This window comes from Manis pentadactyla, chromosome 5 (assembly GCF_030020395.1).
Source record: "Manis pentadactyla isolate mManPen7 chromosome 5, mManPen7.hap1, whole genome shotgun sequence".
Classification (NCBI taxonomy): domain Eukaryota; kingdom Metazoa; phylum Chordata; class Mammalia; order Pholidota; family Manidae; genus Manis; species Manis pentadactyla.
Window position 1 is genome coordinate 45,714,378 of NC_080023.1, and position 72,089 is coordinate 45,786,466.

At 40.4% G+C, this 72,089-nt stretch overlaps 1 protein-coding gene across 2 annotated transcripts; it reads right to left on the reverse strand.

Moving 5' to 3' along the window:
- Positions 1–25,201: 25,201 nt before the first annotated feature.
- Positions 25,202–59,783, reverse strand: SPINK2 (serine peptidase inhibitor Kazal type 2). Of its 2 annotated transcripts, none has more exons than XM_036895243.2 (5): positions 59,464–59,783; positions 34,278–34,396; positions 33,446–33,489; positions 26,164–26,273; positions 25,202–25,412 (listed from the first exon to the last, which is right to left on the reverse strand). In XM_036895243.2, the coding sequence occupies exons 2-5, from the start codon at positions 34,330–34,332 to the stop codon at positions 25,367–25,369; spliced, it is 255 nt and encodes an 84-aa protein (XP_036751138.2). In that variant the 5' UTR covers positions 34,333–34,396; positions 59,464–59,783; the 3' UTR covers positions 25,202–25,366. The 2 variants fall into 2 exon arrangements, with proteins under 2 accessions (XP_036751138.2, XP_036751137.2); XM_036895242.2 differs by lacking the exon at positions 59,464–59,783 and adding an exon at positions 58,195–58,351.
- Positions 59,784–72,089: the final 12,306 nt, after the last annotated feature.

The window sequence follows — 72,089 nt, forward strand, 5'->3', positions numbered from 1 at the left end:
CTCAAAAGCCTTTCTTTTGAATATTAATATCTTAATTTTGAGTATCAGAAGCTAAAATCCTGAAGAATTTAGGGCAGTAAGTATTCCTATCATCAATAAATTTGGAAGAATGCATGTTCATGTAAGACTGAGTTTTTCTCACTCTAGAGGATATAAAGATCCTCTGACAGAGCTGAGGAGCAAGAACAATTCTGGTAAGTATCCTGCTCCAGACCAAGTCTGAGGGTGGTGTGAGGGGAAATGATAGAACCTCCAGGTTAGTTGGGGTCTCCCAGAGGAGAGGGAACCTGTTCCTAAGTACCAGTGTCAGAGGATCTGCCTGCACCCAGCATGGAATGGGCATCAAGTATAAATGGCTTTAAGGTGTGTTGAAGCCAAGAGCACCAGAGACAGTCCCACGGTCTTTCCCAGAGCAGTAGAGTCAGTTGAACAAAAGCCAAACATTTCCCATGCCCTAGGAGAGGTGTGAAGGTAACCAGGATAGCAGATGAGACTGAGAAATCCTTATGATTAGAAAGAAATGTAACCACACATAATTGCCTGGACCTTCTGACCAAAAATCTGATAAGAAAATAAAGTCACCTCAGGAGATTCCAGTGGAAAAAATGAAAAACAACTAAGAAGCAGGTAGAACGTGGTCACTGAGTCCCAAATCTCAACTAGTCTCCCGACTCCTCATCAGAATGCCTTGACATAGACCTCAGAATTGAGATTAGCCCTAGTGAAAAAGAGAGAGACAGGAGTCTGATTGGCTGTGAAAGCCCAGGTGAGTAAGATTGAATTTCTACCACCAGGCATAATGAGGCTCAAGATAAAAGTTAAGTTTAGTTACAGCAAAATTTAGAAAAGTTTTGTTTATTCTGCACCCAAGAATGTGCACTGAAATTTCTTTGGGCTAACTATTAATCTGGGTTCTCCAGAGAAACAGAACCAATAGGACCTATATCTGTAAGGAATTGGCTTGCATGATTATGGAGTCTGAGAAGTCTAAAATCTACAGCCAGCAAGCTGGAGACCCAGGAGAGCCGATAGTGATGGTGCAGCTCCAGTCCAAGTCAGAAGGCCTGAGAACCAGGAGAGCTGTGTAAGTTCCAGTCTGAGTTCAAGTCCAAGGACAGTAGAAGACCTGCATCACAGCTCAAAGACAGTTAGAGAGAAAATTCTCCCTCAGCCATTTTTTAAATTCAGGCCTTCAATGTTTTGCATGAGGTGTATCCACATTGGGGAAACCAATCTGTTTTACTCAGTCTACTGATTCAAATGTTAATTTCATCCATAATTACCCCCCACAGACCCCACAGAAATAATGTATAACTATTATTGGGCACCCCATGGACCAGCCAAGTTGACACATGAAATCACAAAATAATCCATCAGAGGCTACAGTAGTGTTTACCTATTTACATGTCCTTCTGCCCACTAGACTATACATTCCCTGTGGTAAGGACCATGTATTTTCACCTCTGACTCCCCAGTACTTATATTAGGGCCTGAAATACAGAGTGTCTCAATATATGTTCAATGGATTCATCCATTTAACACCTGACAGAGCTTCATATTCAATGATGACAAACAACCCTGGATGGGGTAAACTAATCCACAAGGTCAATCCATTTAGCCAGGGCTTCATATGTATTTGGGACAAAGAGGAGATGATGAAGGTAAGGGGGAGGTCCCCTATGGAAAATCCCAGTAGATACATTTGTTTGTTAAACACTGGAAATTGCAAGGTTAAAAGATCACAGAGACTCCTTTAAGGGCTGAGGAATCAGTACAGGATCTAACCTAAAACAAAGTCATGAATTTTTGCCCTGAAATTTTAAGACAGGTCTGGTTTTAGTGCAAGTGGATTATACCTTACCTAAAATTGTGTGATTTTAGGGACTCAAGCAGCTCCTTGCAAATCCTTCCCACCTGCTCCTGCTAGGTGATGCCCAATATTCCATTTTCAGTACTTTACTTCTTTAACTTGAGATTTTGATCCTTGCTAAAATGAAGGGACATTTGGGAGTAGTATTTTGAGTTTCTGTCAATGCTTGCGGTGGCCAATAGAGTTGAGGAATTTGTTTAATAAGAAGAGAGTAACAGGTGTCTGGAGACTGGGAAGGGGACTCTATAAGTAAAGAAAAAAGACAGAATAGAGAAGCCTGGGGAGCAAATTCTTTGTGGACTTCACAGTTCTGCCTAGGATGTGCTTTACTTATCCAGGAATAGAGTTTGATTCTGAATCTGGGAAGACTGAAGAAAGAGAATAGAAATGCCTTCCCCTCCTCTCTTCCTTCCTCACAGTAGTCACTGGCCCTATGGGAATTGTCCTGACCTGCTTGACAGCAGTTTTCTGTCTTGGATTAGTTGATGCTTTTCTAAGGAAAAAGAGAGCCAAAGTGGACTACAGTAGAAGTAAAGCCAGGGGTATGCACCAACTCACCAAATGGTTCCCTAGGCTTGTGATGTAGAGAACTATGTAATTATGAGACTACAATATGTATACATTGGCTTAAAGAAATTAAACCCGTATACCCAATTGCCAAAAGCAATGATAAAAGATATATTTTTTTGGAGACAAATGGGTTGTGTGGAGGCAAGCAATTTGGAGGCTTGGGTTTTCTGATGAAAATCTTCTAAACTAAATCTAATTACTGCAGGAAGCAGTTCTCACTCTCCAAAGCACAGAAACAGTGGTGGCTTTGGCAAGGCTGTGCCAGGCAGGATTTGAAGATATGTCCCAGAATTTCCTGAAAAGGGACTGTTAGGACAGTGCATTTTTCTCCCCATTTAATTGAGTCTTGTCAAATGGGCAAAGAAGATCTATTTCTCTCCAAATTCAACTCAGCTGTGCTTCTGTTCAAGTTATTGGACAAGTTATGTACCCCCTTGGTCTAGCTTAGAAAAAAGTGGATAGTTATTGATTATAACTTAGGTATCTTTGGAAACTTAGCACCTCAAAATGAAATGGAATCCATAAGATTTAAGTGATACAATTTCCTACTTCTGTGTCCTCTTTGATCACACTTTCAGCCAACGGCTCCACCACCTCCTTGGTGGAAGCCTCTCAGCACAGGTAAGCTCTGGCCAAGAGCCAAGGAAATGTTTGTTGATTCTTCACTGGGGAAACAATTTAATCACTAGTTCATCTTAATCTAGGGTTAGCAGGACTTCAGTGCTAGAGCTGGAAATGCGGTAAGTGTGCGCCTGGCGATTCCCCTTGGCAGTTTTCACAGGGGGAAAAACTGGGTTGGGGTGAAATGTTCCTTCACTGTGTCCAAGAGACAAATGCAGGTATAAGAATAAATAGGTGTGTAAGGATAAATCCACACTAATGTCTAGACTGAAAAAATTTTGAAAAGAAACCAAGAGTTATTTGCAATATTCAGATTGGTGTCTTAGAATCAGGATTATGAAAATATGAGCTGTTCCCCGGAAACATCATTGTATCAGTCAAGGTTCTTCAAGAAACAGAACCAATAGGGTAGAGATAGACAAAGATAGAGATAAAAATATAGATATCGACATAAATTTGTGAAGATTTTTTATGACGAACTGGCTCATGTGACTGTGGAAGCTAACAAGTCCCAGCATCTGCCATCTATAAACTGGAGAACCACATCTGAGTCCAAAAATTCATTAAAAATTTCTTTATTATCTTTAAATGTGGATAGTTTATACATATTTTTATTTAACCAACATACTAGGGTTATTTTTCAAATGAAGGCAAGTTGCACTTGTAAGGAAGGTAGAGGAGATGAAATGTGAAGGGAAATCCCTCTTCTCCTCATTTGTGGCCTCTGTGCACAGGCTGTCGATCCCTACCCCTTCCCTGCTCTTCCCTCGCTTCTAACATCATCCCGACATCATCCGGCCATGTTCCCTCTAGGGTGAAAACACGTTTATAGTGAATTCCCTTGTGGTCACCCCTTACGATCTCTGCGTCCCAGGGAAGTAGATATAGATGGAAAGGGGCTGAGCCAGCCTCCTTTCTCCAGCCTTCCTGTTTCCTTGCCTCTGTCCCTGCAGAGAGACCCCCAGAGCCCAGGAATCTCTGCCAGTGCCTCCTTCATGCTTACAAGTGACAGAGGTAGCTAGCTAGCTACCCACAGTCATTTCCCCTTTCCTCTGCACTAATAAACCTTTATTTTACTGCCAAATCTATATGTTCAGTTCAGTAAATAAGATCAGTTTCTTTTCGCAGTCTTTGAGGTGGATAGGAGGGAGCAAGTGGCAAAGTTCTGGCAGGGAGATGCAAGCAGAAGTTGTTGAATAGGACATCTGCAGAGCTCCAAAAAGAGGGGGAACAGCTCACCTGGCAGGCCCCTTAATACTTCCCCCTTGCCCTTTCTTGCTAATGTGTATTAAGCACAATCATATAACAGAACTACATGTATTACAAGGAAATATGTATACTCAAAGAGCACATTTCAGTCACATCAGAGTGGAACGCCTGCAGGGGCAGACAATGGAGAGGGGTGTCCGGTGTGGGTCAGGTAAAGCAGATTTAAAAAAAGAGAAGGGCCCAGCACAGACTATTAATGAGAATGTGTTCTCAGGTAGGTGTTTGCTTAACTCAGCTCTGCACCTGGCATCCTGAAGAAAAGGCGGGTGGGAGGAGGAAACTAAAGCCAGGGCAAAGAGTTGTCAATAATCCTACGAAACTCTGCAGTATGACACATGGGAACACTGCACCTGGCATCAACTGACTCAGGAAACCATGAAAGTCTCCTAGCCTCAAATCTTCCAAATCTTACCTGAGTCTGACTTCACACCTGGGAGCTCTCAAATGCCCAGTGGTACAGCACCTGTGCTCTGTGGATAACTAAGGCAAATTCTTGGCTTGAAGTAACTTCCCTTGCATATGTGAACATGAACCCCATGTGCTCCTGCCGGAAGGACATGAACTGCTGGCCAACCCTTATAGCTCAAATCCAAACACCAGATTCCATTCCCAGATATTCTGCCCTAGACTTGGGCCCCCACCCAGCTTCAGGGCCTTGATGAGTCTTTACACAGCTGTCCATTTTAGGACTCAATAGACTTAACTTCCTGTTCAGATTCTGTTCCCCCTGGGGAGAGATCCCTGGCTGCCTTCTGCCTCTAAGCAGAGGTGCATAAATTTAAGTGTTAAGTAAAATATCTGTGTTGTAAAAGAGGTTTTTGACTGAAGAGCCTTGCAAAAGAAACCTAGGGAGTGTGGCAGGCCATTGCATTGGTAGCCCCCTATAAGCATGCCTCCTGGCACTCACACCCTTGTGAAGTCCTCTCTCCTTGACTCTCAGTGGCTCTGTGACCTGCTTTAACCAATGGCAGGAGGCAGAAGCGATGCCGGGCCAGTTTGGAGCCCAGAACTTGAGAGGGCCTGGAAGTTTCTGCTTTCTCACTCCACACTCCAGGGGAAGCTGGCTGCTATGTAGGAAAGCTGGCCCCCCTGAGACCACCATGCTGGGAGGAAGCCCACGGAAGTTTTAGGGTGGTTTGTTATGCAATACCAGATAACCAAACAGAGCTACTATACTACATTATATATAGGGTCTGAAAATAGAAAGATTCGGCAATAGAAATATTACAGGGAAAAGGTAGTATTTTTTCATACAAAGGAAAGAGCTTGGTCTTCTGACAGATGGCCTTCCAACCCAAGTTTAAGAGAAAGTGTGGTGCTGAAGAACTTCGTGTGAGTTCTAACTTCATTTTTCTGTATGTCTCCTCCACAGCCTTCCCTCACTCTGCCTCCTCCGGGAAGTATGCACTCCCTGTCCCCTGCACTCACCTCCGCTCCTGTGGGGTTTCCTATACCACACCACCCACCTGTCATGGCCCCTCTCTTCATCTCTCTGTATCAAAGTCCCACTAGTTCTTCTGAACCACTGTAAAGCAGAACCACTTTCTAAAGTTTCCCATGAATCCTCCAGCCCCAGGGACGTCTCTTTCTTTCCTCTGAACTCCATTCCCATAGCATTTCCAGAATGGAAAATTGACTTGGCCATTAATCATTTTGTAACATCATTTACCTTATTGTCTTGAACTAACATGTAAATCTAACATGTAAATATATTTTGATTTAAGTTTATATTGGCTTATTTCATTTTCCCAGAATCAGATTGATGCTAATTAAGAACAGAAACCCATGTATCCCCTCAATAGAAAGTCAGTAAATACCTGTTGCTTTCTACTGTACTTTCCAGTTACCTCCAATCCACGGGGCCCAATAGTTATATTTTCTTTTGGGTGAAGCCTTGAAGTAGTGCTTTTGCAACATGCATTTTTTAATTTGTTTTTTATTGTGATATAATGGACATATAACATTATATTCGTTTTGTATTTTCTTTTTAAAGGTCCCATTTCCTATCAACATGGTTGTAATGATTTTTAAACTTTTGCTCAAAACAGGGAGTTCCTGGGAAGTGGGACCTTCTGTTTTAAAACTGGGAAAGTCTCCTGTAAACCAGGATAAGTTGGCCACCCTACTCCTACAGGTTATTGCCACAGCTAACGCACATGGTGCTCCACCCAGGGTTTCAACTGCGAAACTCCAAAACAGCTGCCCAATCCTGTTTGCACATAAATTGCTCCTGCACCCTATAAAGCTCAAGCAGGTGGCCTCCTAAACAAGTTTCACTAATCATTTAAATTTGGCAGGAAGGTTTTTGAAAACCATTTGTGGTAATTATAGGTTAGCATAAGGGAGATTGTTTTCATAGTAGCAGCTATAAAAGGGAGGATAAAAACTTGCTGGATGTTCTCCAGCTTGGTTCTGCGGAGGGAAGCTGTACGTGGCAAGCACATGCACTCCAGACCCCAGAGAGTCTGCCGTATTCCATCACACAGGAAGGAAAATCAAGCACTTCACTCATACCTTCTTTACAGCTTTTATTACAATTGTTGTAATTTGCTTCTTTACATGTCACTCCTTACCTCTGGGTACTGTGAGCTTCCCAAAGACAAGGACTGGTAAACTTACAGGACAATATTTGTAAAACACAGATGATATACCAGATAGTGTTAACTCATTTAATTCTCACATCTCCTTTATCAAATTTAGTTTTTATTCCATTTACAGATGAGGAATCTGAAGCACAAAGTGATTAGGTAACTTGCCAAGTGACAACTTACTAAGTGACAGAGTTGGAATTTGAATCCAGGTGATCTGGCTCCATAATGTGCTTTAGTCATGATACAGTCCTGCCTAGTCCTATTTATTGTTGTATCCAGAGCATCTAGCCACATCCCTGGCATAAGACTCAATAAATATTTATTAAAGAATTAATAAATGGCATTGAGCATTGACTCCCTTATACAGAATTTTATTGTTGTTAACAACCATTTGATCAATAAATATGAGAGATGCCCTCAAAAAAAAAAAAAATGTTTGCAAGTGCTTCCTCATCTTCTTTGTTATGAAAGATTTTAAGTGAGAGTGGTGTTATGTCTTCTTTGAATATTGGATAGATAGATAGCAGTGAAATCATATGCATTTTCTTAGCAGAAAGATTTTTTGTGAGATATTAAATTTCTTTAATACAGACAGTGCATCAGATGTTTTTGTCACATCATATGTCATTTTATTCAGTTGTGTCTGTCAAGGATTTTGTCCACTTCAGTTAAGTTGTTGAACTTATTGGCAAGAAGTTGATTAGGATGAATATGTTTGACAGAACATTTATATCAGGCCAGTTGAGGCTGGACATATGAGGTTAGATGACACCGTCCTCTAGGCCTCTATGAGGTATAGACGGGTCAGTCTCCTGACTGCTAGTGAATATTCTGAGAGCTTTTAGACCATTTTGCCATGTTCAGGGATATTGACTAACAGATGTCCAACACACCTCTGGCTTTCCATGGGGTCCAGAAACTCTGTGGGAAGGAAGTGGAACCCAATTAGAGTTACAGTTCAGACATGTGGAGATTGGGTTCATGGACTGTGACCCTTAAAAATAAGACTGAAAGGAGAGAGAGTAGGACTTCCTAGCAGAGCCAGCTGGACTGAGCATAACGACCTGAGACTGTCCTGAGGGAGGAGCATTCTGGGGGTGGCTGGTCTTGCCTGCTCCTGAGACAGCATGTGTGCTTGGGAAGAGGAGGGCCATGGTGTAAAGGAGAGAAAGAACCATGTCCTTAGGGGCCACCAGCTCAGTCTTAGGAACCCCCTTCCCCTTGGTGGCATCAGGTCATCAGGTTTTGCTGCAGGCCTTGAGTAGATGTGTGGCTAAACTTGACCCCATGGGGACTTCTGAAACTTGGGTCATGCTTGTCATATATGAGTGTGTATATATGTTTGTTTAAGCTATGAATTCACCAATCCTGTATTTAGTTCATTTCACAGTATCAGTCCAGCCTCAACTGGCCTGATATAAATGTTCTGTCAAACATATTCATCCTTCTTTCTGTCTGTCCATCCAGAAACACACATAAGCTCATGCATATCCAGGTGCTTTCTGTAATAAGGCAGAATATTTTTTATAAGTATGTCTGACTATGAAAAACACACAAACACCATAAAATATACTATAAAATTTTTTTGATGTTATAAAAATGTTATTTTATATGCTATAAAATACAACTATCATTAAGAAATAGATGAAACCTTAATTGGTGAAATTAATGTAAATATTTCTGCCTTGGTCTAATATGGAGCCACCCACCCTCTCATTTGCTGTCAACTCAGTCTGGTTTTTTTGCTAATACTCTTCAGTGGCTACATCAATCTCTTTCAGAAGGAACAATCCAAGACTTTAAGGCACACCACTGGAAATGTTGCCTCTCTAAAACAGGTCAAACGTCAGACCAAGACCAGAAGTGACTATACCTTCACAGTCCTAAGTCCTGCTGTTACTATTTATCGGGAGCTTCGTTCACTCTCAGGCTGCTTTCCATAATGTGCCACCTGCAGCCACCACTCTTAAAAGGGTTTCTCTCTTTCTATCTGACTTTTGCTCTGCTTTTATATCATACAGTCATGGAGACTGACTCTTGGGTAGGAAGAGAACAAATCAAGATAATTCTTCAAGTAATAGCAAAATACCTGGAAAGTCTCCCCCAGTGTTCATGAAATATTTACTTGTTATTTTCTGGGTGACACTATCAATTCCCCTTGGCAGTAACTGCTCAACATTTTTCATTTAACAATTCCAGGCCCACTTGGCTTAGGGTTAGGAGAATATCCGTGTGCATGTCTTGATGAATCAACTATTAGGAGACAGTTACCCATTTAGGAAGGCCTGAAAATATTCCACTATCGTAAAGTAAATTTTCCTAAAAGTATTATTTTGCAGATCAACCACCCTCATTTCTTATTTCTGCTATTAAAATACTATTTGATAAAGGCCCTGGGGTAAAATTGTAATGTAGAACAAGCTTGACCTTCATAGCTCCTCTCATGCCCTTATTATCCAGTTTCCTGGTTTTAGACCCTGACCTAGGGAATATTATGTTATCAAGTCATTCAAATAGTACTGCTAATACAGGGATGCAAACAGGCTTTAACTTGTGTGCCAACTTTGATTAGCCCACAAAGGCTGCCAGCAGCATGGTGTTGAGGATTCTAACTCCAGACTCCATGAGAAAGCTATGATGGATTAATAACGTCTGCCATAGACTGGGAACGTGCCAGGAAACTTGCCTAGAATTTGCCATCCCTGTGTTAAGAATTTAGCATATTACCTTTCTATGGGACAGTTGAAGGTTAAAAGAGGAAGGTCAAAGAGACAACAGTTTATTAAAATACTGATGATAAATAGAGGGTCAGACATCTGTAGAAGGCCAGTCGGGTATGTATTTTGGGAAAGCCATAGAAAGAGAGCAGAGGAAAGTGAGAGGAAGATCTGTGAAAGAAATCCTCCAAAGGAAAGAATTAATTTGAAAGGATGCAAGAAATTGCTAATCCCAGACTTACAAACTACCAATTTATGGACCTACTATTGAAGTTTTGGTTACATGTATAAAATGTGTCCAAGGTGTTGCGATTTATTTTGCTGCTAATGTGGTTTCTAGTTAACAGCATTCCATGCTTCACATCACACTCCTTGGTCTATTGCATATTTCATTCTGTGACACGAGCCAAGGAGACTGAGAAGGGCTCACAGAAGGCACAGAATGCACTACACATCGTTTTTCTGCAAGACCGGGCACACTCTTGGCTGTAACAAATAATAAACCCCCAAGTGCTGCCGCCTTCCTGGAGACCGACTTTTTTCCTAACAGGGTCTGAGTATGAAACTACTTACTCAGCAGCACTGAGAACATCAAACCCCTTTGGTGGCTTAGTTTTTTATGTTCAAAATGGAAAACTGTAGCCACCAATCCACTGTAGAAGGAATGGAGCAAAGGTTGCCTGGTAAAAGGATTTCCTTAACAGAGTTAGATATTTGGAGAGTACAATGATAAAACAACGAGCCCAGATTTGGAGTCAGAAGACTTGCTGTGCCCTTTATTTGACCATGAACAAGGTCACTTAACCCATTTCAGACTGTTTCCTAAACCATAAAATAGATATATAGAAACCGCCAACTTACAACCAAATCCTTCCTGGTTGACAATTAAAAGAGAAGCTGTCATGAATTGAACCCTGACTTCCAATAAACACAATGCTCTTTCCTGTCACAAAAAGTATAGAGCTGATCACAAAAAGCAGAATGAAAAATTCTAAATATATTCACAAGCTTTTATTAAGTATGTAAAAGCACACAGTCCTAAAAACTATGTAGCAAGTTATCCTTTTGAGAGGTTTTCTGCATACGTTGGACTTGTAGAATTTATAAATATATGTGGTTTATGAGGACAACGTTTCCTAATAAATCACTCTATGTCAAACAAAAGATTTCTTCAATCCTCCAAAGACTTACCTACCACCTTGAAAATTAGGGTCATCTGTCACACAAATACCCATTGTCAAGGTCACATGTATGGATGCCTGCCTCTGAAAGTCCTTGAGTGCCACCTTGTTCTTCCTTTTCAGAAAGGAATCCGTGTCTGGCCTCCGTAGCTGAGATTCTAACACCTCCAGTCTACCCACGTCAGAACCTTTAACCCACAGCTGGGTCCACGTGGCCAGGCCAATTCAATGCCCTTGGCACTGGGTTCCCAGCCTTTCATGTTTTTTTTTTATATTAGCTTTGGTCACTATGCTGGAGTTCTTATTTGCAGTAATAAAGTTCATTAAAGTGGGGGCCGAAGTCAAAGCATTTCAAATTGTGGGTGATAAGCATACATGAAAGTACTTTATAAAAATAGAAGACTTTGTAACTGTAAATAGCCAAGCAAATATTGGATATTATGCATTATCTGAAGTAATATGTATGTTTCCCCATGGCAGAAGCTGTAGTCAGGATGAAAAACAATGAACCAGATGGGGACGGGGAAGCAGTAAAGCTAGAGAAGATTGGAAGCTTCCTCATAAACTTGCCCACCACAGATAAACAGTCTCCTCCGTAGGCTGCTGTCTGGTCCCTGTGTCAGAGCTACGTGCTCCAGTCAGCTAAGCTTGAACGCTTCTCCTCCAGCAGCTTTTCAAATTCTAGCATTTTTAACCACAGTCTGGGAGTGTCTCCCTAACCCCCTACCCCAGAGGGTAAATTTGTTTCTATTTGTGGTTATTTCCCATCTTTCCCACCTTGGGCCTTGACCCCACAGTAGACCCATTTACTGGACCATTTGTTCAGTTTTATTAATAGAAATGGTGTCTTCAAAGAATCAAAGCATACGCGCCTTTAGAAGGCAGTTAGCAAGTGAAAGCTGCCTCTCCCGCGTCAGTGGCAGTGGATTAGACGCATCCCTAGGCTGACTTCAGGCGAAACTGCTGGACCTGAGGGCGGCTGCAGTTCCCAGGAGGCCGCTGCCCCCTTGTGTCTCAGGGCCCGCTAGGAATTATTCCCTGATGGGGAAGAACATTTGGACAAAGTCTGTAGAAAATCATTGGTGGGCCATTTCTGGCTCTTGGATTTGTTGAGTCAAATAAGATTCTCACAGCTTTTTAAATTATAATTTTTCTTCCTCTCCATCGATTTTTTAAAAGGCATATTTTATTGGAATTATCAAAGTAGTATAAATAATTTAATTTTGTTAATGTTTTGATGCATTTCCTCCCCAATTTTTTTGTTTGAACATATAGGGAAACCTAATTTTACTTGGGGACAGAAAAAAAAGACAGAACTATGAAATCTAATTTTATCATAAATGTCATGTAAACATGATCTCCTCTCCAAAATAAGAAAATCAACTTTGAATTTGCTAGAATATTAAGAAACAGACTTTTCTTTTTCTCTTAAAAAATATAAAACCTAAAGGATAACACTTTACACCATAGAACCTCATAAGATGTGCCTGTAATTTCAGTTCTATAGATTAAGAATACAGTAGTGGATGCCAACTATTAGACATTTTAAATTGAATATTATCTTATTTTCAAGACATAGAAATGAAACTCTCTAGGTATTATGATTAGTACACATGGTGTGGGGATGATCATGGGAAAGACAGTGTAGAACAGAAAAGGCAAATAGTGACTCTGTGGCATCTTATGACACTGATGGACACTGACTGCAATGGGGTATGGGAGGGGTGAATGTAGTAACCACATTGTTTTTCTTTTGTTTTTTTAGGAGATCCTTTTATTTCATTTTATTATTTTTTTAATAAGGTATCATTGATATACACTCTTACGAAGGTTTCACAAGAAAAACAATGTGGTTATTACATTCACCCTTATTATAGAGTATCCCCACATTCCCCATTGCAGTCACTGTCCATCAGTGTACTAAGATGCCACAGAGTCCCTATTTGTCTTCTCTGAGCTACACTGTCTCCCCCATGACCCCACACACACCGTGTGCACCAATCATGATATCCCACAATCCCCTTCTCCCTCCCTCCCCACCCGCCCTCCCCAACCCCTCCCCAACCCCTCCCCTTTGGTAACCACTAGTCCCTTCTTGGAATCTGTGAGTCTGCTGCTATTTTGTTCCATCAGTTTTGCTTTGTTGTTACACTCCACAAATGAGGGAAATCATTTGGTACTTGCCTTTCTCTGCCAAACTTGTTTCATGGAGCCTAATACCCTCTAGCTCCATCCATGTTATTGCAAATGGTAGGATTTTTTTTGTTTCTTATGGCTAAATAGTATTCCATTGTGTATATATACCACCTCCTCTTTTCCATTCATCTACTGATGGACACTTAGGTTGCTTCCATTTCTTGGTTATTGTAAATACTGCTGTGGTAAACATTGGGGTGCATATGTCTTTTTGAATCTGAGAAGTTTTCTTTGGGTATATTCCTAGGAGTGGAATTCCCAGGTCAAATGGTATTTCTATTTTTAGTTTTTTGAGGAACCTCCATATTGCTTTCTGCAGTGGTTGAATTAGTTTACACTCCCATCAGCAGTGTAGGAGGGTTCCCCTTTCTATGCATCCTCGCCAGCATTTGTTGTTCCTAGTCTTTTCTATGTTGGCCATCCTAACTGTTGTGAGGTGGTATCTTATTGTGGTTTTAATTTGCATTTCCCTGATAATTAGTGATGTGGAGCATCTTTTCATGTGCCTGTTGGCCATCTGAATTTCTTCTTTGGAGAAGTGTCTGTTCAGATCCTCTGCCCATTTTTTAATTGGGTTATTTGCTTTTTGGGTGTTGAGGTATGTGAGTTCTTTACATACTTGGGATGTAAAACCCTTGCCAGATATGTCGTTTACATAAATATTCCCCCATACTGTAGGATGCCTTTTTGTTCTGCTGATGGTGTCCTTTGCTGTACATTAGCTTTTGAGTTTGACATAGTCCCATTTGTTCATTTTTGCTTTTGTTTCCATAGCCCAAGGAGATGTGTTCAGAAAAAAATTGCTCATGTTTATGTTCAAGAGATTTTTGCCTATGTTTTCTTCTAAGAGTTTTATGGTTTCATGACACATTCACGTCTGTGATCCATTTTGCGCTTACTTTTGTATATATATGGAATTAGACAATAATCCAGTTTCATTCTTACATGTAGTTGTCCAGTTTTGCCAACACCAGTAGTTGAAGAGGCTGTCTTCTCCCCATTGTATATCCATGGCTCCTATATCATATATTAATTGGCAATATATGCTTGGGATAATACATGGACTCTTTATTCTGTTTCACTGGTCTATAGGTCTGTTCTTGTGCCAGTACCAAATTGTCTTGATGACGGTAGCTTTATAGTAGAGCTTGAAGTCAGGGAGTGTAATCCCCCCGATTTTATTGTTCCTTCTCAGGATTGCTTTCTCTATTTGGAGTCTTACGTGGTTCCATATGAATTTTAGAACTATTTGTTCCAGTTCATTGAAGAATGCTGTTGGTATTTTGATAGGGATTGCATTGAATCTATAGAATGCTTTAGGCAGGATGGCCATTTTGACAATATTAATTCTTGCTATCCATGATCATGGGATGTATTTACATTTATTGGTGTCTTCTTTTTTTTTAAATTTATTTTGGTATCATTAATCTACAATTACATGAAGAACATTATGTTTACTAGGCTCCCCCTTCACCAAGTCCCCCCCACATACCCCTTCACAGTCACTGTCCCTCTGTTTAGTAAGAAGCTGTAAAATCACTACTTGTCTTCTCTGTGTTGCACAGCCCTCCCCGTACCCCCCACGCACTATACATGCTAATCGTAATGCCCTCTTTCTTTTTCACCACCCTTATCCCTCCCTTCCCTCCCATCCTCCCCAGTCCCTTTCCCTTTGGTAACTATTAGTCTATTCTTGAGTTCTGTGATTCTGCTGCTGTTTTGTTCCTTCAGTTTTCCTTTGTTCTTATACTCTACATATGAGTGAAATCATTTGGTACTTGTCTTTCTCTGCCTGGCTTATTTCACTGAGCATAATACCCTCTAGCTCCATCCATGTTGTTGCAAATGGTAGGATCTGTTTTTTTCTTATTGATGAGTAATATTCCATTGTGTATATGTACCACATCTTCTTTATCCATTCATCTACTGATGGACATTTAGGTTGCTTCCATATCTTGGCTATTGTAAATAGTGCAGCAATAAACATAGGGGTGCATCTGCCTTTTTCAAACTGGAGTGCTGCATTCTTAGGGTAAATTCCTAGAAGTGGAATTCCTGGGTCAAATGGTATTTCTATTTAAAGCATTCTGAGGAACCTCCATACTGCTTTCCACAATGGTTGAACTAATTTACATTCCCACCAGCAGTGTAGGAGGGTTCCCCTTTCTCCACAACCTCACCAACATTTGTTGTTGTTTGTCTTTTCGATGATGGCGATCCTTACTGGTGTGAGGTGATATCTCATTGTGGTTTTAATTGGCATTTCTCTGATGATTAGTGATGTGGAGCATCTTTTCATGTGCCTTTTTTTGTTCTATTGATGGTGTCCTTTGCTGTACAGAAGCTTTTCAGCTTGATATAGTCCCACTTGTTCATTTTTGCTTTTGTTTCCCTTTCCTGGGGAGATATGTTCATGAAGAAGTCACTCATGTTTATGTCCATGAGATTTTTGCCTATGTTTTTTTCTAAGAGTTTTATGGTTTCATGACTTACATTCAGGTCTTTGATCCATTTCAAATTTACTTTTGTGTATGGGGTTAAACAGTGATCCAGTTTCATTCTCTTATATGTAGCTGTCCAGTTTTGCCAGCACCATCTGTTGAAGAGACTGTCATTTCCCCATTGTATGTCCATGGCTCCTTTATCGTATATTAATTGGCCATGTACGTTTGGGTTAATGTCTTGAGTCTCTATTCTGTTCCACTGGTCTGTGGCTCTGTTCTTGTGCCAGTACCAAATTGTCTTGATTACTGTGGCTTCATAGTAGAGCTTCAAGTTGGGGAGTGAGATCCCCCCCACTTTATTCTTCCTTCTCAGGATTGCTTTGGCTATTCGGGGTCTTTGACAGTTCCATATGAATTTTTTGAACTACTTATTCGAGTTCATTGGAGAATGCTGCTGTAATTTGATAGGGATTGCATCAAATCTGTATATTACTTTGGGCAGGATGACCATTTTGACGATATTAATTCTTCCTAGCTAGGACCATGGGATGAGTTTCCATTTGTTAGTGTCCTCTTTAATTTCTCTTAAGAGTGTCTTGTAGTTTTCAGGGTATAGGTCTTTCACTTCCTTGGTTAGGTTTATTCCTAGGTATTTTATTCTTTTTGATGCTATTGTGAATGGAATTGTTTTCCTGATTTCTCTTTCTATTAGTTCATTGTTAGTGTATAGGAAAGCCACAGATTTCTGTGTGTTAATTTTGTATCCTGCAACTTTGCTGAATTCTGATATTAGTTCTAGTAGTTTTGCAGTGGAGTCTTTAGGGTTTTTTATGTACAATATCATGTCATCTGCAAATAGTGACAGTTTGACTTCTTCTTTACCAATCTGGATTCCTTGTATTTCTTTGTTTTGTCTGATTGCCATGGCTATGACCTCCAGTACCACATTGAATAACAGTGGGGAGAGTGGGCATCCCTGTCTTGTTCCCGATCTCAGAGGAAAAGCTTTCAGCCTCTCACTGTTCAGTATGATGTTAGCTGTGGGTTTATCATATATGGCCTTTATTATGTTGAGGTACTTGCCCTCTATGCCCATTTTGTTGAGAGTTTTTATCATGAACAGATGTTAAATTTTGTCGAATGCTTTTTCGGCATCTATGGAGATGATCATGTGGTTTTTTTCCTTCTTTTTGTTTATCTGGTGGATGATGTTGATGGATTTTCGAATGTTGTACCATCCTTGCATCCCTGGGATGAATCCCACTTGGTCATGGTGTATGATCCTCTTGATGTATTTTTTAATTTGGTTTGCTAATATTTTGTTGAGTATTTTTGCATCTACGTTCATCAGGGATATTGGTCTGTAGTTTTCTTTTTTGGTGGGGTCTTTGCCTGGCTTTGGTATCAGGGTGATGTTGGCTTCATAGAATGAGTTTGGGAGTATTCCCTCCTATTCTATTTTTTGGAAAACTTTAAGGAGAATGGGTGTTATGTCTTCTCTGTATGTCTGATAAAATTCCGAGGTAAATCCTTCTGGCTCGGGAGTTTTGTTCTTGGGTAGTTTTTTGATTACCGATTCAATTTCATTGCTGGTAATTGGTCTGTTTAGATTTTCTGTTTCTTTCTGGGTCAGTCTTGGAAGGTTGTATTTTTCTAAGAAGTTGTCCATTTCTCCTAGGTTTTCCAGCTTGTTAGCATATAGGTTTTCATAGTAGTCTCTAATAATTCTTTGTATTTCTGTGGGGTCCGTCGTGATTTTTCCTTTCTCGTTTCTGATTCTGTTGATGTGTGTTGACTCTCTTTTTCTCTTAATAAGTCTGACTAGAGGCTTATCTATTTTGTTTATTTTCTCGAAGAACCAGTTCTTGGTTTCATTGATTTTTTTCTATTGTTTTATTCTGCTCAATTTTATTTATTTCTTCTCTGATCTTTACTATGTCCCTCTGTCTGCTGACCTTAGGCCTCATTTGTTCTTCTTTTTCCAATTTCGATAATTGTGACATTAGACTATTCATTTGGAATTGTTCTTCCTTCTTTAAATATGCCTGGATTGCTATATACTTTCCTCTTAAGACTGCTTTTGCTGCATCCCACAGAAGTTGGGGCTTTGTGTTGTTGTTGTCATTTGTTTCCATATATTGCTGGATCTCCATTTTAATTTGGTCATTGATCCATTGATTATTTAGGAGCATGTTGTTAAGCCTCCATGTGTTTGTGAGCCTTTTTGCTTTCTCTGTACAATTTATTTCTAGTTTTATACCTTTGTGGTCTGAAAAGTTGGTTGGTAGGATTTCAATCTTTTGGAATTTACTAAGGTTCTTTTTGTGGCCTAGTATGTGGTCTATTCTGGAGAATGTTCCATGTGCACTTGAGAAGAATGTGTATCCTGTTGCTTTTGGATGTAGAGTTTTATAGATGTCTATTAGGTCCATCTGTTCTCGTGTGTTGTTCAGTGCCTCTGTGTCCTAACTTATTTTCTGTCTGGTGGATCTGTCCTTTGGGGTGAGTGGTGTGTTAAAGTCTCCCAAAATGAATGCATTGCATTCTATTTCCTCCTTTAATTCTGTTAGTATTTGTTTCACATATATTGGTCCTCCTGTATTGGGTGCATATATGTTTATAATGGTTATATCATCTTGTTGGACTGAGCCCTTTATCATTATGTAATGTCCTTCTTTATCTCTTGTTACTTTCTTTTTTTGAAGTCTATTTTGTCTGATACTAGTATTGCAACACCTGCTTTTTTCTCTCTGTTGTTTGCATGAAATATCTTTCTCCATCCCTTGACTTTTAATCTGTGCATGTCTTTGGGTTTGAGGTGGGTCTCTTGTAAGCAGCATATAGATGGGTCTTACTTTTTTATCCTTTCTATTACTCTGTGTCTTTTGATTGGTTCGTTCAGTCCATTTACATTTAGGGTGACTATTGAAAGATATGTACTTATTGCCATTGCAGCCTTTAGATTTGTGGTTACCAAAGGTTCAAGGTTAGCTTGTTTACTACCTTCCTGTCTGACCTCACTCGCTTATTGATCTGTTGTAAATACAGTCTGATGATTATTTCTTTCCCTTCTTTTTCCTCCTACTCCATTCTTCATATGTTGGGTGTTTTGTTCTGTGCTCTTTTTAGGAGTGCTCCCATCTAGAGCAGTCCCTGTAAGGTACCCTGTAGAGGTGGTTTGTGGGAGGCAAATTCCCTCAACTTTTGCTTGTCTGGGAATTGTTTAATCCCTCCTTCATATTGAAATGATAATCGTGCTGGGTACAGTATCCTTGGTTCAAGGCCCTTCTGTTTCATTGTATTAAATATATCATGCCATTCTCTTCTGGCCTGTAGGGTTTCTGTTGAGAAGTCTGATGATAGCCTGATGGGTTTTCCTTTGTAGGTGACCTTTTTTCTCTCTCTGGCTGCCTTTAATACTCTGTCCTTGTCCTTGATCTTTGCCATTTTAATTATTATGTGTCTTGGTGTTGTCCTCTTTGGATCCCGTCTCTCGGGAGTTCTGTGTGCCTCTGTAGTCTGAGCAACTATTTCCTGCCCCAGTTTGGGGAAGTTCTCAGCAATTATTTCTTCAAAGACACTTTCTATCCATTTATCTCTCTCTTCCTCCTCTGGTACTCCTATAATGTGGATATTGTTCCTTTTTGATTGGTCACACAATTCTCTTAATATTGTTTCATTCCTGAAGATCCTTTTATGTCTCTCTGCATCAGCTTCTATGTGTTCCTGTTCTCTGGTTTGTATTCCATCAATGGCCTCTTGCATCTTATCCATTCTGCTTATAAATCCTTCCAGAGGTTGTTTCACTTCTGTAATCTCCCTCCAGACTTCATCCCTTAGCTCTTGCATATTTCTCTGCAGCTCTGTCAGCATGCTTATGATTTTTATTTTGAATTCTTTTTCAGGGAGACTGGTTAGGTCTGCCTCTGCAGATCCTTTGTCAGGTGTTGTTTGAAGTATCTTGGACTGGACCAAATTTTTTTGCCTTTTCATGTTGATAGCGGTGGCTGTAGGCAGCTGGGAGAAGAAAGTCCTTTCCTGCTTGCTGGATGCCTTGCCCTTCTCCGCTGCCTGTGATGATTGCCCGCACTCCTGGAGCAGCCACCAGGTTAGTCCCCTAAGCTGCTGTGGGCGGGGTGTCTGTCAGAGCAGCATGGAGCCCTGCGGGGAGTGGCAGGCACTACAGGTGCACTCCTCTGTGCTAGTGGCGACCCTGCTGGGCAGGTCTGTGCCAGCAGTGGCCTTTGGGTCTGGCCTGGGCATCTGTGCCTTGGGCTGGGATTCCGGTCGGCTGCTGGGTGTGCGCCTGCTCCATCTGGCTCCGCTGCAGGTGCACAGGGGCCTCTACCGGGCTCCTCTAGCTCCCCTGCCACCTGCGCGTGTGAGCTGCGCCTGGGCTATTCAGTTGCACTGCTGTGGGCTCGCACAAGCCTCTCTTGGTCTCCTCTGGTGCTGTTGGCACATGGATCCGCTCTCGGTCCCTTCCAGCGCTGCTGTCCCTGGCACGTGCTGCCACTCTCCTGCTTCTGGGCTGGTGTGTCGGGGTCCGCGCCAGTTGGAAGAATGACTGGCAGGCTGCTTAGTGCCATGAGGGGCTTCAGAGCTGCACTGTCTCCCCAGGGTTTAGGGTGCCTAAATTTCCCTGAGATTCCCAGCTGCTGGCTATGTGTGCCGCGACAACTTCGTCCAGCTATGGGGTCCCTGTCTCTTTAAGACTTGCAGAAAGCACTCGCTTTTCTTTTGTCTCAGGGGTGCCAGTTGCGGGGACCTGCCCACAGGTTTTGCTTTTCCGTTTCTCTAATATCCAGCACCCTGTGCACCTTGTGTCTGTGTTCTGGGTGCGGATTTCTAGAGCTGGTTGTTTAGCAGTCCTGGGCTTTCTCTCCCTCCCCATTCCTACTCCTTTCTTCCCGCCGGGTTTTGGGGTGGGGGAGCGTTCGGGTCCCGCCTGGCCGTGGCTTGTATCTTACTCCCTTCATGTGATGCTGAGTTCTTGCAGATGTAGATGTATCCTGGCTGTTGTACTGCATTTAGGAATAGTTGTATTTATTATATTTTCATAAATATATATGTTTTGGGGAGGAGATTTCCTCTGAACTACTCATGCTGCCATCTTCCCGTGATCCCCCCTATTGGTGTCTTCTTTAATCTCTCTCATGTCTAGTAGTTTTCAGGGTATAGGTCTTTCACCTCCTTAATTAGGTTTATCATAGGTACTTTATTCTTTTTCATGCAATTGTAAATGTAATTGTTTTCCTGATTTCTCTGTTAGTTCATCATTACTATAGAGGAATGCCACAGATTTCTGTGTATTAATTTTGTATCCTGCAACTCTGCTGAATTCAATTTTTACTTCTAGTGGTTTTGAGGTAGATTCTTTAGGGTTTTTTATGTACAATATCGTATCATCTGCAAACAGTGACAGTTTATCTTTTTCCTTACCAATCTCAATGCCTTTTATTTCTTTGTGTTGTCTGATTGCCTTGGCTAGGACCTCCATTACTATATTGAATAAAAGTGGGGAGAGTTTGTCCTGTTCCTCACTTGTCCTGTTTCCTATTTTAGAGGAAAAGCTCTCAGCTTTTCACTATTGAGTATGATGTTGGCTGAGGGTTTGTGATATATGGCCCTTATATGTTAAGGTACTTGCCCTCCCTGTTTTGTTAAGAGCTTTTATCATGAATGGATGTCGAATTTTGTCAAATGCTTTTTCAGCATCTGTTGAGGTGATTGTGACTTTTGTCTTTTTGTTGATGTGGTGGATGATGTTGATGGATTTTTTAATATTGGATCATCCTTGCATCCCTGGAATAAATCATACTTGGTCATGATGGATGATCTTTCTGATGTATTTTTGAATTCAGTTTGCTAATATTTTGTTGAGTATTTCTGCATCTATGTTCATCAGGGATATTAGTCCATAATTTTCTTTTTTTGTGGTGTCTTGCCTGGTTTTGATATCAGAGTGATGCTGGCCTCATAAAATGAGTTTGGAAGTATTCCCTCCTTTTCTACTTTTTGGAAAACTTTGAGGATGGGTATTAGGTCTTTTCTAAATGTTGATAAAATTCAGCATTGAAGCCATCTGGTCCAGTCATTTAGTTCTTCGGTAGTTTTCTGATTACCAATTCAATTTTGTTGCTGGTTGCTAGTCTGTTCACATTTTCTGTTTCTTCCTGGGTCAGTCTTGCAAGGTTGTATTGTACTAGAAAGTTGTCCATTTCTTCTAGGTTACCCAATTTGTTAGCATATAATTTTACATTATATTCTCTAATAATTCTTTTTATTCCTGTGGCATCCGTAGTGATTTTTCCTTTCCCATTTCTGATTCTGTTTATGTGTACAGACTCTCTTTTTTTCTTGATAAGTCTGGCAAGGGATTTATCTATTTTGTTTACTTTCTCAAAGAACCAGCTTCTGCTTTCATTGATTCTATCATTTTATTCTTCTTGATTTTATTTCTGCTCTGATCTTTATTATGTCCCTCCTTGTACTGAACTATGGGCCTCATTTGTTTTTCTTTTTCTAGTTCATTAATTGTGATTTTAGACTGTTCATATGGGATTGTTCTTCTTTCCTGAGATAAACCTGTATTGCAATATACTTCTCTTAGCATGGCCTTCACTGTGTCCCACAAATTTTCGTGGTGTTGAGTTATTGTTTTCATTTGTCTCCATCTTTTACTTGATCTATGTTTTTATTTGGTCATTGATCCATTGATTATTTAGGAGCATGTTGTTAATCCTCCATGTGTTTGTGGGATTTTTTGTTTTCTTTGCATACCTTATTTCTAGTTTCATACCTTTGTGGTCTGAGAAGCTGGTGGGTACAATTTCAATCCCTTTGAATTTACTGAGGCTCTTTTTGTGGCCTAGTATATGATCTATTCTTGAAAATGTTCCATGTGCATCTGAGAAGAATGTGTATCTTGCTGCTTTTGGGTGGAGTGTTCTGTAGATGTCTGTTAGGTCCATCTATTCTAATGTGTTGTTCAGTGTCAGTGCCTCTGTCTCCTTATTTTATCTTGTTGATCTGTCCTTTGGAGTGAGTGGTGTGTTGAAGTCTCCTAAAATGAATGCATTGCATTCTATTTCCCCTTTTAATTCTGTTAGTATTTGTTGCACAAATTTGGGTGCTCCTATGTTGGGTGCATAGATATTTATAATGGTTATATCCTCTTGTTGGACTGACCCCTTTATCATTATATACTGTCCTTCTTTGTCTCGTTACTTTCTTTGTTTTTGAAGTCTATTTTGTCTGATACAAGTACTGCAACACCTGCTTTTTTCTCCCTGTTAGTTGCATGAAATATCTTTTTACATCCCTTCACTTTTAGTCTGTGTATGTCTTTGGGTTTGAAATGAGTCTCTTCTAGGCAGCATACGGATGGGTCTTGCTTTTTATCCATTTGGTAACTCCATGTCTTTTGATTGGTGCATTCAGTCCATTTACATTTAGGGTGATTATCAGAAGATATGTACTTACTGCCATTGCAGGCTTTAAACTCATGGTTACCAAAGGTTCAAGGGAAGCTTCTTTACTATCTAACATTTTAACTTAACTTGCTTATTGTGCTATTTCAAACATAATCTAAAGGTTCTTTTCTTTTTTACTCCCTTCTTTTTCTTCCTCCTCCACTCTATATATTAGGTGTCATATTCTGTACTCTTTGTGTATTCCTTAACTGACTTGGTGGGTAGTTGATTTAATTTTGCATTTGCTTAGCAATTAATTGGTCTACTTCCTTTACTGTGGTTTTATTTTCTTTGGTGACAGCTGTTTAGCCTTAGCGGCACTTCCATCTACAGCAGTCCCTCCAAAATACACTGTAGAGACAGTTTGTGGAAGGTAAATTCCCTCAACTTTTACTTATCTGGAAATTGTTTATTCCCTCCTTCAAATTTAAATGATAATATTGCTGGGTAGAGTATTCTTGGTTTACGACCTTTCTGTTTCATTGTATTAAATATATCATGCCACTCCCTCTGGCCTCTAAGGTTTCTGCTAAATCTGATGATAGCCTGATGGGTTTTCATTTGTATTGATATTTCTTCTCTCTCTGGTGCTTTTAATACTCTCCCCTTGTCCTTGATCTTTGTGATTTTAATTATTATATGTCTTGGTGTTGTCTACCTTGGGTCCCTTGTGTTGGGAGATCTGTGCACTTCCATGACCTGAGAGACTATCTCCCTCCCCAGATTGGGGAAGTTTTCAGCAATTACCTCCTCAATGATACTTTCTTTCCCTTTTTCTCTCTTCTTCTTCTTCTTCTGGTACCCCTATAATGCAAATATTTTTCTGTTTGGATTGGTCACACAGTTCTCTTAATATTCTTTCATTCCTATAGGTCCATTTTTCTCTCTGTGCCTCAGCTTCTTTGTATTCCTGTTCTTTAATTTCTATTCCATTTACCATCTCCTCTACCTAATCTAGTCTGCTTTTAAATCCCTCCATTGTATGTTTCATTCCAGATACTATATTTTTCAACATTTCTGTATCTTTCTTGAAGTCCTCCCTGAGCTCTTGAATATTTTTTCTGTAGCTCCATGAGCATGTTTATGATTTTTATTTTGAAATCTTTATCAGGAAGATTCATGATTTCAGTTTCACTTAGCCCTCTTTCTGGTGTTCAGGGGATTTGGTTTGTACTGCATTCTTTTGTTGTTTCATATTTATAATGATTCCTATGGAATAGTAACTTTGTGTAGGCAGTGCCCCCTTGTGGACAGAAGCTCTACTCTCTGGAGTTGCCCAGCCCCTGGAGTGATGGCAGGAGTTGCAGGTGCATGGCACTGGTGCCTGCTCTTTCCTGCTTCCCAGCCACAGTGCCTACCTCCACTGCCAGGCCCAGTTGGCTGAGTATGCAGAGAAGAGCCTCTGTCTTATGTCTTTGCAACCAACATAGATGGGCCATCTTCCGGCTGGCATGGCACAATGGTGGGGGCAGCAGGTTTGTGAACTGGTGCCAGTTGGGAAGAAGGAGTGGCAGGCTGTGTTACCACAATGGGGTGCCTTGGTGCTGTGTTGCCAGCCAGGGGGATGGAGCATATGAAGCTCCTGAAAGTTCCCAACTTGCTGGGTTGTGCCGGGATAATTTTGTCCACCTGTCCTTCCTCCTAAGGAGCAACCTCTGTGTAATCCTTTCCCCTTTAGCAGTCTTCTCACTGTTAGGAAGTCTTTCAAAGTGCCTACCTTTCTTTTGTCCTGGAGTGGCTGGTTGTGAGTACCTGTTCTCCACAAGCAGCTGGAATCTCAGTCTCTCCAAGTATTCTGCCTGTCTTTGCTTTCCAACCCCACTAATCTCCAGAGCATCATGTAATGTGGGTTCATGCTCCCAGAGTAGATCTCCAGGGGTGGATATTTAGCAGTCCTTGGCTTCTACTCCCTCCCTGCTCTATTTCTCTTCCTTCAGCTGGTGAGGTGGGCTAGGGCGAGGACTTGGGTCCTGCTGGATCATGGCTTTGCTACTTTGCCCTTTTCTGTGATGTCTTCTCTTTTCCCCAGATGTAGGCCATCTGTTGCAGTCTTCTTTCTAGTCGCTCTTTCATGATTAGTTGTATTTGCTGTATTTTCTTGTTATATGTTTTGGGAGGTGATTTCTGCCTCACTTCTCACACTGCCATCTTGTTTAATCCCCCCACAATGCTAATTTTTATTCCAACTAAATAAAGCAAAGCACAAGCCATTTGGGCAATAAGCTTAACTCAAGAGCAAAATCCAACAAGACAAAATTTTTGTTTGTTTTAATTATCAGAGCACATGGCTCTTTTTCACACCTCCTCTTAGAAAATGTGGGTTAATGAATCTCATGCAAAGAAACATAGGAAAAAAGACAAAGGAAAAATGACATTCATCTAGTGTGCTGTTCAAGGTGGTCTCTCCAGTTTCTCTTCTGTAAACTGCTCCATCAGCATGGTCCACTGTGGATTATTTTAATATCATGACCATCTTCCCTGCAAATTGAACAACCATAAAAACACACTTATTACCTACAACACTGAAAATTTCCTACTACTTTACTTAAAAAAACCCCATGGCATAATACATTAGATTCCTTCAAGAGTGAGAATCACTCTTAAAGCTAAATCTAGGGAACAACACAGGTGAAACCTCTAACTGCCATTTTTTCCCCTAACCTTAGGGCACAGAGCACTAGCCCCAGAGAATCACTCTGAGAAGACCTAGGTAACTCACTGAAGACTGAGGTCAGAGAATGGAGTCCTGAAATACAAAGCAGCACACCTGCAGGAGGAGTCATGGTCCCCTGGCAGGTGTGTTACAAGAAGGGCATCAGGTGTGATACACATTACTTTGCATCCATTAGCTACAGTTAGTACGACTAGTACCAACTAGTACTTCAGGGTGTGCTCGTTATGCACACATGCCCTCTGGATTTAAAAAAGCATTTAATACTTAATAGAGTTTAAATATTAAATAAACTCTTAATTTTGAGAAAATTCCCACCCACAGATAGTAATAAATTTGACTATCTGGTCTATAATTAATTAATAACACACCTCATTCTGTAACTTTGACCCGGAAAATGCACTGAAGATTCACTGTCTTTTTAAGTGTCTGAGAAGAACTACTTATGTCACATTGGATTTTTATATACAAAAATAGAGTCAGTACTTCCTAAGTAATCAAAGTTCAAGGAAAGGACTGAAGAAAACTTGGCTGGACTATACTGCAAAATTACATTACCTGATTTTCATGCACAGAGTACACTCATTGGGATAAGTGGACATGTCGCTTCCACACACAGGATTAAAGTCTCTGGGACATCCTGGTAGTTTATACTGATTGCAGTCTGGCTAGAAAAGAGAAAGCAATTGGAGAATAACTTGAGACAGTCTCATCACAAAATAGCTGAGGGGAGGACAAAGACCCAAGTTTCCCTAGATTTCCTAGAAACATCCTACAAAAATATTTGTTTTGCACACATAAAAAAGGTTTTTCTAATACAAAAATCTGATGCAATGGTTCAATGCCTGCTATATAAGAAAAGAACCTTAGAAGAAGGTTCAATCTGCCTGATTTTTAAATGAAAGTCCAAGACATGCCACCATACCTACTTTACTATCCTCTAGTTTCATAATTTGCTACTTTGCTGCTATCTCCATGTGTTCTGTTACATTCCACTTTAATCCCTTGGTACAATGCCAAGACAAATTCAGAAATCTAATTTTTTAGTTCTGTACTTTTAAGATACTGGCATTTAACCAACAGCACTAAAGAAAGCAGCAGGTTCAGAATTAGAACTTAACACTTGTTGTGAGTTTAATTGTGCCTGCCCAAAAAGATATTTTAAACTCCTAATCCTCAGTCCCTTAGAATGTGACTTTACTTGGAAATAGGATCTTTATATAGGTAATCAAATTAAATTAAGGTTATTAGAGTGGGTCCTAATCTAATACGATTGGTATCCTTATAAAAAGGGAAATTTTGGACATAGAGTCACACACAAAGAGAAGATCATATGAAGACACAGAGAGAATGCCATACACAAGCCAAGAACCCCTGAGGCTACCAGACACTAGGAGAAGGGGATGACACAGATTCTCCCTCACAGCCCTCAGAAGGAACTAATCCTGCCAACTCCTTGATTTGATGTCAGCCTCCAGATCTATGAGCCAATCAATTTCTGTTGTTTAAGGCAGCCAGTTTGAGGTACTTTATTACGGCAGCCCTAACCTCACAGGCAGTGTGGACGTCCTCTTATCCAATGAGATTGGGACAAGTGGTGGTTGGTCATTTAGTTGAAAAGGTCATTAAAACACATAAACAATAACAAAAATAACACATGCCCTGAAGATTTTATCTTAAAACATATAGATGAAAACATTGCCAATCTTTTGATGTAAGACAATGACAGGGCATATAACCACCTGTATTGCTACTGAAGACAGGCTTCCTTGTGGCTAGGTGTGACCACAGGAATAAGGCCAGGCCAAGGGGATACAGTGGAATTACTGTGCAGTAGCTTCTGGGAACTCTGAAAGAAGGCTGGTACCTGTCCTCTGCTTCCCCAATTTTTCTTCTTTTTTGTCTATTCCTCCATCCTGCTGCTGGGTACGTGGGGCTCTAAGGTTTATCTTACAGACGAGGAGGACAAAGGTCACTTTCTAGGATGGCAGCCCTGTGTGCTGTTACTCTGAGTCTTTGTTACTTGAAGCTGAGTCTAATCCTATCTGATACAAGAGGTAAGACCTTTCCTTGGAATGTCTCAACTACTTAGAGCTCTGTGTGCTATAACCGCAAAAGTCACATCCACAATAAATCACCTATGGTTTCCTGTTCCAGTTTCTTTAAAATAGGATTTCTCAACCCCTATTCACATTTCAGACCAGTCAGTTCCTTTGCTGCAGAACGCTGTCCTGAGTGCTGTAGGATGTTTAGCGCACCCCTCTTCTCAACCCCCTAGATGCCAGCATCAACACCCATTCATGACAATCAAAAATGACAGTCTAGAGGTCTCCTGGGGGGTAAAACTGCTCCCAGTGGAGCACCACTATTTTAAAATACAGTGAGAACTTAAAGATACTTGTAAAAATCTTTCCCCAATTATTTATAGCTGTTTCACCTACTCCTAATTCAACAGCAGTTTTGTTTTTTAGCAATTTGTCTTTTAGCAAGTCTTTTGAAAGCATTCAACACAGTTCTTATATAAACTCTGACATTATTTCTTTACACTCATGTTTATGTTGTGTTTACATTTTTAATTAAAACAAGACTACTGACTGGGAAAGGAGGCTTGTGAACACACATATTTGAATTTTGGTAAGATCACAATTGACAGAAATCCATGCAAATCCATGGGAAATAAAGTCTACTGGCTTATAAGGGTATAGTCCATCCATAGCCGGTAGGTGATCACTATGCTGCTGGAAATGTTCAGAGACAAATGGAAGGGTCATTTATTTTAAGTTACTTAAGTGGAGGGTGGCTGAGTAAGTTTTTACTGTTAACAAACTAGCCAGTGGCAGATCCACACAAGTCTGCACATGCATGTCATGTCAGAAGCTTGTTAAAAAAACTGATATGGGGGCTCATTCCAGACCACTCAGACTCTCCAAGGGCAGAATCTGTGTGTCTAGCAGCCCCTGAATTCTGACTCAGCTAGAACTGGATTTAGGAACCCCTGTGCCCAATCATCATGATATCGAGTTCACTTTGACTACTCGATGAAACCTAAGGCAAATGAACAGACACACACAGTTGAGCACACAATTTCAGGGAATCCCTGTTCTAGACCTTTTCTGCCTCCACCTTTTTTAATCAAAACATTTTGACTATGTCCCACTGTCTCTCAGTGATTGACTAGGCAAACACTAGCTAATTTAAATCAATCTATTTAGCCTGAAGGTCTTAGGGTTTTTTAATATTCAACAGTTTTCAAATGCTTTCACCTCAATGAATAACTAATATGTGAATTTTGAGGAGCACCAACAAGATGGTAAGGGAGTTTTTTTTTTTTTTTTTTTAAGATGGAAGATTTTTGATGGAAGGCAATGCTGGTGTTCCAGTCTGTTTCCAGTCTGATTCTCATGATTTCAAAGCTAGGTTTGACTACTACCATTTAAACTTTATTACATGCAGGTTACTGACTTCCTAGCTTTTCTGAGACATAAGGCTTTATAAACACTTGTCACTCTTACTAATAAGGTCAAATCATTTCATTAATAAATTATGCCCCCATTAACTTTTAGTTTTATTCATCTCCCCATTTTTGTGCCAAAGGAAAAAAAAATTCAAAACAGGCTCATCATCTAGGGAGTCTCTAAATTACATCCTACAAGATGCCAACTATAAGAAAATAGTTCACCCCTGGCAGACTGTTCCTTGGAATTTTAGAAGACTCTCATTCTGAAAGGGACCACCTGGAAAATTTATTTATTCCTTAGAATCATTTTAATTTTTTTTATTAAGGTATTATTGATGCACATTCTTATGAAGATCTCACATGAAAAAACAATGTGGTTACTACATTTACCCATATTATTGTGTACCTCCATACCCCATTGCAGTTACTGTCCATCAGTGTAGTAAGATGCCACAGAGTCACTATTTGCCTTCTCTGTGCTACACTGCCTTCCCCGTGACCCCCCCACACCATGTATGCCAATCATAATACCCCTCAATCCCCTTCTCCCTCCCTCCCCATCCATCCTCCCCCACTCCTCCCCTTTGGTAACCGCTAGTCGCTTCTTGGAGTTTGTTGAGTCTGCTGCTGTTTTGTTCCTTCAGTTTTGCTTCGTTGTTATACTCCACAAATGAGGAAAATCATTTGGCACTTGTCTTTCTCCACCTGGCTTATTTCACTGAGCATAGTATCCTCCAGCTCCATCCATGTTGTTGCAAATGGTAGGATTTGTTTCTTTCTTATGGCTGAATAGTATTCCATTGTGTAAATGTGCCACATCTTCTTTATCCATTCATCTATTGATAGACACTTAGGTTGCTTCCATATCTTGGCTACTGTAAATACTGCTGCAGTAAACATAGGAGTGCATATTTATTTTTGAATCTGAGAAATTATATTCTTTGGGTAAATTCCTAGGAGTGGAATTCCTGAGTCAAATGGTATTTCTATTTTTAGTTTTTTGAGGAACCTCCATACTGCTTTCCACAATGGTTGAACTAGCTTATATTCCCACCAGCAGTGTAGGAGGGTTCCCCTTTCTCTACATCCTCACCAGCATTTGTTGTTCTTAGTCTTTTTGATACTAACCATCCTAACTGTTGTGAGGTGATATCTCATTGTGGTTTTTATTTGCATTTCCCTGATGATCAGTGATGTGGAGCATCTTTTCATGTGTCTGTTGGCCATCTGAATCTCTTCTTTGGAGAAGTGTCTGTTCAGATCCTCTGTCCATTTTTTAATTGGGTTATTTGCTTTTTGGTTGTTGAGGCATGTGAGTTCTTTATATGTTTTGGATGTTAACCCCTTTTCAGATATGTTGTTTACAAATATATTCTCCCATACTGTAGGATGCCTTTTTGTTCTGCTGATGGTGTCCTTTGCTGTGCAGAAGCTTTTTAGTTTGAGACAGTCCCATGTGTTCATTTTTGCTTTAATTTCCCTTGCTCGAGGAGATGCGTTCAGAAAAAAGTTGCTCATGTTTATATTCAGGAGATGTTTGCCTATGTCGTCTTCTAAGAGTTTTATGGTTTCATGACTTACATTCAGGTCTTTGATCCATTTTGAGTTAACTTTTGTGAATGGGGTTAAACAATAATCCAGTTTCATTCTCTTGCATGTAGCTGTCCAGTTTTGCCAACATCAGCTGTTGAAGAGGCTGTTGTTTCCCATTGTATATCCATGGCTCCTTTATCATATATTAATTGACTATATGTGCTTGGGTTAATGTCTGGACTCTCTATTCTGTTCCACTGGTCTATGGGTCTGTTCTTGTGCCAGTACCAAATTGTCTTGATTACTGTGGCTTTGTAGTAGAGTTTGAGGTTGAGGAGCATAATCCCCCACAGTTTATTCTTCCTTCTCAGGATTGCTTTGGCTATTTAGGGTCTTTTTTGGTTCCATATGAATTTTAGAACTATTTGCTCTAGTTCATTGAAGAAAGCTGTTGGTATTTTGATAGGGATTGCGTTGAATCTGTAGAATGCTTTAGTGCAGGATGGCCGTTTTGACAATATTAATTCTTTCTATCCATGAGCACGGGATGTGTTTCCATTTATTGGTATCTTCTTTAATTTCTCTCATGAGTGTCTTGTAGTTTTCAGGGTATAGATCTTTCACTTCCTTGGTTAGGTTTATTCCTAGGGATTTTATTCTTTTTGATGCAATTGTGAATGGAATTGTTTTCCTGATTTCTCTTTCTGCTAGTTCATCGTTAGTGTATAGGAATGCAACAGATTTCTCTGTATTAATTTTGTATCCCGCAACTTTGCTGAATTCAGACATTATTTCTAGTAGTTTGGGAGTGGATTCTTTAGGGTTTTTTATGTACCATATCATGTCATCTGCAAACAGTGACAGTTTATTTCTTCCTTAACATTCTGGATGCCTTTTATTTCTTTGTGTTGTCTGATTGCTGTGGCGAGAGAATCATTTAGATTTTTACAGAAGGATGTGATTTGCTTTAAAGGAATTCTCTGAGTTTTATACTCTGAAGCTTTTCTTTGGAAAGGTTCTTAAATATGTTACCAGATATATTACCTCATTTATTCATTCAATAAATGAATACCCTAAAATTTTAAGATAGATGTTATGAGAAATACTAAGCCAGATTGAATCCTGCCTGCAAGAAATTTAGCATCTAATGAGGGAATGAAAACATACACATGGTGGTCTTAAAGGATAGGTAAAATTTAGATTAAAGAGGTTTGGGCTTATCCATCTCAAGGAAATAAAACAGACTAAGCAAAAGCATAGTGGTGAGGGAAGTGTTTTACCTGAGAGCAAAGCAGTTTAATTTAAAGGAGCATCCAACACCCTTTCATGTTTAAAACACTTAGTAAACTAAGACTAAAAGATAATATCCTTGCTCTTTTAAATGACATCTATGAAAATCCTACAGCTAATATTTTACTTAGTGATGAATGACTAAGAGCTTTTCCCTAAAATCAGGAACAAGAAAAGCAAGTCCACTTTCATTTGTTCTATTCAAAATAGTATGGAAGGTTCTAGCCAAGGCAGTTAGGCAAGAAAAATAAATAAAAGGCATCTAGATTGAAAAGAAAGAAGTAAAACTATCATTAATCAAAATGACAGAATCTTTTTATATAGAAGAAATCCACCAAGAAATTATTAGAACTAAAAAACAAGTTGAACAAGGCTGGAGGATACAAGATTGATACCCAAAAATCAGTTATATTTCTATACACTAGCAATGAACAATTTGAGAATGAAATTAAGAAAACAATTCCATTAATAAAAACATCAAAAAGAATAAAATATTTAGGAAAAAATTTAACAGAACAAGTGTAAATATTGTACATGAAAAATACAAGACATTGTTGAAGGAAATTCAAGTCCTAAATAAATGAAAAGACATTCCATATTCATGGATCAAAAGACTTAATTTTCTTAAGGTGGCAATACTTCTCAAATTGATTCATGTAAAATAATAATATCAATCTACCTTATAATGTTATTATGAGGATTGAGAGACTGAATATACAAATGGACAATGTTAGACCATATAGTAACATAGAACTGACCCCTAACAACCTGCCTGGGAAACCAGCTCATTATTTAGAATGCCCAAGAAGCTAGCCTGCTACATAAAGTCAGAATTGTAAGAAGACAGCTATCTCTAATGATAGTCCAGGAAGTGAAACAATAACCTCTATAATAACAATAGGCCCAAAATTTCCAGGTCTTGATTAATAACTTATGGCTTCCCTGATTTTTGTCCCTGCTTCCAACTAAGGAACAACCAGAGAAAGCCAAATATGCACACCTAACCATATCACATAGGATGCAGGCTTCTAGTCAGCCTGCCTACAGCTTCCCCATGCCAACAGCCTCCAATCAGGACATACCTGAAACCTTCCCTTTCCCCCCCACTATACCTATATTTATTTATATATATATATATAAAGTTTTCCCACTCCTCTGCCTGCCTTTGAGTCCCAGCCAGCACTCAAGTGATAGGGCGGACTCCCTTGCTACATCAAGCCCTAAATAGCTTTTGCTTGTTCTCATTCAGCTGGTTTTCATTTGCTTCCACAGAATTTAATGTGATAATGTATATTAAATGTCTAGTACAAGGCATAGCTATCGTTTGAATCATTAAAGGAAATATTAAAAGAAACAAAGGCTGAAGCCTTCAAGGACTGAGACATTTTCAACTAAAATGCACACTTTTAGTCTGTATCAGAAGGCCTACCTGAGAATCTGGTTTCTCAAGAAGCAGCCAACAGTCTCGAAAGTGGCAAGTCAGACCTGAAAACTAGCCCCCAACCCACACTATTGTGTGGATTGTATTAGCAGAAATAATACAAGTGGTTTCCTACTTACTGTTCTATATTCTGAAGGCTGACCAAATTGAGAGTTCAAAGAGGCTGCAAGAAGAAAACAGACATTTTAAAGTATGATTAAGGTCAATTCTTGTTCATAAAGAGCTTTTATAAAATCCATCTTGAGATTTATCCAGACTTATCCCTCAGATGCCTACGTTCTGTGAATCACCCCCACTGCCCCTCCCCAAGTAACACTAAGGTTTTTCCCGGCACTTCTAACACGGAAAGAACATCCAGTGCATTCTGTAACTGACCACCCTAGTGGGTTTACTTGAGAAACTACTTGGGAGCTACGAAATAAGTCAGAGAAATAACTCTTTCGTTAATGATATTCTTTTTCCCTGAGGCTCATGGTAATACATATAAAACTTAAGGTGTTACCATTTTAGCTCCAGTTCAAAATGGGCGTCAAGTCTGGCTGGACTTAAGGGCCCTTTCTCATAACCTGAGTGCCTGACTCACCCGGCATTCACAGTTCCTAATTCCTATACATCTCCTGCCGGGGTTTTGCACTGTGTACATAAAAAGCCAACTCCCCATCTTGAATTCCAGAAACTCTGCTTTAAGAGAGAAAGAGCTGACAGCAGGGTGTCACTGAGGACGAGCTGGGAGCAAAGCCCAAGCAAGACGCAGAGGTCGAGTCTCCACCGCCACCCCTGCCGGCGTAGCGCCCGCTGCTCGCGCTCGTCCGCGGCAGCTGAACCACCCGGAGCGCCAGTTACTGGTGCGTGGAGGGCGCTGAAGCCGCCCCGCAGGGCTGGCCTGCAAGAGTTCCCCGGCCTCAGTCCTCCGCGGGTCCAGGGTGGGCCAGGCTCCCTGGTGAGCGTTACCTGCCAAGTCTCCGGCCAGAAGCAGCAGCGCCAAGGGCAGCATAGAGGGCGCCATCCTGCCGCCGCTAACGGCCCTCGGATCCTCGACGCTACCGAGCTCACGCGACAAGCAGAGCACGCTGGGGGAAGACACGCAACGGGGTTGGGTGATGGCGGGGCGGGGAGGCGGGGGGCAGCGGGGAGGTAGGCGAGGGGAAGGGGCGGGAGAGGGGGAGGGGGGCGCCAGCTCACCCCTCTCCCTCCATCCTCACTCCCCACCTCCCCACTCCCTGGTCCTCACTCCCCCATCCTCACTCCCCACTCCCTGCTTCACCCATCCCCATCCCCACCTCCCTACCTCCCCCGATCCACACTCCCCAGTCCCTACCTCCCCCCATCCCCATCCTCATCCCCACCTCCCCCCATCCACACTCCCCACTCCCTACCTCCCCCCATCCCCATCCCCACCTCCCTACCTCCCCCCATCCACACTCCCCACTCCCTACCTCCCCCCATCCCCATCCTCATCCCCACCTCCCCCCATCCACACTCCCCACTCCCTACCTCCCCCCGTCCCCATCCCCACCTCCCCCCATCCACACTCCCCACTCCCTACCTCCCCCCATCCCCATCCCCACCTCCCTACCTCCCCCGATCCACACTCCCCAGTCCCTACCTCCCCCCATCCCCATCCTCATCCCCACCTCCCCCCATCCACACTCCCCACTCCCTACCTCCCCCCATCCCCATCCCCTCCCCACCTCCCTACCTCCCCCCATCCACACTCCCCACTCCCTACCTCCCCCCATCCCCATCCCCACCTCCCTACCTCCCCCCATCCACACTCCCCACCTCCCTACCTCCCCCATCCCCACCTCCCCACCCCAGTGAGGATGGGAGTAAGCGATTAGGGAGGGGAGGATCTCTCAGGTAGCAAGTGAGACCCAGGTAAGAGCCGTGGGGAACAGCCTTGCGGGCTCTGTCAGTCAGCCCCTAAATTTCTTCAACATCAACCCTGTCCCAGGCAGTGTTTTGGCGCTGAACTCATTAAGGAGGGCCTTGCTCTCAGGAAGCTTTCTACTGTAGATGTTGGGTGAAACAGGAACTCCAAAACAAGGGAATAAATACAATAATTTCTCAAATTAAGTGCTTAGAGAGTGGTGGGGTAGGTGAACACTTTCCATCAAAAGGTCAGCAAATGCCTTTCAAAGGTGACATTTGAGTTGAAAGCTGAAGAATACGAAGGAAACCTGGTGAAGACCTTGGGGACAAGTATCCCAGGCTCAAGGAAAAGCAGGTGCGGTCAGGAGGCCGCAGCAGCTCTCTGTTTCAGCCGGAGCCTAGGAAAAGGAGTAGGAAAGTGGAGAGATGGAACAACTGGCCAAGATCACGTGTGGCAGTGTAGGCCATGGTGAGGGTTTAGATTTGTTTTGGGTGTAGTGAGAAGCCAGTGGAGAATTTTAGGCAATGGAATGTCCCTGATCTATGTTTTAATAGACTGGTGAAGAATGGATAGGAGATAGGTAAGGGTTAAGGCATGAAGACAAATTAAGTGGCTTTTACAGTAACCCAGGCAAGAGATGATGGTGGCTCAAATTAGTGTGTAGCAATGGATTGGTGAGGAGTGGTCAGATTCAAGATTTGTGTTGGAGATGGAACCACTATAGTGAAGAGGAGAATGAAGAATGTCACCTAGGATTTTGTTCTGAACAGCTGGATATGTGACATGCCATTTCTGTGATGAAGGACATTTGGAGAGGCTGCCTGTTAGACATCTGAGTGGACATGTAAGCAAGGCAGTTGGAATTACCAGTTTGGAGGGGGAGATTTAAATGCAGAAGTCACCTGCATATTACAGGTATTGAAAACCGTGAATGCAATGCCCAGCACAGGAGTGTTGCAAGAGGTCCCATCAGAGCCCTGGGCCACTGCTGTGCGGAGGTTTGACACATGGTAAGAAGCAGCCTGTGAAGGAGAAAGAAAACCAGGCTGGAGTCTGGGGTTACTGAACTCTGGAGAGTGCTATAACCATGTCAGCTGCTGCTGCGAGTTTGAGAATTAGGAAGATGGAGCACTGTCACAGGCTTTGGCAAAATGTGATCACTGATGACCTTGATAAGAACTCTGAAATCTCAGGTGGGGTCCAGAGAGAGGTAGGGTGAGAAAGTGGAGATAGAGTTTGACACCTCTTGGAAGTTTTGCTATGAAAGGGAAACCACACCCTATGAGACTTGAAAGGTATCTTCTGAGGATCATATTAAAACATTCCAGTGTCTTCCCACCTCACTAGGAGTAAAAACCAGAGCCCTTCCTATGGCCTCCAAGGCCTCGGCTGGTCTCTTAGGCTCTCCCTAGCCACAGTAGTCTTCTTGCTCCTACCTTTAGGGCCCTTTCGTTTTCTGTTCCCTTTGACTAGATATCTACATAGCTCCCTCCCTCCCTTCTGTCTCTGCTTGTATGTCCCCATATCAGAAATGCCTTCCCTAACCAGCCTATAAAAAATTAGTACAACTGTCCTTATTCTTCTCATCCTGCTTTGTTTTCCATCCTGCTTAGAATTTACCTCAACTTGGCTTTTTAAAAAAGCCTCTTTTTATTTATGACCTTCTCCATTTTGGTCCACTACAAAAAGGGAGTGATTCTTTTTTGGTTTACTGCTGTATCTCCAGCACCCAGACGACTACTGCACATTTATTAGCATCTCAATAAGGATTTGTTGAATAAATTAGAGATTCCTGGGGAGTCAAGACCTTAGCTTAGTCCACAGGATAAAACAAACCATTAGTATACCTAAGGAAAACGGCTGTTCGGTTAAGAACAAATTAAATCTTAATTTCTCGTTTTGTATGCATTCATTTCTTACAGCATAGCAGAACATGCTATAAAGAGTTTTACAGTTGCATACTTGCTCTTGCAAGTTACTTAACAAGATCTGAACCTCAGAGCTTCCATTTCTGCCTTCCCCCACAAAATGGGTATTATAATAATAGAATCTTGTAAATATTCAATGAGATAATGTATATAAACGTGTTGGGACATAGCAGCATTCAATAAATCTTAGTCCCTTTCTATCTTCTCCAAGACAGCATGTGTAAGAGGACTGTTATTCTGTTCCTAGACGACTAGGCTCCTGTTCCAACTCAGGTCACATTGACCATTGTGTTGTCATGGAGCTGGATATCTCTAACTGGTGGGCAATGGCATTATCTGTTTCTTTTACTTCTGTATCCCTAGTGCTTAGCTCTGCGCAGACACAAGCTTAATAAATGTTTGCTGACAAGCGAATCCTTGAAATGTTAAACTGACATCACACTAGGGAGGTAAGCCAAAAAGAGGAAGACAGAGGATCCCAGAAACAGGAATCCCAACCCAAGAGGGAAGCAGAGGGAATTAACAGGCAGCAGTACAGCACTTCTGGAGTTCAGCCAGTCCAGACTGGAACAAGCAAGAGGCCCTAGGTTTCTAGAAGATGACATAAGTAAAATATGAAATGTGTGTTGCAGTAACTGAGATGAGATTGACACCAAAGGGGGAAAGTTTAGAGACTGATTAGTAACAAGTACATAGAGAACTAAGCAAATAAAAAAGATTTGCTACTGGTTCCAGGAAAAACAAAGTTGGTCAGTAATGTAAATATCAACCATTGATCTAACCATAAGTCTAACTATTTTGAGAGAATAGGAGGATAGGAAGAGTGCAAATGAGCGGTGGGAGTAATAGGTGATAGTTAAATTTTTCATAGTGAAAATCAAGGGATGAATTCTAAACCAGAAAAATCAAGAACTGGCATTATATTCATGTTATTTAGAGATGTGAAGATAAATCCCTAAATAAGAGTGCAGATTTGTTTCTTCTAAAATTAGGAAATGAGGCAGGAGGGTGGGAGCAGAAGCAGCCCATTGATGCTTTTCTTAACAAATTTTGCATATATTATGGATTGAATTATGTTCCCCCAAAAATTAATGTTGAAGTCCTAACCCCTAATACCTCAGAATGTGACTGAATTTAGAGATAGGGCCTTTAAACAGCTAATTAGATTAAAATCGTTTTTAGGCCTTAAGCCAGCGTGGCTGGTGTCCTTATGAAAAGAAATTAGGACACAGACAGAACAAGGACACAAAAAGTAAATGGGCACGTGCCAAGGAGAGAGCACCCAGAAGAAACCAAACCTGCCAACACCTTGACCTTGGACTTCCAGCCCGCAGAACTGTAAGAAAATACATTTGTGCTGTTTAAGTCACTGATCTGTGTGATTTTGTTATGGCAGGCCTAGCAAAGTAATGCAGCATGTATATGTGATTCAATAAAAAATTACGTGCATGCATCATTTTTTATTAAGAGGTTTAATTTTAAGAAATGTAACAAATAAAAGAAAGGTTATTCTGAAACAAATACATGCATCAGTGCCTCCAACAGTAACTCATACTATTTGAGAATAATATTTATTTACTGATTTCTTTTTTTCCCTAGAGAAGCTTCATTTGACATAGTTACTAAATCTGAATACAAATTCTGGTAGCTATTCAACAAATCCCCCCAGCTTTGTTCTTCCTTCTCAGGATTGCTTTGGCTATTTGGGGTCTTTTATGGTTCCATATGAATTTGAGAACTATTCTAGTTTGTTGAAGAATGCTGTTGGTATTTTGATAGGGATTGCATTGAATCTGTAGATTGCTGTAGGCAGGATGGCCATTTTGACAATATTAATTCTTTCTATCCATGAGCACAGGATGTGTTTCCATTTATTGGTGTCTTTTTAAATTTCTCTCATGAGTGTCTTGTAGTTTTCAGGGTATAGGTCTTTCATCTCCTTGGTTAGGTTAATTCCTAGGTATTATATTTTTGCTGCAATTATAAATGGAATTGTTTTCCTGATTTCTCTTTCTGCTAGTTCATTGTTAGTGTATAGGAATGCAACAGATTTATGTGTATTAATTTTGTATCCTGCAACTTTGCTGTATTCAGTTATTAGTTCTAGGAGTCTTTTGATGGTTTCTTCAGGGTTTTCTATGTACAATATCATGTCATCTGCAAACAGTGACAATTTAACTTCTTCCTTATCAATCTGGATGACTTTTATTTCTTTGTGTTATCTGACTGCCATGGCTAGGACCTCCAGAACTATGTTGAATAAAAGTGGGGAGTGCGGGCATCCTTGTCTTGTTCCCGATCTTAAAGGAAAAGCCTTCAGCTTTTCGCTGTTACGTATGATATTGGCTGTGGGTTTGTCATATATGGTCTTTATTATGCTGAGATACTTGCCCTCTTTACCCATTTTGTTGAGATTTTTGTCATGAGTGGATGTTGAATTTTGTCAAATGCTTTTCAGCATCTACGGAGATGATCATGTGATTTTTTTTTGTCCTTTTTTTGATATGGTGGATGATGTTGATGAATTTTTGAATATTGTACTATCCTTGCATCCCTGGAATAAATCTCACTTGGTCATGATGTATGATCTTTTTGATGTTTTTTTAAATTTGGTTTGATAGTATTTTGTTGAGTATTTTTTCATCTATGTTCATCAGGGATATTGGTCTGTAATTTTCTTTTTTTGTGGTGTCTGTCTGCTTTTGGTATTAAGGTGATGCTGGCATCATAGAATGAGTTTGGAAGTATTCCCTCTTCTTCTACTTTTTGAATACTTTAAGGAGGATGGGTATTAGCTCCTCTTTAAATATTTTATAAAATTCAGCTGTGAAGCCGAGATGGCTTATTTTGATGAAAATGTTCATCAAGAAGTGTATGTTACACACACACACATGCACACATTTTCTCAACTTTGTTGGATTTCTTTTACCAATAACATATATACTTGCTTATAAACATCTTCACTACTGATGCTTCAGGAACAGAAACTAAAATTTGAGCATAGACTTAGGGACAATGTTTAGAGTAGGAATCAGTTTCAAAAAGAAATCCATTCATACCTCAAGATAGATTTGTCATCAATTTATATGGGTGGATGCCATTGCCTTTATGTTACTTTGTCCTAACAGTTGATATTACATCTTAGATATATTATATATCATGGTGCTTTTCACATGGTTGTGTGAGCATTTGTCAGCCAAGAATAAGAACAAGACATTTTCTGGAAAAGGCCAAGAGTAAATACTTTCAACTTTGTGGATCATACTGTCTGTCACAATGAGTCAGTTCTGCCATTTTAGAGCAAAAGCAGGCATAGAGTACATGTCAGAAAACAGGCATGGCTGTATTCCGGTAAAACTACAAAACAGGCAGCAGGCCATGTTTAGACTATGGACCAAGATTTTCTGACCCCAGGCCAAACATGCCAAGCAGAAAAGGCCAGCGCTGACCCTGGGAATGCTTGTTAGCAGGTAACACCAAGAGCAAGCTAGGAGATGTGTCCTAGTGGTTAGTCCTTAAGGTTTGGCTGTTAGTCCTTTTTTAGGGACTTAATGCTGCTTAGGTTGCCACAGCTCAAAATGAGCAAAAATTTGATGAAGTATCTAGACAGTTTAGGGAAAAATTGAAATATTTTTTCAGCTCTATTATCTGGTCATTTTATTTAAAATGCTGAATGGTCTGGCTGATTATGCCTAGAAAAGTTGGACTTTTCACTTCAGTTTTCTATCAATTGTTATTGAGTTGCCTGTGATTACAAGTGCCGGTGAGTTTCCTGAAACTGTGTATCCTAGAGGTGCTTTTATTGTTTCTCATGCTACAACCAAACGAGATATTATTTACAAACCCCATCAAAGGGTATTATCCAATCCATATTTAAGAATTGATCCCAGGCTTTTAAAATGCAGCCATAGGTGTAAAAGAGGAAGACTTATTACACTAAAATTTAAATAGAATACGAATTTAAATATGAAATGTTTCTTAAATGTAAAATGTAAAGAAACTTACAAATTTTAGAGAATGTAGGAAAAAATCTTCAGAGCCTAGGGAAAAAATTCTTATAGTTGACACTAAAAGCATGATTCATAAAAAGAAAAATTGATACATTGGACCTCATCAAAATTAAAATTTTTGACTTCACAAAAGACCTTGTAAAGAGGATTAAAAGACTGATATAGACTGGGAGAAAATATTTGCAAACCACATATCCAACACAAGATTTGTATCTAGAATATCTGGAGATCTCAAAACTCTAAAAAACAATCTAATTAGGAAATAGGAAGAAGATATGAGCAGACATTACACTAGGGAGGATATACAGATGGCAAATAAACACATGAAAAGATGTTCGTTATCACTAGCCATTAGGGAAATGCAAATTAAAATCACAATGAGATATCATAACACATCTGTTAGGCTGGCTAAAATAAAGAACATTAGTAACACCAAATGCAATCAAGGAGGTGGAGAAACTGGATCTCAGTGGTGGCAATGTGAAATGGTACAACTACTCTGGAACATAGTTTGGCAATTTCTTGAAAAACTAAGTGTTACAGAAAACCTGGACTGTATCACTGATGGAAGAACCAAGCAGCACTTGGAGGTCTTGGAGGGTGGAGATTTATTTCACACCAACAGGCTCAGAGGAGAGTAATCTCCAAAAGTCTGAGCCCTGAGCACAAGCAAGGGGAGCAATTTATACTATTTTGCTTTTGTATATGTGGCAATTTTGCATTCACACAAGCAGGGGAAGGAGAAGCCCGGAGGACTGAGAGAGAAGGGGAGGGGGCCAGGAGTTTCCTGCTGACCTTGTTGGTCCTGTTAAATATTTTCCTTATCACTGCCCCCTCTGATGCTCCTTTAAACACTTCATTTTAAGGGCATCATCATCTTGGTTTATGATAGGATCATAATGGCTTTGCATATACATGAGCTGTACGGAAGAAATGTGTTCCTTGATAAAGTTAATGAACCAGTTAGGGATACAGGGTTCTCCTAAAAGCCCAAGGAGCAAAAGGGCTGCTGGCCCAGCAAGGCCAGTTAAAAGAGTTGCCAGACGGGGAAGATGCAGGCTGAGCCTTCAATTTAGTTAGGAGAGACAGGTAAGCACAGCAAAACAACCTATGATTACCCAATAGAGAGGGCAACTTTTTGAGGGACAGTTCAATCAGAAGGGGTGGCAGCAGAGAGTCCAATGCTGAGGATGAGAGGTCCCACTTTGGTGAGGGCCAGGATCCACAGCATGCAGGTGTTTATCAGTCTGAGGGTGATCGTCGGATACAGAGGCAGAGGGGATTGTGGAGGTCTGGCCGGGCCTTCCACTGATGTATTTCTTTGTCCGGATTATGGGCCTTTTTCACTCTGGAATGATGGACCCGCGGAGTGATGCCTGCAACTTTGAGGGCAGTAGGAGTGGTTAAAACAGCACCGTGGGGGCCAGTCCACTGAGGTTTGAGGGGGTCCCTTTTCTAATCTTTGACCCAGACTGAGTCTCCAGCCTGGAAGGAATGTACTGGGGTCCCTAAGGAGATCGGAGCTCATTCTATGGTGTATTGTTACAGCTTATTTAGGGTGGCTCCTAAGGCTTGGAGCTGTTCTTTGGCTCCCTTATCTCTTATTGGGTGTGGGTTCCCTAGGAGGCTTCCTAGACATGGTGGGGTGGGGGGTCGTCTATACACTAATTCAAAAGGGGAAAAGCCTTGAGTCCCAGGTGTGCAGCGAGCATGCAGGAGGGCCAGGGTCAGTAGGTCCAGCCACGGGAGGCCAGTTTCTTGGCAGAACTTAGCTAGGGTTCCCCTGAGGGTGTAATTCATTCACCCCACTTTCCCTAATTCTGTGGCCTGTATGCAGTGTGGAGTTTCCAGGTAATGTTGAGAGATTTAGTTAAAATCTGAACTGCATCTGCTACAAGTGCAGGTTCATTATCACTGTGAATTGTAGATGGTAGGCCAAACCCGGGCACAATTTCTCTCAGGAGGGCTTTGGCTACCTCCCAGCTTCCTTCTGTCCTGGTTGGGAAGGCTTTGACCCACCCAGAGTATGTACACACTATCACTAGGAGGTATCTGAGTCCTCTACTTGGCTCAGACTTTTGGAGATTACTCTCTGACTTCACATCTGTGAAGTCTATTTCAAGGTTTTCAAAAGGGGCAACTCCTGCCCTTTGGGGACCTGGCAAGGGTCGTGGTGCAGATTGAGCATTATTTCTGGCACAAGTCATGCACTGCTCACTTATTACTCGGCATAATGCTGGAAATTGACTGATGTAGTATTGCTTTTTGAAGAGGGCTTCCAGTGCAGTTTTTTTTAGGTGGGTGAGCTGATGGTATTCACTGACTAGATGCCTTCCAGTTGTAGGTGGGACAAAGATGCGTCTGTCAGGCAGTATCCACCACCCATTTTCAGTTAGGGTGGCTCCTTCAGCCATGGCCCAGTCCTTCTCCTTTTCAGTGTAAGTGTACTTGGTTGGAGAGGCCTCCACTGGGGGTGTTAGGGCCATGGTAAGGGAAAGAGCTTTACCTGTTTCTTTACTGGCTGCTGCTTTAGCTGCTTCATCTGCCAGGCAGTTCTCCTGTGTTATAGGGTCGTTTCCCATTTGGTGTCCTTTGCAATGTAGAATTGCTACTTCTTTTGGGAACCAGGCAGCCTCGAGGAGTTTTAGTATTTCTTTCTTGTTCTTGATTGCTTTTCCTGCTGAAGTGAGGATACCTCTTTCCTTGTAGATTGCCCCATGTATGTGTACAGTAGCAAAGGCATATCAGGAGTCAGTGTAGATGTTGGCTCGCTTGCTCTCACTGATGGTGAGGGCTTGAATCAAGGCATTCAGTTCAGCCCATTGTGCTGACCATCCAGCCAGCAGGGCTTTTGCTTTTAAGACCTCAGTGGCAGTAGTTACTGCATAAGCTGCTCTCCAGAGACCCTCTTGTAAGTAACTGCTGCCATCACTGAATAGTGTGAGTTCTGGATTTTGTATGGGTTGATCCTGCAAATCCAGATGACTTGCGTAGACTTCGTCAATTACTTCAGAGCAGTCATGATCTGGTTTCTGCTCTTGGGTGGGGAGGAAATTTGCTGGAATTAGTGTCCGTACTGTTTCAAGAGTGACCCATGGGTTTTCACAGAGGAGGCCCTGGTATTGTGCCAGCTGAGAGTTGGAGAGGAAGCGGTACCCCTGTCTGTTCATGAGGGACACAGCAGCATGGAGGACCTTGACATTTAGTCCTTGACACAGGGGCAGACCCTACACTAAAGGTGGGCCATTTGGATTCACACAGGGTTTTCAGCCTTCCAGGGGCTAATTTTACTCCATAGTCTCCTGAAAAATCCCTTCCTGAAATTTTTGATCATGGTGTCGAGAACTGTGCATTTGCTGTGTCCTGACCCCCATGACGTGTCCATGTAATGGTGCTGCAACAACAGACAAGGGAGGGAGTGCCCCCTTCAGAGAGGAGACCAGTCAGATGCCTGTTTATTCACTCTCCTCACAGAGAATTTGGTCAGCCTTGACTAAGGTGCACTGGTATAAGTCCCGGGCCAGGTCAGCCAAAGCTGAGTCACCAATATGTCATGACGGCTGACCACGAATGTGGCAAAGGACCCACTCATATTCTGCAGCACAGGGCTGTGGAATCACAGATTCAGTGCAGACTGAATGGTTTCAGCTGCCCTGTACACTCACTCACAAACTCAGACCAGAGTTCAAACATTCCCTCCCTGGGAATCCCTACCTGTGAGACTTCTAAGAGGTCTCTAGGAGGTGATCAGGCTCCCCTTCCACCCCAACAGGTGGGAACTGGCTGGGTTAGGGGCCCTGGGGCCTTACTGTAATCTTACATCAGAACCAGGTCCTCACCTGCCAAGCCTCCCTGACTCCGGCAGGAACAGCAGAGCAGGGCTGACCAAGGTGACTGGGTGGGAGACTGCCAAAAGATCAAGCAGGGCATGCCTTCTCTGTTGCTATCACCCATTCCATCACCACCCCGCCATTGTCCCAAACTGGTGACAACAATGGGACAGCGTGGTTGGGTTTCCTGGTCAGGGAACCAAATGTTATGGAAAACTTGGACTGCATCACTGACAGAAGAACCAAGTGGCACTCAGAGGTCTTGGAGGGTGGAGGTTTATTTCACACTGCCGGGCTCAGAGGACAGTAATCTCCAAAAGGTCTGAGCCTGAGCACAAGCTAGGGGAGCAATTTATACTATTTTGCTTTTGTATATGTGGCAATTTTGCATGCACAGCAAGCAGGGGAAGGAGAAGCCCAGAGGACTGAGAGATAAGGGGAGGGGGCCAGGAGTTTCCTGCTGACCTTGTTGGCCGTGTTAAATATTTTCCTTATTATAAGTAAGCAAATACCATGTGACCCAGAAGATGCACTCTTGGGCATCTATCCCACAGAAATGAAAGCCTGTACTCACACAAAAACCTGTACATGAATGTTCATAGCAACTTTATTCCTAACAGCCCCAAACTGGAAACAACCTAAATATTCTTCAAGTAAATGATTAAACAAACTGAGGTATAGTCATACAATGAATTACTACTCAACTATAAAAATGAATCGACAATTGATATATGCAACAATCTGGATGACCTCAACAGCATTATGTTGAATTTTTAAAAAAGGAAGAAGAAGAAGAACCCAATTTCAAAATGTTACATAAAGCATAATTTCATTTATATAACATTCTTGAGATGATGAAACTATAGAGATGTGAAACAGATTAGTGATTGCCAAGAACTGGGGGTGGGAGTAGGGATAGAAAGAGAGGTGGCAGGTGGCTATTTAAGAAGTAGCATGAGTGATCTTACTAAGTTGATGGACAGTGACTGCAATGGGGTGTGGGGGGCACTTGATAGTATGGGTGAATGTAGTGACCACAGTGTTTTTCATGTGAAACCTTCATAAGAGTATATATCAATGATACCTAAAAAAAAAAGGTAGCATGAGTGATCTTTGTGATGGAATTGTTCTGTATCTTGACTAAGTTGATGTCCACAGGAATCTACACATGTAATACAATTGCACAGAACTAAACACACAGGTACAAAAGCAAATATATGTCAAGTTGGAGAAATCTGAATCAAATTGACTGCATTGATGTCAGTTTCCAGGTTTTGATATTGTGCTACAGTTATGCAAGATGTTACCACTGGGGAAATCTGGGTAACTGATATATGGGATCTCTCTGTATTATTTTTTATAACTATAGGCAAATCTACAATTAATCTTAAATTACAAGGCTTAAAAACAAGTGAAGCTTTAAAAATTATCTGTGGAATCTGCATAATAAAGGAAGAAAATCTAAATATCCTGAATACACATGTTCTCTTTCCCTTCATTAACGTTCTCATTAACATTTAGTTAAGCAAACCTGAATAACTAATTGATCTAGAAATTATGGTGGCCTTAAATCTAAGTGTTCAGGACATTTAATTTTAGTATCTTCTTTAAGAGAGGGTACTTTGTTTAGGTAATGTGATTTAATGTTTAATGTGATTTGATGTTGAGACTTTTGTAAGAATTTCAACTACAATATTTACAAATTTGTACCAAAAGTTCGATTTTTATCAGTATGTATCCAGATTATTTTACAAAATACAATCACCACAAACAAAAAGACTGACTGTATGACTTAGAATTAAATAACGCTAAACTATCCTAACTTTGTGGCCCTGCTTTACGTAGAGTGTTGTGAAATTATGATGTGTTCTGGATGTTTTCGAGTTGTACATGTTACTGGTTAGCAGAAAAATAGAGAAATATAGAAGTCAGAGCCGAGAATTTAGTGAAAAAATTTTTTGCTAGCTCATGTGATGCTCAGATTTTTTTTTACTTAGCAATAAATTTAAATTGTACTTCTTTGGGAAGAATTCTCAAGTATCTATGACTCTTACCACAAAGGAATTTTTAGATCCATCATTGAAATACAGGTGCATGGCCTGCATGATCACAGTTTGGAAGTTAATGGGAAAAAAATTCAAAGAAAAAATAAACTATTTTTTAATGAAACCATCCCCACTGTCCAGAATATGTGGTCCTAGAAATGTCATTCATTCATTCATCTACCCAAAAAATTTGCAAAATGCTATGTGTGCATTATTCTAGGAACCAGATTTAGCAGTGAACAAAACATAGTAAAAAAACCCTGCCCTCAAAAATCTTACATTCTAGTGATATTACTATGTTAAAAATCCCAATTAAAACAACAATTACAAATTGTTCAGATAATGGTCATAATCAATGTATAACCTCCTCCTAATTGATTATATAAGACCTGTGGATTAGGGAATTTTTATGTTTAATTGCCAGATTTAATAAGACCATGTAAATACCAAAACTACATGTTGTCACTTCTAGGCCCATTTCAGACCAGCATGTTCTCAAATCCCATCTAAATGGAAATTACAGGAGCACCAAAGTCACTGTTAAGACTCAACTGCATAAAGACCTTTACCCTGAAACCTATAAGACACTTGAGAGAAATTAAAGAGGACACTAATAAAAGGAAATTCATCCCATGCTCTTGGGTAGGAAGAATTAATATTGTCAAAATGGCCATCCCGCCTAAAGCAATCTACAGATTCAATGCAATCCCTATCAAAATACTGACAGCATCCTTCAATGAACTGGACCCAATAGCTCTAAAATTCATATTTAACCACAAAAGATGCAGAATAGCCAAAGCAATCCTGAGAAGGAAGAATAAAGCAGTGGGATCTCGCTTCCCAACTTCAAGCTCTACTACAGAGCCACAGTAATCAAGACAATTTGGTACTGGCACAAGAACAGACCCACAGACCAGTGGAACAGAATAGAGTCTCCAGACATTCACCCAAACATATACAGTTAATTAATATATGATAAAGGAGCCATGGACATACAATGGGAAATTGACAGCCTCTTCAACAGCTGGTGTTGGCAAAACTGGACAGCTACATGTAAGAGAATGAAACTGGATTACTGTTAAACTCCATACACAAAAGTAAACTCAAAATGGATCAAAGACCTGAATGTTAGTCTTGAAACCATTAAACTCTTGGGAGAAAACATAGGCAAAACTCTATTGAATATAAACATGAGCAACTTTTTCATGAGCATATCTCCCCAGGCAAGGGAAACAAAAGCAAAAATGAACAAGTGGGACTATATCAAGCTGAAAAGCTTCTGTGCCATCAAAGCAAAGGACACCATCAGTAGAACAAAAAGGCATCCTCCTGTATGGGAGAATATATTCATAAATGACATATCCGATAAGGGGTTGACATCCAAAATATATAGAGAGCTCATGCACCTCAACAAACAAAAAGCAAATAATCCAATTAAAAAATGGGCAGAGGAGCTGAACAGACACTTCACCAAAGAAGAAATTCTGATGGCCAACAGGCACACGAAAAGATGCTCCACATCGCTAATCATCAGAGAAATGCAAATTAAAACCACAATGAGATATCACCTCACACTGGTTGGGATGACCAACATCCAAAAGACAAACAACTACAAATGTTGGTGAGGATGTGGAGAAAGGGGAACCCTCCTACACTGCTGGTGGGAATGTAAATTAGTTCAACCATTGTGGAAAGCAGTATGGAGGTTCCTCAAAAAACTAAAAATAGAAATACCATTTGACCCGGGAATCCCACTCCTTGGAATTTACCAAAGAATACAACTTCTCAGATTCAAAAAGACATATGCACCCCTATGTTTATCGCAGCACTATTTACAATAGCCAAGATATGGAAGCAACCTAAGTGTTCATCAGTAGATGAATGGATAAAGAAGATGTGGTACATATACACAATGGAATATTATTCAGCCATAAGAAGAAAACAAATCCTACCATTTGCAACAACATGGATGGAGCTAGAGGGCATTATGCTCAGTGAAATAAGCCAGGTGGAAAAAGACAAGTACCAAATGATTTCAGTCATATGTGGAGTATAAGAACAAAGAAAAAACTGAAGGAACAAAACAGCAGCAGACTCACAGACCCCAAGATGGACTAACAGTTACCAAAGGGAAAGGGACTGGGGAGGGTGGGTGGGAAGGGATGGATAAGGGGGAAAAAGGGGCATTATGATTAGCATACATAATATAGAGGGTGGGTACAGGGAAGGCAGTACAACACAGAGAAGACAAGTAGTGACTCTATAACATCTTACTATGCTAATGGACAATGACTGTAATGGGGTATGTGGTGGGGACTTGATAACGGGGGGATTCTAGTAACCACAATGGTGCTCATGTGATTGTATATTAATGATACCATAATTTAAAGTGTATGTGTGTATATATATATAAAGACTCAACTGTGTCTCTGAATCAAGGTCCAACCTTTGCAGGGTTTTGGAAAATACATTTCCTTTTCCAAAGGTCATCTGATTCTTGGAATCTGATTCATTCCAAAAAAATGTGCTATTTATGTTAACAAATAATGAGTTATTATTCTAATGAGTTAGTAATTTTTTTCTAAGTTTCTGTTTTAATTTCTAATATTATTAAATACTGATAATATAACAGAAAACACTCTGTGATCTTCAATAATTTTTAGGAATATAAAAATCAGGTCTTGGACTCCAAGACCAAAGTATTTGAGATCAATTGCCTTATGAAATACAAGTTATCCCCTTTTATGGGTAGTATAGTGGGGCTCAAAGGAGGTCAGGAAGAAATCTTTTAAAAGACAAGCTTTATTTGATGTTGTTTTCCTTCCTATTTAGCCTTGCAATGTAGTTATTCACTTCATCCTCTGACCTAACATAATTGAAATTCTACTGTTTGGTAACCCAACCTATATATTCCTTATTGCCTCTGTCATTAAGTTTCAACTTTTAAGAAAAATGATTCAAAACTTGGAATAAGGCAAAATATTACTATGTGACTAAATGACTTTTCAAAGTCATACAAGATCATTGTCTAAAAAGCCTGCATGCAGGTCAGCTGATTCTTGGGAATGTCATCTTATTTGATTTATTATTATTTACTATTGATAGGGCCTTGTGTCTATAAAGTTGGATATTAACCTGTAGAAGATGAATCTGCAAATGATTTTGTCAGGTAGAAAAGATAACTCGAAAGGCTACTGTTTTATTGCTCTGTCGATAGAAAACAGTGTATTTAATTTTGTGGTATTATTCTAACATTCTTTTTTCCATAGACTATATTTTACCATTCAACCCTATCCTCCTTTGAACTGGGTTTACCATCCTGTTGATTCCCTCACTAATGAGTTATGTAAGAATAAATGTGAGGCCAGTTTGCCTAGCAGATGGGGAGGCACTTGTTGCTGATTTGGGAAAACCAGCAGGTGCAAAGGCCAGCAGCATGACTCAAGAGAATTCTGAGAGGTTCAGTGTAGCAAAAGCAGGGCTTCTCAAACTTTGATTTGCCTGGGTATCACTTGGATTCAGGATGAGGGCCCAAGATTCTGATTCCTACAAGCTCCAGGTAAAGTTGCTGCTGCTGGTCTGTAGACAACTTCATTAACATGGGACTAGGCCAGAGCATAGGCGCATGTGCACATGTCCAGAGAGGAAGATGGAAACTGAGGAAACTGAATGTGGAACTGAAACAGGCTCTCTAATAAGAACAATCATTTTTTACAGTCTGCATCAAACAAAAAGATTCCTAAGCCCAAGCAGGTAGTTCAGTCATTTAAAATAATACATGCACACCCACCACATTCCTGTAAAGCACAGAATTGAGACCAGGCCTGTGGAGTAATTTTAAGGAAACTACCCTGTGTTTGTGTTCTCTCTGTGTTCTGTGTTTAGTTGAGCTCAGCTGTATTTGGCAATACCTACTGCCATCTAGTGGTAACAAATTGACCTTATAACTAGTGCCTCATTTGTGTGGTTCCTTTAAAGGGCTCTCATTTTATCTTTACAATAACCTATGAAGTAGACATTGTTATTCCAATGTTTTTTTAACTTAATATTATTGAGCTTAGTATGATAATACAGGTAATATGTATCACATAATATTATCACAGCGAATAAATAAGCATGAATGATCTTACTTATTCCCTGTAATAATCTTATGTGATACATATTACCTGAATTCTTCTTCTTGTTACAGATGAAGAAGCTAAGGCTTAGAACACTTAGGAAACATGCCCACACTCCAACAACTAGTAAGTGGGAGCATCAGGATTGAAACCCAGAGGAGGCACACATCACTAACATGAATCATCATCTTATGATTATTCATCTCCATCTTCTTCATCATCACAAAACATTGTGAATATGTGCCAGGCATTTCCTTAAGCCCCTTTAAGGTATTACATCACTTAATCCTTACATCTATTAGGAGTTAATAAATTATTTTATAAATTATTATTTTATTATTATAAATTTATAAATTATTATTTCCCATTTTCTAGGAAATCAAGGTACAGAAGAATTAGGCAAGTCATCCAAGGTCATCAGCTAGTGAAAAGCATAGTCAGAATTGGAACCCAGGGAATTTTTATTTTAATATTTTACTTAATTAAAAGTAAATGTTTTTATTTTGCTCTGACATCTACAAAGTGAATCTTTTCTCCTACATTTCTTATTTTGTTTTCTAGCTTTATTGAGATACAGTTGCCACATACCATCACGTGGTGATGTATATCAGGTGAACGATGTGATGATTTGATACACATAAACGTTGTGAAAGGATTACCACAATAAGATTAATTAACATATCTACCACCTCAGATAATTCCATTTTTATGTGTACAGTACATTTAAGATCTACTCTGCTAGCAATTTTCTAATATATAATATGGTATTATTAGTTACGGTCATCATGCTGTACATTAGATCCCCAGAGCTTGTATACCTTATAACTGGAAATTTGTACCATTTGACCTAGCATCTCCCCATTTCCCCCACTTCACAGCCCTTAGTAACCACCATTCTACTCTGTTTCTATGAGTTTGGCTTTTTTTTTTAATTCCACATAGAAGTGAGATCATACAGTATTATTTTTCTCTTGACTTTTTTCACTTCACATAATGCCTTCAAGGGGACCCAAGGAGTTTTATTCCAGAGCCATGTCTCAACCAGTAAGCAGTTTAAGAAATAGTTAACTTGGTTCACTTCATTACAAAATTAATGCATATTTAAAAAATAAGAAAGAAAAAAAATCACTCAAAATTATATCTCCTGGAAACAACCACAATTAATATTTAGTGTCTCACTCCTAGCCATAATTCTAAGCTCCTTTGTTTTTAAAATAGTTGTGATGGTACTGTAAGAACCACTTCACGTTCTATTGCTTTTATTTAACATTATAACATTGGCATTTCCAATATCCCCAAACTCCTCACAATCATGGTTGTTAATGGGTCCTTTATTATTGTTATAACATGCAGTGCCTATTACGGGTCAGGTACTGCTGTGAGGAATTTCTATGTATTTATATATTTAATCTTCACAACAACTCCTTAAAATGAGACTATGATTAGCCCTACTTTAGGTGAGACAACTGAAGCACAGCTGGTAAATGACAGAGTAGATTTTGAACCCAAGCAGGCTGGCTCCAATATATGCCGTCATATAACTTTGGAATCAAGGATTTAAATTGTATGTATTTTGAATCAGTTACTAAGAACCATGTGAAGGAACATAAAAACAATCTCTTAATAACCATTAATTATAAGACAGATTTTTCAAAAAATAACAACTATGATAATTAACATGTTACTTAAGAAGACAAACTTTGTGCATAGAGAAGATTCAGACAATAGAGTATTCCTAGGCACCATTTATTAAGTGCTGTGTACTTTTTACATTACATTATTACTAATCTTCACTGAGACCTGTGAGATAGTTAATATTATTCCTAGCCACAGCAATCAGACAAAATCAAGAAATAAAAGGCATCCAGACTGGTAAAGAAGAAGTTAAACTCTCACTGTTTGCAGTTGTCATGATATTGTACATAAAAAAGCCTAAATACTCCACTCCAAAACTACTAGAAATAATATCTGAATTCAGCAAAGTTGCAGGATACAAAATTAATTCACAGAAATCTGTTGCATTCCTATACACTAATGATGAACTAGCAGAAAGAGAAATTAGGAAAATAATTCCATTCACAATCACATCAAAAAGAATAAAATACCTAAGAATATACCTAACCAAGGAAGTGAAAGACCTATACCCTGAAAACTACAAGACACTCTTAAAAGAAATTAAAGAGGACACTAATAAATAGAAATTCATTCCATGCTCTTGGGTAGGAAGAATTAATATTGTCAAAATGGCCATCCCGCCTAAAGCAATCTACAGATTCAATGCAATCCCTATCAAAGTATCAACACCATTCTTCAACAAACTGGAACCAATAGTTCTAAAATTCATATGGAATCACAAAAAAACCCAAATAGCCAAAGCATCCCTGAGAAGGAAGAATAAAGCAGGGGAGTCTCACTTCCCAACTTCAAGCTCTACTACAAAGCCACAGTAATCAAGACAATTTGGTACCAGCACAAGAACAGACCCACAGACCAGTGGAATAGAATAGAGTCCAGATATTAACCCAAACATATATGGTCAATTAATATACAATAAAGGAGCCATGGACATACAATGGGGAAATGACAGCCTCTTCAACAGCTGGTGTTGGCAAAACCAGACAGCTACATGTAAGAGAATGAAACTGGATCATTGTCTAATCCCATACACAAAAGTAAACTCAAAATGGATCAAAGACCTGAATGTAAGTCATGAAGCCATAAAACTCTTAGAAAAAAACATAGGCAAAAATCTCTTGGACATACACATGAGCAACTTCTTCATGAACATATCTCCCTGGGCAAGGGAAACAAAAGCAAAAATGAACAAGTGGGACTATATCAAGCTGAAAAGCTTCTGTAGAGCAAAGAACACCCCCAATAGAACAAATAGGCATCCTACAGTATGGGAGAACATATTCATAAATGACATATCTGATAAAGGATTGACATCCAAAATATATGGACAGCTCATGCACCTCAACAAACAAAAAGCAAATAATCCAATTAAAAAATGGACAGAGGAACTGAACAGGCACACTTCTCCAAAGAAAAAATTCAGATGGCCAACAGACACATGAAAAGATGCTCCACATCGATAGTTATCAGAGAAATGTCAATTAAAACCACAATGAGATATCACCCCACACCAGTTAGGATGGTCACCATCCAAAAGACAAACAACAACAAATGTTGGCGAGGATGTGGAGAAAGGAGAACCCTCCTACACTGCTGGTGGGAATGTAAATTAGTTCAACCATTGTGGAAAGCAGTACGGAGGTTCCTCAAAAAACTAAAAATAGAAATACCATTTGACCCAGGAATTCCACTTCTAGGAATTTACTGTAAGAATGCAGGAGCCCAGTTGGAAAAACACATATGCACCCCTATGTTTATCACAGCACTATTTACAATAGCCCAGAAATGGAAGCAACCTAAGTGTTTATCAGTAGATGAATGGATAAAGAAGAGGTGGTATATATACACAATGGAATATTATTCAGTCATAAGAAAAAAACAAATCCTACCATTTGCAACAACATGGATGGAGCTAGAGGGTATTATGCTCAGTGAAATAAGTCAGGCAGAGAAAGTCAAGTATCAAATCATTTCACTAATTTAAGGAGTCTAAGAACAGAGAATAAACTGAAGGAACAAAACAGTAGCAACTCACAGAACCCAAGAATGGACTAACAGTTACCAAAGGGAGATGGACTGGGGAGGATGGGTGGGAAAGGAAGAATAAGCAGGGGGAAGGGGCATTATGATTAGCTCACATGGTGTGGGGTGTAGGGCATGGGGCGGGCAAGTGCAACACAGGGAAGACAAGTAGTGATTCTATAACATGTTACTATGCTGATGGACAATGACTGTAATGGGGTATGTGTTAGGGACTTGATAATGGGGGGAGTCTAGTAACCATAATGTTGCTCATGTAATTGTACATTAATGATACCAAAATAAAAAAAAACTTTAATGTTCAGATGAGTCACTTGGGGATCTTAATAAAAATGCAGACTCTGATGCAGGAAGTCCAGGGCAGGACATAAGATTCAGCTGATTTTTTGTTTGTTTGTTTTTAGTTTTTAGTTTTTATTGAAGTATAGTTGATATACAATAGTGTAGGAAGCATTTCTTTTCTCCACACCCTCACAAACACTTGTTATTTGTCTTTTGAATAGTGGCCATTCTGACTGGTGTAAGATGATATCTCACTGTGGTTTTGATTTGCATTTCCCTGATGATTAGTGATGTGGAGCATCTTTTCTTGTGCCTGTCAGTCATCTGTATTTCTTCTTTGGAAAAATTTCTGTTCAGGTTCTCTGCCCATATTTTAACCAAGTTATTTGATTTTTATGTTGTTGATGCATATGAGTTCTTTATATATTTTGAATGTTAATTCCTTACCGGTAAATTTGCAAATATATTTTCCCATACATTCTGCTGATGGTGTCCTTTGCTGCACAGAAGATTTTTAGCTTGATAAAGACCCATTTGTTCATTTTTTATTTTGCTTCCCTTGCTTGGGGAGATAAGTCCAGAAAAAAACTGCTTATGCTTATTTTTGTCTATATTTTCTTGTAAGAGTCTTATGGTATGTCTTGTATTTAGGTCTTTAATCCACTTCAAGTTTACTTTTGTGTATAGACTTCAACAGTAATCCAGTTTCATTCTCTTGCATGTAGCTGTCCAGTTTTCTCAACACCAGTTATTGCAGAGACTGTCTTTTCCCCACTGTGTATTCATGGCTCCTTTATAATATATTAATTGACCTTCTGTGTGTGGGCTTATTTCTGGGCTCTCTGTTCTGTTCCATTGATCTATGGGTCTATTCTTGGGCTAGTATCAAATTGGTTTGATTACTGTAGCTTTGTTAGTATAGCTTGAAGTGAGGGAGCGTAATATCCCCAGCTTCGTTTTTTTTCTCAAGATTGCTTTGGCTATTTGGGGTCTTTTGTGGTTCCATATGAATTTTAGGATTATTTGCTCTAGTACATTGAAAAATGTCATTGGTATTTTGATAGGGATTGCACTAAATCTGTAAATTGCTTTGGGCAGGGTGGTCACTTTGTCAATAGTAATTCTTCCTATCCATGAGCATAGATAGGTTAGATTTCCATTTATTTGTGTCTTCAACCTTGTCAGTGTTGCTGGTCCAAGGGGAGGACATTGAGGGGTATGGTTCTAGAAGGGAGAGACGTTGAGGGGAGATCAACATTACCCTAACCCTAAACCTAACCCCTTGGCGAAAGCTGTGTTCATGATGACAAAACCTGTGTTCACGAGGCAGTGGGTAAAAATAAAAGGAGGCTCTGAAGCAGGGGAAGAGAAGTAGCTGAAGAGGTGCTTGGAGAACCAGGACCTGTTGGGAAGCCCTGAAGGAAGCATGCCAAGGCAGAACAATCCACAGGAACACCTGCTAAGAGACGAAACAGGGTCCAGCTCGTTTCTTAGCAAAGGGGCTGCTAATGAATGCACTGAGCAGTTTCTGTAAGTAACCCACTCTCAGTGCAGACTCATATAGGGAGTGAATGGAAGTAGAATCAGTCTCTTCCTTTTACTAGAAAGACACAGAAAAAACAGTAGTTAAGACCCATGGTAACTCCAGTGCAGAAAAATCCCAGGGCAAAATACCTTTGAAACCGAAATCAGTCAAAGGGAGAAATAAAGTGGGAGAAACCCATTTATTTCTCACAGGCAGTCTACTTCTGCTCTCCTGTGTCTCTTGCCACCCTACTGCGGAAGTAGAGGTCCCCACCCAACCTCTCCAGTCCAGATAAGCCCTGGCTTGCCCTCTAATTACCTATTGATATGTAGATGGACTTCTCTCCACCCCTTGGAAACACCTATTGTGTAAGATACACTAAAGCCAGGTGAGAGATTCTGGAAATATTGCAATTTTACCCATACCCATGTTAGAGCAACTCAAAGAAGTTGGTGGGGTGGGGGAAACAGTTTATGGGGATCCTCGGGGGTGAGACCTGAGTCCATGATTTCTGCAGAAAGGGAGGGCATGTGGGGGAAGTCAGCCCAGAGAATATTGATGGTTTCTCTGCTAAATAAAAGAACACGGTGACTGAGTGTCAGCTGCATGGCAGCTCCAGGAATAAATATGATACAGATTCGAGCATCAAGGATCTCAACTGTCCTGAGTACTGAGGACCTCAGTGTCTGTCCTGTGAAATCTTGAGAGGGCAGTAAACCAGGCACGGATTCATGATGAGCAGTCTTTTCTACATAAGGCCCAATTCGGGAAAGATATTTAATGGTCATCAATTTTCTTCACAATTACATTTAAGCATTATCTATTTCTCAGGCACTGCAGGGTTCCATTTTTAGGCTAAAGTTCAGCAAACAGCATCACGAGTGAGACAGGGACCGTGGGTGTAGTCAGAGTAGGGTGAGGGCCTCTGGAAAAAGACCCCTACCAAAACTCCATATTAAACAGTTTAACAAAGACAGAGTCACATTAATTCTCTAAAATAAAATATCAAACTAAGAATATAAGCATTCTTCAGTGAAGATTAGTTAAAACTAAAAAGCCAGGAATAACCTGGCCTGGAATGTTTGAACATCCCCAGAAAAGAACATACCTCAGCATAGCCCATGTCTTGTTTGTGTCAATTGAATGAGGCTATTGTAAAATTTACTTTAGCCTGCTAAAAGGCCAAGTTTATCTTTAACTTTACCCAGATGCTGCTTTTCCTCCTCCAGCCCTAATCAAGTCAGTAACTCAGCTCACCTTGAAAGCAAAACAAGCAGCCTTGACTGATATACTCTCAAACCAAAAAACTGCTATTCTGAGAAAGGATCAAAACAGTAAATTTCTTACATTAACTCCGCAAAATAGTCTGGAAAACTGATAAGAAACTTAGTGTCTCTTTAAAAATAAACACTTAGAGACCATCTGGTGGATCCACATCCCTAACTCTTGGTCTCTCAACTGCCTATAAACCCCTTAGCAACGCACCACCACGGACTCTCTTGTCCCCTCCTGGCGTACGTAAGCCAGGAGCTCTGTTCTTTCACTTTATCTCTAAATAAAAGCCTGTGCCCTGCTCTCCTACCTTGAGTGTTTGTGAAGCTCATTCTTCGGCTTCGTGAAGAAGAACCCCGGCATCACTAGTAGCACTAACTGCAGGATGAGATGACACCACCAGCGTGTGAGGAAATGTTGAGGTGACACCCAGTGCAGGGGGTGACGGGGCTGAGGCAGACGGCATCAGGACAACCACGAAAACGCTGTTCTCTTGGAAAATTCTACATCTGATGGCCACCGGAGGATGGGGTTGCCCTTTCTGTGGGAACGTGTGGGGGTTGTGAAGTGGCAATGCGCAGGGCCGGGAGGGGAGTGAGCTGGGGCGCTGGTACAAGAGAAATTTCATCCTCCCCTATCGCCTGTCTGCCTAAAAACAGTTACAAGAGGACACAGGGCTCAGGACCCATCCAACCCATCTTCTGAATGAACTCCGCAGTCCATTAAGCTGCTGTTAAGATCCCCAGAAAAGTAGAGGGTCAATCTTCCCTCAGTTTTGGTCCTGAAACCAGCCCACGTGGGGTGGAGGTGTAACTTTGTCCAGAGGCTCATTCATATGCAAATATTCTGAAGCACAGCAATCAAAGAACAGCTCCAGGGAGTAGACAAGATTTACACACACAGTGTCGGTTTTTAAAATGTGTAGAGATCACAGAGATTTAGGGATGCTGCAGGCAACTTGGCTTCCTGGGGTTCAGCTTCCCTCTAGCTCCAGCCAACCTCTCCTCTGTGGGGCTCCGGGGTCCTTCTTTCTCCCTGGGGTAGTCCGAGCCCTAAAGCAGCCTGGCCCCAAGAAGATGGGAACATTCCAGCTGTTCCTTCAGGGATGTGTGTTAACACGGGCAGAGCTGGGGCTCTCACAAGTGGCTCTGCTAACACACCTCTGAGAATGATTGAACAGCACAGTCCATCTGAGAAGCCCCACCAGTTAACCCCCTCCACAGTTTTCTGGCACATTCGTAATTAAGGCCCACGTACCTCACCACGACGGGTTTAAAAACCTTTCTGTTTTCTCGAAACTTTCCTGCCTACAGCCGCTGCCTCATCCTGGGCACGCTTCCTCCCTCTCCTGCGCCCCAGCTCCAAGCTCACCTTAGTCTCTGAAAACCTGGCTCCAGCTCACCAATACCGGAGAGTCCTGCCAAGCCCTGGCCCTTCCATGAAGCATGTCTGAAATTTCACATCCTCCAAAGGCACACCCACCCGTCATGAATGGCTTCTTTCTCCTCAGGCCTATGCTAGATCTGCAAAACATTCTCACTCACATTCGTTTATTCAGAAAATATTTATGAGGGCTTACCGGGTGCCTGGCGATTTTGTAAGGTGCACTGACAATTCCAAGATGAATCAAGTAGGCAGTCCTGTTCCCAGGGAGCTTGCAGTTCAGTGAGGGAAGCTGGTGGATAGACACACCGCTAAATGGTAGGGGCTATATTTGGGGTGTTTCCAAGTACCACGAAAGGCCAGCCCGCACGTGGGGTCCTGGAAGAGCTTTCTGAAAGGCAAATGGGGAGGAGCATCCCAGGCAGGTGAGCAGGCAGTCACAGGCCCAGAGGGCTCCTGGCCTGATGAAGGACTACCAGCATCAGCTGGGCTTCAGGGCAAGGCTGGGCACAGCAAGGGGAGGGCAGTGAGGCTGGATTGGAGAGCACGGACCCAAGCAGGGGGGATCTTGCGTGCCATGCTGAGGAGTTTGGCCTTGATCCCTCAGCAGATGGGCCCTTTTAAGAAAATTACTCTGGTGTGGTGACTGCAGCAGTTGGCACAGGAACTCCAAGAGTGAAGGTGCCTCCCACAGGGTCTGACGCACTCAGGAACGGAACAGAAATGTCTGTCTTTCCTTTTCAACATTTTTTTTTAATTGAAGGATAGTTGATAATACAGTATTATATTGTTTTCATATGTATAACATAGTGATTCAAAATTTATATACATTGTGAAATATTCACCGTAAGTGCAGTTACCATCTGTCACCTCACCAAGTTATTACAGTGTTATTGCCTATATTCTCTATGCTGTACTTTTCATGCCTGTGATTTATTTACTTTATAATTGGAAATTTGTACCTCTTAATCCCCTTCACCTATTTTACATGTACCCCCTGCCCTCATGGCACCCACGAGTTTGTTCTCCGTGCTTATGAGTCCATTTCTGTTCTGGACAAGGATGTCTTTCATGAGGAGGAAGCTAGAAGGCTGTGAGGTTAGTCAGGTGAGAGATGACTGAGGCCTCTGCTGAATAGATGACTGTCTTCAGAGTATTTATTTCTTCATTTGTGTGTGTATAGTCTCTCTCCTTCATTGGAATAGAAGCCATGAGATGGCATTTTTGTCTTGTCTACTGTTTATTATAAGCCCAGGACTTAGCACCTAGACCCTAAGAGGCATTCCATAAATACATGAATGAATAAGAGCATCTGGCATATGATTTTGATGCCAGGGTTCTTGTTCACCAAGCTGAAGAATGAACTCACAAATACTCAAGGTAGCAGAGCAAGATACAGGCTTTTATTTAGAGACAAAGTGAAAGGACAGAGCTCCTGACTCATGCCAGGAGGGGACAAGAGAGTCTAGGGTAATGCATTGTCTAGGGGTTTTATAGGCAATTGAGGATTTTTGAGAACATGAAAAAACCTTAGGGGTGTGGACTTATTAAGTGGTCCCTGAATATTTAGAATTAACTTAACACAAGCAACAACTTCCTGCTCTGATGATTTCTCCCTGAGATACCAGTATCTTGGTCTGGGAGCATATGAAACAAGGCCACCTGCCCAGCCCCCAAGGTGGGCTGAGGTATTGCTTGCTAGAGAGTAAGTTAAGAATTTCTAACTTCTTAACTTCTTGGGTATTAAAATGCAATCTTATCTTTAAGGTGGAATCCTTCCTGCCTTTTACTATGTTGTTTACAGCTGGGTCTGCATGCTAAATTAGTTGCCCAATTTGCAAAATCACCTCATCAGATCTGAAGGAGGAAAGACAGCATATAGGCCTGGGCCTTTTAGCATGCTAAAGTGAATCTTACACATGATTATAAATGATTAGCATAATAAAAACATGTATTGCTCTTCTTTATCTGGGGAATATTGACTGATCTCATTGAAGTATGACTCTAGAGCTCATTGTTTAACACAGAGTTTTGGTAGGGGGTTTCCTTGCATGTAGTTACATTGCTCTGACTGCAAATATCCTGCCTTGCTTTTTCCAGAAGCCCTCACCCTACTCTGACTACACCCATGGTCCCTGTCTCAGTTTGACAGGTGACTGATGGGGGCTGGGTAGTGGGAGGCAGAATTGCGGGTAATCCCTGCACTAGTGCCGTGAACCCCGAAACAAGGCACCCACAGAGCTGGTGACCATATTAGTTTCATACTGCTGCTGTAACAAATTATCACAAATGTAATGCACACATTTGTTCTCTTATACTTATGGAGTTCCAAAGTCTAAAACTGAAATCAGTTTTACTGAGCTGAGGCAAGCTCTTTCTGGGGGTGTTAGAAGAGAATCCACTTTCTTGGCTTTTCTAATTTATTGAGGTTACCTTCATTCCTTGATTCCTGACTCCTTCCTCAAATCACTCCAACCTCTTGCTTCCATCTTCAGGTCTCCTGTTTGCTCTTTTTTACCCAAACCCTCCTCTGCCTCCCTGTTACTAGGACACTTGTGATTACATTTAATGCCCACCTGGATAATCTGGGATAACCCCTGCCTTTCAAAATCTATTTGGTCACATCTGCGAAGTCCCTTTTGCCATATAAGTATCCATATAGGTTCTGGATACTAGGCCATGGGTATTTTGGGGGGCTGTTATTTAGCCTACCAAGTAAATGAGGTGGTTAGTAGGCCCTTGAGTGAGCCTGCTTAGAAGCTGGTAGGACTGAACCTGTTCACCTGAGAGGCAGGGAAACCTAGGGTTTGGTAGCACAATCTGGAACCAAACTTCCAAATTGAAAGCTCTGCTACTTATCTGTGTGGCTTTGGGTAAGTTCCTTAACCTCTCTACACTTCAGTTTCCTCACCTGTAAAATGGAGATAAAATAACTGCCTTAGTAAGGTTGCTGAGATGAGTTAAAACACAAAAAGCATGTAGGGAGACTAACGCCAGTCACACAGTAAGCCCTCGGGAAGTGTTAACTATTTGGGACAGCCCACAGAGAAAACCTGGAGATGCCCTGATCCCACTTCTCAGCATGAAGTTGTGTCAGCAGTTCAACCCTGAAGAAGCAAACTACACTGGGAGCATGAAGTCTCTCCCATGTAGGGGAGACAGAATGACAGGGTGGTGAAGCATTGCTCCGTAATGCTACTCCACACTGCAACTCAAAGCTCTCCCATCGAAACTCTTCACTACCACCATCCTCCAGTTTTAGATCGTCTTTCTATAAATTCCCTAAAAATAAAAGGGAAAAAAAATCCCCCTTTTTTCATACATCCCCTATCCAGTTTTCAGTAAGAATTCCAATCCTGGCAAATTAGTTTATTTCCTTGGGCGTTAATTTTCTCATGTATAAAATAATAATAAAGTCAACACTAAAATAGCCCTTCATGTATGCCAGGAACTTACCTAAGCGCTTTCTACATTTGAATCCATGTAATCTTTACACCATCCCTACATTACAGCATCTGTTATTGTCTCCATTTTACCAATAGAAAAATTGAGGACCAGAGACTAAGAATAACAGCAGGAACAGCCCAGCTGGGAAGCTGCCCATTGGCGCCTCTGCTGTGGGACACTCAGGGCAGCCTCTATGAACACTCATTCCTCAGCTATCCCTGTATCTTTAGGTCACTAAATCCCAGGCTATTCCTGGGTAGGCAAAACCTAAGTCATGTGCCCACATGTGCCCATATTCATCAGGAATTGAGGACAGACCATATCTGGCTTCTTACAACACCACTATGGAGGCTGAGTCATGCCTCCAATAAAAGCTGAAACAATGGGTGGTTTGCCCCTGTATTAGTTATACACTGTGTAACCAATCATAGCACATTAAAATAACAAACATTATCCCACGGTTTCTGTGGGTCAGGAATCTGAGTACAGTTTTGCTGGGTCCTTTGGCTAAGGGTCTCTCACAAGGAAGCAATGATGTTGTCAGCCAAGAGTATAGTTCTCTCAAGGTTCCAATAAATAAGGATCCACTTCCAAGCTCATTCATGTAGCTGTTGACAGAATTCAACTCTTTGCTGGCTAGCCAGAATCATCAGTTTCCTGCTGTGTAGAACTCTCCATAGGGCCACTTCCCTCCTTACTCACCATTGCAGCTGACTTCCCCCAGAGTGAAGGCTGAGTCAGGGAGATAAATGTAAATGCCTGCTCAATACAACATTTAGGAAGAGTGTAGAGAAGGTCAGAAAGGGGAAATTAAAGTAGGAGGCAAGGGCAACCCAAAGCCCTGGTGAAATAGCTTGATCTTTAATGTTTTTCTTTTGTTTTATTAGGCAGATAGATTCCATATGGAAAACATATTTATAACTTGAAACTAAAGGAAAAGTAGCATAGTTGAAGTTCAGACATAGTAGATGACTGAACTTCAACTATATAGCAAGAAATGAACACTCTCAGTATGAAAAACATGCAAGTACAATTTTAAAATGGATAAAACTGGAAGAGTCTAACAGTTGCTATGAAATACAAGATTACTGAAACACATGGAAACTGTCAATGTACTATGCAGCAGGCAGAGAAAGGAAAGTTAACCCCTGGAAGGAAAAAATGAGTCAGAGTTTGAAGTCTATAAGGTTTGTGGCATACATTTTAGTGGAGAAAAGTTGTATGTTCCTGTTTTGATGTTAGGGCTCACAATTAAAGATGCTCTTGGGAGCCATCTGTATATACAGAATTACTTTCCATGTATGCTGAGTCCTGTGCACTAATGGCCTTCAAACCCTTTTGACTTGGACAGAGGCTAAGAAACACATTTTACACAGCAGCTAATGTGCACACATACACACATAACTGAAGCACAAGTTTTGTGAAAATATTACTTATCCTTATGTGCTACGCACTCAGATTTTTATATTCTATTGTATGTCATTTCTAAATTATGGTCGGGATCCATCACATGGGTTTCATGAACCATTGATAGGTTGTGCCATGCAGGTTGAAAAATAGTTCTCTGTATGACTTTCACCCTGAATTACAAAGAGTGACCATAAAGCCACAGAGCCCAGTTATATCATCATCTGACTTCCCCATAGGGAAAGGAAGGGAATTGGGTGTGAAATAAATATTTTGTCTTAAAGATTTCAATAATGCATAAAGTTGAGCCAAGTACTTTTTTTTGTTCTTGTTATCATTAATATACAGTTACATGAGCAACACTGTGGTTACTAGATTCCCCCCATTATCAAGTACCCCCCACATACCCCATTACAGTCCCTGTCCATCAGTGTAGTTAGATGCTATAGAGTCACTACTTGTCTTCTCTGTGCTATACTGCCTTCCCTGGAGCAAAGTACTTTTAATTTTTTCTATATCTGTGCTTATTACCCCAATTTCATTTTGTATTTTGTATATTCATGCTTTCTTTTTATGTTTCTTAGGTAAGTTAGTAGTTTGTATCTTTTCAAAGAATCTGTACTTGGATTTATTTCTTAGTTGTACCATTTTTCAAATCTCTAGTTTGTTAATTTTTGTATGTGACCTTTGCTTTCCTTAGGTTTATTTTGTTTTTCCTCACCCGTAAAATGGAGATAACAGTAAGTGCCTTAGTAAGGTTGCTGAGATGAGTTAATACACAAAAAGCATTTGAATTTTTAAAATCCAATGCTTATTTACTTGAATTTTTCTTATTGTATTAGTTGTCTGTTGCCAATAAATTACCTAAAATTGGTGACTTTAAACAACATACACTTATTATCTCACAGTTTCTGCGGTCAGAAATCCAAGCTTCACTGTGCCCTCTGCTTTACTATCTATCTTGAGACTGCAGTCAAGGTGTAGGCAAAGCACACCGTCATCTCAAGATTCAAGTGGGGCTGAATCCCTTCCAAGCTCACTCAGTGCTTGTCTATAGGATTCAGTTCTTCACTGAATGTTAGTTCCTTGACAGGTTGCCTTCTTTATCAGAGCACACATGAAAGGAGGCAGGGTCAAAAGGTACCAGTAAAATGAAAATCATAATATTTTGTAATGAAAGAAACCAGAATATGTCACCCCAAAATATGCCCATTTGATATAAAAAATATTTTGAGCTGAAGGCAATTGAGAAGTAGTAGATACCAGAAAATCCACTGCCTTCTCCTATTTACCTAAACTTAGATTATGAATATTCAGTGGTGTCCCTCCTCCCGTCTCCACCAGGAAGGGCAAAAGTCAATTACTAGAGACAACTGTAAACTTGTTTCAGCCTGAAAATGGCACCAGAGGAATCTGTATATTGAACTTTACTGACTAGCCTTTATCTGCCATTAGTTTCCCATGTATTTACCTTCCTACAGTTTAAAATGACTTTTCCTTGTCCTATCTTTTCTCTGCAGATTCATTGTTTTTTATTGAAGATACTATATAAGCCAGAGCTCTAAGCCATCTCATTGAGTTTATTCTTTCCCTGAGTCTCTTCCATGTATATATGAGACATACATGTTAGCTTTGGTTTGTTCTTCTATTAATAGGTCTTGTGTTATAGTGGCCCCAGCTGAGAACTTAGAAGGGTAGAAGGGAAAGGATTTTTTTCCCCCATTGCAATAACAGCAATGATAAAAGTTTCAACCCATCACTATTGCTATACTCTATTCATTAGAAGTGAATCATTAGGTTCATCCCATACCCAAGGGGAAAAGATTACACACAGGTGTGCATACCAGGGAGCAGGGATCACTAAGAGCCATATCAGAACTGCCTACCACACTTATATTCAGTTAACCCTTAGGCACTTTGGCATCTATTCACAGACGTGCATAGAATGACAAAAAAAACTTTAGTTGGCTGTTGTGCTTCTTCCCAGTTGAAGTTGAATAAGACTTCCCTACCTTCTTATTTCAACTGTCATACTATACACAAGTGCCCTGTCCACAGTCTATTTAGTGACACATTTTTCACATTTTTGTGTTTTTTTTTTGTTGGTGATTTTGCTATTTATGTCCCCCATGTTAAGTGCTGAAGTATTGCCTAGTATTCCTGAGTGCAGGAAGGTTGTGATGAACCTTTAGAAGAAAATAACATGATTTAGATGACTTCATTCAGGCATGAGTTACAGCACTGTTGGGCACGAGTTCAGTGTTAATTGATCAACAGGATATATTAAATAAGGTGTCTTTAAATGTACACACCCATAAACAAGGTTGTGTATTGTTGTGATCAAAGGTTCACTGGCAGCTAACCCTGTATTTTCCCTAGGAAGAAATCATGGTTCAGTAGTATTCATTATTAAGTGTTTGTGGCAACTTTATAGACCATAACCACTGCAAATGATGTGAATCGGTTGTATTAGTATTTGTATTTAAGGCTTTGACTTTTTTCCTGTGTTGGGCTTTATATGCATCTTAGAATTCAGATACGTAGAGTGTGTCTGTTGTTAATTTAGTACCTGTCAATTCCAAACCTGGAAAGAACTGCTTTCTAGGTACCTCAAGTCCCATATCCTAGTGGTTTTGAAACTTCCAAGGCTGGGCTTTGTGAAGTGCAACTGTAACTCTCCAGCTACATTCCTTAGTCAGCTGGCTGCTTTTTAGGTCCTGCCAATAGGGGACACTAGAGGGAGACCTGGGGTAGGAGGAAGCAGGGACTTTGGTCCACAGGGCCTCTTCACCCTGGCCGGGCAACAACAGCTGGTTTAGCCTTCAGATTCTTTTCTGTGTTTCCTGAACCAGCCCCATTGTACCCCTCAGAGGCCTGACCCTTGGGACCTCTCCTAGAGCATGGCAGCCACCACCTGCAGGCATTACCGTGAGTTAACTCAGTGTCCCTTTGCTTTTTTCTGTCCTTACACATCTGTATAACCAATTTAGTTTCATAGTTAAATTCTCTCTGTTGAACTGCCTACTGTGATTTCCATTTTCCTGGAACCTAACTAATACGTAGAGATGTTTTAACTTATTATTTTGAAATAATTTCAAACTTATAGAAAAGTTGGGAGAATAGTACAGAGAAATTCTGTATACTCTTTATAGCCTTTACTCAAACCCATCGATTTTTAATTAAGGTGAAATTCATAATATAAAATTAACCATTTTAAAGTGTACAATTCAATGGTAATCAGTACATTCACAATGAATCCATCAATTTTTGACATTTTGCCACATTTGCTTTATAACTATCTATATACATATATATGCATGCGTAATTATGCATAATTATTTTTTCTCAACCATTTGAGAATTAGTTGCATTCATCACACTCCTTTACCTCTTATGACAATTACATGTGCTTCTTAAGAATAATATTCCATATAAAACCATTGGTACATTAGTTTATCTAATCTATAATCCATAATCCAATTTTGTGAATTGTCCCAGTGGTATCTTTTATAATATTATTTTTCCCATTAGTGCAGGATCCAGTTCAAGAAGACATACTGAATTTACTGGTTATGTCTGCTGAGGCTCTCTTAATGTGAAATGGTCAGCCTCTCATAATAATGATATTTTTTAAAGACTATGGGTCAGTTATTAGAATGTTCCTCAGCTTGGGTTTCCTCTTGATTAGAATCTGGTTTTATAGTCCCATAAGTAATCTGTGTCCTTTTCAGGGTATCACAAGATATTTGCCTGCCTCTAGTAAAGGACATCTAGTAAAGGACAGTTTCTCTGCTGTATATTCTTTTGCTCCCTGCACCTAATAAGCAATCTATGGAGAAACACTTTGAGACCATGAAAATATCTAGAAATTTCATAATATTTATCTTTTTGTACAGTTTGCAATTTGGTCTTGGATCTTTATTGGATTTTTCTTTGATTTAAAATTATTGTAAAGAGCAGTTTAAAATATCTAGGCATTAGGGTGCAACACATAACTCCACAATCTCTGTTATTTATTATTTCTTTAAAGGAAAAATTATACATTATTAAACTATTGGTTATGCTTATGTGTTTTTAAATTCTTTACCTTTTCAATTAAAAAACTATCCTTTTAAATTGTTAACATAGTTCAAAACTCAAAAGATACAAAGAGATACAGTGAAAAGTCTCAGCTCTCACGAGCTACACAGTTCTCTGAAGTAAACAATGTTATAGGTGTCTGTGTTCTTTTAGAGCTAGGACTAGTTTCTGCATATATAACAAAAACATGCCCTTCCCCCCATACAAATGAATTTTTTCTATACTTTCCATGATGTTCTGCATTTAGCCATTTTTATTTAACAGTATATCCTGGAGATCATTAAATATTAGCTACCTTGTTCATTCATATAGCTGCATAGTATTCCATCATATACATGTACTGCGATTTATTCAGCTAGTCCTCTGTTGACATTTAGGTTGTTTTTATCTTTGCCTTTGTATCAGCTGTGATGCAGAATGGCTATGTATATATATCAATACATGTGCAAGTATGTCTATAATATAAATGACTGGATGTGAAATTTCAGAGTCAATAAGTTTGTAATTTTGTATTGTAATTTTGATAGATATTGTGAATGTACCTTTATCAAGATTCCACAGAGATCATACCAGTTTATAGAGAATGCATTTTAGCACAGTAGTTCCTTTATCTCCTTTGTACTATATGCAATAACTGTGAGAAAAGAAATTTGAAAATAGTGTTAACTCAGAAGATTCTAAAGGAATGGCTTTTCCAAAAATGATGCATTCAATTTTGCAAAATATAATTCTTAGGGTTTAAAAACCTTACCTCACAGATGAGGCTGGAATTTTACTTTAATTCTTATAAGGATGGTTGCTTCTGCCATTCCCGAGGTTTTGCTACTTGGCTTAATTTTTTACTTGAGTGATGTACATATCTCCAGGTCTGCTATAAACAATTGAGTATGAACTCAGGAAGGTAGCAAATAGTTCAGCTGTTTTACAGACATGAGCCATGGCAGAGGGGAAGAAGTAAAGGGGCTCAGCTGGATCTCTCCTGCAGGCTTTTACTGTCCTTGAGACATTGGCCTTGCCCAAATAAGAAGGAAAATTATTTTCCAGTCTTAAATTGAATGCCAGAATTATTCTTGGAATTGCTCCCTTAATCTGTCAGTTTCCCATGAAGGTGTGATCAGGGCAGCCAAACTTTCCCAGTCAGAATTGGGGTTAGAACTTGATTGCTCCCACAGACAACTTGGAAAACTCTTTGCAAGGCGATTTCAGTAAGTGACTAGAAACACTGGAGAGGTGGTATGGAATCTGAAGCTCTGACTGTACATGTGACTTCAGTTTTCTCCAGTGCTGGAGGCTAACAGAAATACAAAGGAATTGATCATCCCCAGGGATTTCTTAGAAAACAGAAGACTGAGGAATCAAATTCCAGTGCTCCTTGGTGTTGGTTTCTAATTAATTTCCCAAATTCTTCGTTTTCATTCTCTCTCCCAGTCTGGTCTAGTTAGGAGGATGGGCTTTGGAGCCAGACACACTTCAGCTCACATCCAAGCTTTGTCCCTCGCTGTCTTGGGACTGCAGGTGAGTTAGGGACAAAAGGTCCTCCCCACAGAAAGTGAGCTCACATGACCTTCAGGGCAGTGCTGATGTGAGGAGTGGAGGAAGTCAGGTGTGTGAGCATTTGCCTAGTACAGTCCTGACAAATAAGCCTCAGCTAATGGTAGTTTCTTTCTTGTTATCACCTGTCTACCCTTTAGACCAACAGCCCAGAACTCATTTTACTGGAGCTTATAGTCTTAACCAGTATTAAATTAGAAAAGTGACATTATGGTAAGTCGATCTGAATGGAAACACCAGGCTTCATCTGGGCCTATATTAGAATTTGGAAATTTAAAAAATATCCATTCCTTTCTAGGTGATAAGATTGCAAACCCTCAGAAATGTTTTTGCAGTGTTAACAGTCACACTTAGTTAATCCACACCTTTGGGGGCAACTCTGGCAGGTTCTTTAATCGAATCGAAACTATTGCTTATATTTAAACATTTCACAATCTATAAAGCAGTTTAGATGCAAATGGAGTTTTTGAAGATGATATTCAAGTTTCTCCTTTCTTTCCTCTCCCTGGAGAATATAAAAGACCCATCTCAAGAATAAGGAATGGTTTTATCATATATGGAGGCTTTGGAAATTCTTTGAAACAAATGGTTTCCAGATTTTATAAGTACAAATGAACAGAGGTGAACTATTTTACTCTAAACTCTGTTTATAGATGTCTAACAGGAATCAATTTACTTAACCACAGGGGCAGAGATTGTCTGGCTATTCACTACTCCTGTTTCCTTCTCCTCCTAGGCCTGCAGCTGGACTGTATTTCCCAACTTCCCTTACATTTAGGTGTGTCAACTAGAATGTGGTCAAAAGTGATATGTAGCACTTCCAGGCCTGGCCCATTAAAACTCCTCCATGCCCTTGAACCCTCCCAGCTGACAGGAAGGGAGATGACTCCCAGGGCAAACTTGGGAGTCACATTTTTAATAAGGAGGCTGGATCCCTGAATTGCTACTTGGAGAACTGTCCAGCCAAGAACATCTTTAGAGCAGCTAATATTACCACTACAGCCTTATATACAAAACGCCGTCTCAAAGTCTTCAAATGTCTTTATACCATTCTCCCTCCCTCCCTCCCTCCCTCCCTCCCTCCTTCCTTCCTTCCTTCCTCAGTATGAGTTGAACATCTAGTACATCCTTTTAGGCTCTATTTAGGCTCTGGGGATGTTGGGTAAACAAAGCATACAGCCTTTGCCCTCAGGAAGGTCACATTATAATGGAGAAGATGGACAATAAGCAAGTAAATAATATGGTTTCAATCACTGATAATTGCTTAGAAGAAAACTAAAGAAGCATAAAAGGAGTGAGAGAGTGGTGGGGAGGATCTTTTAGGCCAGGTGGTTAGGAAAGTGGCATTTGACCAATTATATAATTGACTGAATTATATAAAGACACTGATCATACAAATTTTTGAAGGGACAAAGAACTTTTAATATTTCTTTAAAAGCAGTGATCTGTAGAAGGAAAACAAACATAGTAACAGTACAAAATAACAGTACACCCCAGATTTGTGTATTCCTAACTTGACCTTGCCCTTGGCCCAGAATCTTTAGCATCATCAGTAAGCTCTTCCTTCCACTTTTACCTGACTTCCACTTTTCCATATCTCCCTGTCCTTCTATTTGAAGGTTTCCCACTTATTCAGGCAACCCAAGAAAATATACTAATACATTAGGCTCTATCCGTAGACATTTCTAAACACTATGTAGATGAAGCTAACTGGGAACTCCAGCAGATTCTTCAGGCTCTCCGGCTCTTAATGTCCTCGTCTCTAAAGATGGAGAGAGTCCTAGTAACCAAGTTACTTCAGAGGTTTGTTCTGACAATAGCATCATACATGTTAAATGCTAGTTGAAAATGCTAAAGAAACATTTTTATTAAGGTGAAATTAATCTGCTACTCGCCATTCAAAACCCATCTGTCAAATAGGTGAGTCCATGTTCCTAAAAACCAAGATAATTGCTGCCTTTTTAGGGTCACACTCCAGTTCAAACTTGAGCTGAAGAAAGAACTCCCCATAGCCTTTCTAAGCAGGGGCAGCCAGCAGTTGGCTCTGGTATGTAGGAGGCTTATGCATAAACAGCTGACCCTGAGATACCCATCTGGCTGCCTGAGGCCTGATCACCACAGGCTGCTGTCCTACACAACTCCACAGGGTACCATTCACACAGAACTGTGAGTTGTAATCTGTGAATTGGGAAATGAATTTGTGGGTCATGGCTGACAACTTTTAAAATTTTTGTTGCAGTATAACCTAAAAGCAGAAAAGCATGCACATCAAAAGTGTGGAGCTCAATAAATTTTTACAGAATGGACACACCCATGTACCCAGCCTGACATGAAGTAA

Excerpts from the sequence above, each read along its gene's own strand:
- SPINK2 (XM_036895242.2), bottom strand. The coding sequence starts at position 58,247 with ATGCCGGGGTTCTTCTTCACGAAGCCGAAGAATGAGCTTCACAAACAC. Across the intron at positions 34,397-58,194 it reads GAGCTTCACAAACACTCAAG|CGTGCTCTGCTTGTCGCGTG; the intron begins GTAGGAGAGCAG and ends GTCTTCCCCCAG. Across the intron at positions 25,413-26,163 it reads ACTCTGTGCATGAAAATCAG|GGAAGATGGTCATGATATTA; the intron begins GTAATGTAATTT and ends TTCAATTTGCAG.